The sequence below is a fragment of the Pecten maximus genome, chromosome 13, assembly GCF_902652985.1.
Source record: "Pecten maximus chromosome 13, xPecMax1.1, whole genome shotgun sequence".
In the NCBI taxonomy this organism is placed as follows: domain Eukaryota; kingdom Metazoa; phylum Mollusca; class Bivalvia; order Pectinida; family Pectinidae; genus Pecten; species Pecten maximus.
In genome coordinates this window covers 20231114-20303202 of record NC_047027.1, presented here as the reverse complement: position 1 = coordinate 20303202, position 72089 = coordinate 20231114, and the positions used below count along the sequence as shown (strand labels likewise).

The window sequence follows — 72089 nt, the reverse complement described above, 5'->3', positions numbered from 1 at the left end:
GAGCGACGTACTGCTTGCACTAAAGTACTTGGAGAAACCTCTTCATCTCCATGCAAGCAACGGATCTCGTAACGCCATTCCTGATAGGTTACCTCCCCTTTTGGTGGAGGTTCAGTACCAGAAAATATGGGGATTTTGGGAAAATTATGGGAAACTCGACCCGAGTTGGTTTCATCAAGACCAGCATTATGTTGTGAAAACACTGAACTGGTGCTATCTCTCGATAAGAGAGGTATTTGACTTGAGGGCTTAGGAGTGGTAAAACTAATCTCCTCCTTAACAGGCACTATTCGGTATTTACCACAGGCAAGTAAACGTCTTAACATCTCCTCCTCTGAGAGTGTATTCCCCTTAGTAAAAGGGTTTCCTATACCATCACCAACCCGTTTCCCAGTATTGACCTGCTCATCAGCAGCAGTGCCCCTAGCACTCTCATCACCTTGTTCGGCGATTCGAACTGGTTTACTTTTAACCTCAGAATCTGACATCTCGTTCAAATTCTCTACAGACAATCAATTAAGATTTTGCAAACGAACCTTTTCATCCAAGAACGGGCTAAAAGTTCTTTTGGATGTACACCATCCCTAAATAAACCAAAATTGATAGTAGGAGGTTTGCCAGCTCTTTTATACAGAAGAAGATCAGATTTAAAATTAAGAGAAAAAACATCACCTAGTGGGTTATTCCTAGTGTTTACAGATTTTATGGCGTTGTTGAGGATATCAATCCGTCTAGCCAATACAGAATCTTGCTCTGCAAGCACAGGTGCCTGTGAGGCTGTATATCCTTTACATAAATTCCAATGTTTGATGGAATAAGGGGGAATCTCAAGGAATATCAACTTCACCTGAGGATACTTAGCACAAACTTCTACAAATTGGTCCAACCTAGTGGCAACAAAAGAGGAGCATTCCTCATCATTATTGTGAGTTAAATATATAAATTTCCCTCTCTTAGTAGTGAGGTCACAAGTACCAAGCCAAATGTATAGAACAATTGACCTGTACTTTCCTAGAATGTTGTCCAAATTTTTATGTAAATACTCTAAACCAAATTTGAATGTTCCTCCAGCTTTACAACAAAATTCTACACTATAACCAAACTGCTGGAGTAAATCATGATGATGTTTAAGTGCAAAACCCTTGCTGGAAGTTAATAATATTGGTTTGCGAGTTATCACTTTATTTGATAATATTGGTTTTTCAACGAATTTGGAAAGTTTATTTAAACTCATACCAAGCAACCCTCAGTATATTCACAGAAAACAATAATTATGGTAAAGGTAAAGATTTCTCAATACATGACCCTGATCTACCTGTCTGAAATACAGGGGAAACAATAACATACAACTTGCTTACAGTGAAATACTTACCGTTTCATGCATGACAGGGGGGTACAGGGATTCGGCTATGTGATGATGGTGATGAAGTGCAACATGACTAAATGATGATGACATATATTGTGGAAGTGAACAGCAGGAGTCTGGTACCTAGTAAAACAGAATAACACAGATAACCTACAGTTTTACAAATTACAGGATATTAAAGATTCAAATTATTTGTATAGTATAGCTGCAATATCTTAGAAAATGGACAAAATAACATTCATATCAACGATCAAATACCAATACATTACAATTTCATGAAATATATAAATTTTAACAATATTGACCGTTAACCACGATAACACAGTCTATAAAAGTATCCGAAGTGTCAATGTCTATCCGATGGTATATTGCACTGCCAATCTGTCGGTATATCTGAAGTCACATTACCACACAAAGAGTCTCATCCTCCGCAAACTTCATCCTATCAGAGACTGGTATATATATATGGTACAAAACAATCTCCATAATGTCCTGTCTTTGGATCAGTTATCAACATAGTAAACATATAAATTTATCAGCCGTGTAATCCTACATTTTGCCGGAAGTGACGTCTACGACGCAGCGAGTACAGTTCCCGCTCACTGGCTGTAACATGGTACGCCGATAAACATTCAACCCCGCTCTGTCCGGACCATGGCTTCTAGTTACTCACACCAAACCTACATGGGCGCCATTTGTAGCCGTTTCAGAAGAACACACAATCTCTTGAACGCCAGGGTTTCTAGTCCAGGTGTTTATTAATATGAGATAGAAGCCTACAATTAAATAAAATACTAATAATACCAATGGACAGGATAGTTGTAGGAAATTAATAGATAACAAGAGATAGAATATACTTTTACATGAATATTATAATATAAATGAAGATATTATTACACTATTATAACATTACTACATAACAACAGTATACTGGTTAGTCTGTCTTACCAGGTTCCAGGGGATGACAGGCCAACCGCCCAGCTCCATGCCATAGGTACAAGTGAGAATGCAAGGGATTGAGGTGTGTGAGGGCATGTGGCTGCGCATGCGCCTTCGAGTATTCTCGAGATGTATGCACAGTCACAGGTGATTGATACTCATACATTCCACTCTCTCAATCAAGCGACACCAACATGCACACATGGACAGGCTAGGCCCGGATTATGTATTGAGTAATATATATAATACAACTATACAACTGTATAAATATATACACAGTCTACATGAAGATGAATGTCAGAGTTTTGGAAATGAAATGTTGCGTTGTTTGGTAATGTGGTTGAAACACTGAGGAGGAGGGAACACTGGATTGGTGGATTGATTACGCGGTAATCTGCACGTTTTTGATCGTTATTTGCGTGTTTAAAACTGTATACAGCAGAACTGCGGTGACCAGTCTGTTCCATGATAAGTTGGCCAGATACATTTCCCTGGAACAATCTTGTAGCTGTTGTTGCTCTTTGGTAATAGTTTGTATGGAAACCGTCAAAGCCAGCAAGATTTGTGATGGTTTTTATTATATAAGCTACATTGTTGTGTCCAACGGGTACCTGAGAAAACCATATTTTTCCCCTTTGGGTTGTATAGAGGCTGAAAGTAAAACTGATCGGGATCCGAATTTGGGTGCAACTTCCAACAATATTATTCAAACAATGCGACAGGGCAACGGTTTTCACTTGATTCATCAGCTCGCGCCCTATGGGGGTTCCACCTTACTATGTTTTATACCGCCGCGGTAAGTTTTCGAAACACATTCACAGTATTTTAAATACCTTTCCTGTTTGAATCTGTAAGAACTTTAAAATGTTGCCTAGTCAAATTCCTGTGCTCTTCTCTCCCTCTAAGACCAAAATGTATTCCAATTGTCCAAAATATGGTGTGAAGAAGTTTTTCGGGATTTTCTGACCCAAGGTAACTATTTATCCCAAGGTCATTTTCTTGATCAATTGTAATAACCTGGGCCTGTTTTCTGTTTATACCAACACCCTTTTTCTGTGACCAAAAAGATTATACCGCGTAAGAATTGTACCTGCTGCCCCCATTGCAGGATCGTAAAAGGCGACTAAATTTGGGATCTTATCGTTTCTCTTCTTTCTTAACAACTTTCTTCTTCCTAATGTCTCCCTTGACAATGCCTCACTTTTGGCCTTTGGTTGAGCGTTCGCCGCTGTGAGGAAGGCTTTGGGTTCTCAATCTGTAACTCTAGGCAAATCAACTGCAAAAGTGCATCCGATGAAAAAACAAGAGATCCCAGAGGGATGTTGGCGCACACCATTGAACGATCTTTATATGTTCAATGTCAGATTGATCTTTTCTCTGTTTTTCCCTTCCTCTTACTAATCTGTGTAAATTGAGAAACATCCCTCTATTACTTTTCAAACAAGGGGAACCTATATATAAAAACCAAATTCAAAAATTCAAAATCCAAGATGGCTGCCTGTCGGCCATGTTGTTTTCAGATTGGTCTCAAAATGCAATATGCATAATTAGGCACTAAGGGAAACCTACATATAAAATTTGAGAAAGATCCCTTAAGTACTTTCTGAGAAATAGCGATAACAAACTTCAAATGTCAAAATCCAAGATGGCTGCCTGTCGGCCATGTTGTCTTTCGATCGGTCCAAAAATGCAATATGCATAACTAGGCACCAAGGGAAACCTACATATGAAATTTGAGAAAGATCCATTCAGTACTTTCTGAGAAATTGCGATAACAAACTTCAATTGTCAAAATCCAAGATGGCTTCCTGTCGGCCATGTTGTTTTCCGATTGGTCTCAAAATGCAATATGCATAACTAGGCACCAATGGGAACCTACATATGAACCTTGAGAAGGATCCCTTCGGCAATTTCTCAGAAATAGCGATAACAAACTTCAAATGTCAAAATCCAAGATGGCTGCCTGTCGGCCATGTTGTCTTTCGATCGGTCCAAAAATGCAATATGCATAACTAGGCACCAAGGGAAACCTACATATGAAATTTGAGAAAGATCCATTCAGTACTTTCTGAGAAATTGCGATAACAAACTTCAATTGTCAAAATCCAAGATGGCTTCCTGTCGGCCATGTTGTTTTCCGATTGGTCTCAAAATGCAATATGCATAACTAGACACCAAGGGGAACCTACATATGAAATTTGATAAAGATCCCTTCAGTACTTTCTGAGAATTAGCGATAACAAGAATTGTTTACGGACGGACGGACGGACGATGGTGGGCTAAAAACGTAAAATAAAATTTGTATCCATATTATGGACGGTAATGAAAACAGAATAGGAGTTAACGATTTCCCATTTAATAAACCGACATTTACATCAAACATTGTCGATTGTTCATTTAATTTCACAAATGAACGTACATTATCATTAATTGATTTCACAACATTAAATTAGTCGCCCACCTCTTATACCACTTTTCCAACGTTTTTTCTTCTGCCATTTAAAACGCAATAAAGCCTCTTGTTGTGTTCAATCAAATCATTATTTAAACTACGCAATGCAAAAATTACATCCCTATCAGAATTTGCTTCAGACCGAACTGAGCATTGGCGATAATACATATTTTCTCTAATAATCCATTTTAACAGCCGCTGATGTAACAGCGATGCAAAAAACTTTAGCTATAAATAGTAGCATTGTTTCGATCTCGCTGTCTATGTAAAGGCAACGTAATGCCCTCAGCATATGCCTATATCATATGTGTAACCGTTCACAATTAAAAAAACTGATACTCCACCTCTACGCTTTGATGCCCTGCCATCAAATTGGGGTGGGGGGTTGTAGTGTTACCGTATTTGTCAAATCTTGTCGTATGTTCCTTGATATATCGGTATACCTGGCAATGACAAAGCAGATCGCGCCGCAAACGCGGCATTATCACTTCCGTCTTTATCATTGCCAGGTATTCCGGTAAAATGAAGTTTAAAAACTGATGTACTTTTAAATTTGACTGTTGATATAAAAAAATTACAAAATTGTGGCAAGGAATATATTAGTACATGTGTTTCTAATTGTAAAAATAAATTTTGGAAGGAAATCTTCAAATGTTGGGTTAGATTGAATAACTCAAATTATATGAGGGTGATACGCCAAGATTCTATATTAAAAACACCACTTTGGTATAACAATGACATCCAAATAGGGAATAAATTTGTTTTCTATCCACACTGGTTTAAAGCCACTGTTTATACTATAAATGACCTTGTCAAAAATATTTGTGATATGACTTTTTATTCCCTTAATGAATTCCGTCAAAACTATAGAATAAATACAAATTTTCTACAATATCATGGTCTAGTCACAGCTGTAAAGCATTTTCTTAGAAGATTTGAGTTTATGATAGAAAGACCAGACTTACCATTTTTACCATCAAACATAGAAATATTTTATAAGAGTAAAAAGGGATCTAAAGACTTTTATAACTGCATCATTACAGCACCTTCAACACCAAATGGGGTAAGAAAATGGAATGAAGAATTTGACTGAGTTTAATCGTGAAAAATGGGTTAAAATACTTAAACTTCCATTTACTATCACGAAAAGTTCTAAATTGCAATGGTTTCAAGTTAGAATTTTACATCATATTCTAGTAACTAACACTTTTCTTTTTAAAATAAACATATACCCTAGTCCTTTATGTACACTCTGTAACATGGAAAGAGAAACTATTGTCCATTGTCTATGGGAATGCACAGAAGTGCAGGAACTACTACAGCGATTTGAAACTTTATGTGACATTTTCCTCATTCCTATTTTTATAAATAAAGAATCTTTTCTTTTTGGTATACTATCATCTCAAGCAAATATGGTTGATAACGAAATTTTAGTAATTATAAAACACTACATCTATAAAAGTAGATGTCTACATAAATCTTTGAGTCTGAATGCTCTTATCAATGTCATTAAAGACCACTTCATTGTTCAGAAATATATCATCAGCAGCAAAAATGAATACATGAAAAGGAAATTTGAAATTAATTGGAGGAAATGGAAAGCCATTGTTGAAATGTAACAGTAGTACAAATAATATTATTAATACTGTATGCCCATCTTACATGTTTTTTATTGTTAATGCTATCGCATGCTCTGACTTTTGCCTATTGTTCGAAAATGTAATGTTTTATTAATACTCAAATTATACAAGGAATTTTGAATATATTTCGGATATTTTAGCTATGGGACCTCTAACTTCCTTTTCTTTCCTACCTACACCCTTTCTCTCTAGATCTCTCTCTCTCTTTCTCTCTTTATTGTTCTCTTTCTATTTTGTGTGTGTCTCTGTCTCCTACAATATTTAGTGTTACTATTTCAATTTAATACAGTTAATTTTTATCTCTTCAATGTTTGTCTACTGTATTATCCTGGTATGTATGGTGAATGGATGTAAAGGTGTATATGTTTGTGAGATATGTATGCACACACATAAAAAAGTTATAATTTAAAAAAGGAAAACTATATATGAAAGAGATATGTATGTTTCTTGATTGTGCAATATTACGTACAGTGTTTATGTTACATGTTACTGTTGATATTATATAGTAATTTGGATATACATATAACTTTATATATGGCATTAATATTTTGGACAACTTATATGTACTTAAAAGTTCTTTAGCAATATAGTGACTATTATGTCATTTAATCAATTAACTATACTCAATATTATAGATCAATTGACTTTTGACAATTTCATATATACTAAATTTATTCCATAATACATAATACAATGAAAAAAACCCATTAATTGACAGTTTGGTTTTCTTCAGTATATATGTGTGTGAATGTGATGTTTATTGCCTTGTAATCCAAAATGAAATGTCTTTGAAAATAAAAAAATTATCAAAAAAAAAAAAGAGTTTAAAAACTGATTTTAAACTTCATTTTACCGATTTTAGGCGCGTGTTACTAAATTTGTATTATCGCAGTGGTAAAAAGAATGGAATCAACTTGTAGGCAATAAACTACACTTAAAGGAAATATCGGCGAATGGTCTCCGTGCTACAGAGACAATCGACGAGACGAGGTTGTTATTGACCCGTCTTTGGATGGGCCATACATATATAAAACGCATTCCTGCTTATTTAAGCGTGAGGATCAGCCTCAGTGCATCGTGTGCAATGAACCATTTACCGTTAAACACTGTCTATTCGATTGCATTGATCTACAACTTGCAAGAGAGTTTTTACAACGGCATGGGGAGTCTGAATATTATTTTCGGGTCTGTTAGAATATAGCAAATTTGAACTGTCTGAAAGTTATTGGTCTATATAACAGGATTTGAGTAACCATAGCCACTTTCAGATATTTTCTAGTGTACAATGATCTGCAGTTGTTATTGAATACGGGCGTATCCGTTTCCCTATTAACAGAGTTGACAGTATGAACAGAAGATTAGCAATTCATTTTTTCTACCGTGTCAGTACTCCGTAAGCGAGTCAACGGAGCTCTCCATCAAGAGACTAGCATCATAAATACCGTTCGCCACACTGCTTGTAGCCTCAGCTGACCACACTACGCTAGTTATTGTTGCCATTTATCAACATAACTACAAATACAATTAGTGATTCCCGTCTTTTTAGAATTGAATGTATTTATTGGCGCACGATCCTAATCTTCATTGAAACAACCTCCTGCAGATCATTAAAATATAATACATTGGTGTAGTGTATTCTTTTATGGCACATCTACAGTTTGAGTCATAATTGGCCAAACGAAAGAACAGCCATATAAACAAGAGTCCCAGAGGGCCTGTATCGCTCACCTGGATTTCATGAGATATGAAACAAGAATGATGATTACATATATTTGTCACTGGTTTTGCTATGTCAATATATCATAGGCATTTTATATGGGTACGCGAAGTTTTTATGCCAAAAAATGCATTAATCCATGAAATAAAATTGACTTTTGGTGCAACCCCATAGACATGCTACCACACAAATGTGAGTCATATCCATTGCTCAGAAAAGAAGTTGTTTAAACCAATTGACCCCTTTTGACCCCGCCCTCTGCATTCCGGGGGGGGGGGGGGGGGGGGGGGGGGGGTTCCTTCCTTTATAAAATTTAGGAATCCCTACCTAAAAGGATGCTACCAGGCAAATATGAGCGATATCCCTTGCTTAGTTTCAGAGAATAAGTTGTTTATATCAATTCAGCCAAATTGACCCCTCTTGGCCCTGCCGGGGGTCAGCCTCACCATTTGTACAATTTTGAATCCCAACCCCAAAGGAATGTTCAGTCAAATATGAGCAATATTTATTGCTTGGTTTCAGTGGAGAAGTTGTTAATATCAATTTAGCCAAATTGACCCCTCTTGGCTCCGCCCCTCAGGCCCACAATAGTGACGCTATCAGGCAAATATAAGTAATATCCATAGCTCGGTTTCAGGGAAGAAGTCATTTATATCAATATAGTCTAATTGGCCACATTTGGCCCCGCCCCTCAGGCCCCTGGGGGTTCAGCTCCATCATTTGTACAATTTTTAATCCCCACCCCATAGTAATGCTACCAGGCAAATATGAGCGATATCCATTGCTTGGTTTCAGAGAAGTTAATATCAATATAGCTATATTGACCCCTTTTGGCCCCGCCGCACCATGGCATAAGCTCACCGGACCTTCGGTCCAGGGGAGCTAATAATGACTAACAGTGGGATTTTAGGGGACATTTAAGAGTCCTAAATAAATCTGCTCCCATTGCAACACTTCGAATCCTAAATCCTTCCTTTTTTCCTCACTTCTCTGTCTTTATGTGTTCATCGTATGGGAGCGACACCGGATAAAATTAACGTCATTGTAAACATGGGTCTAGCAAGAAAAGAATGTTCAAACTAGATATGAAGTTGACAAACCAAACGTTTAGTCGCTAATAGATGGTATGGCACTAAGTCGGTATTATTTGTGGGGGGTCTCCTGCTCGAACGGTCCAGTTTGTGAAGTGCTGGGAGTAGTACTAGTTGGTGGAGTTGATAGTGAGTCATCTAACAAGAAACTTACACTTTCCTGACTTGTTTAATACTATCTTTTGCCTGGCGGTGTTCTTCCAGCTCAAACTGGCGCTTTTTTGATGCTGCAAGATCCTTTCGTACTGACTTTGTATATTCTGTTCTTTCTATAAATACTTTCATACTGTTATTTGAGCTGTTTTCAATATCTTCATAGAGGTCAGGGGCCATCTTTAATCTATCATCGGTACATTTTCCTACTGATGTCAGTGTGACGAGTCCTGCCATCTGTAGGGCACTTCTCCTTACGTTAGTGAATTCTTTTTGTGTATCCATTGTATTCTATAAGAAATAAAGGGGGTTTGATAGTTCTGTGATTTATCCAGTAAGTGTATTAACTTTCTGCTGTCTAATTCAATCTTGGATTGTATAAATGAAAGAAAACCACTGGTACTCCAAAGCTTGAAGCATGACATGATGTTTGAATTATTACCTTTGGCATGTGATCCCATACCATTCCAAGTCCGATCGGAGATTCCAACCACGGCCGCCAAGATGGCGGCAAGTGTGCTAACACTGCCACGAGACCACCCAAAGTATACGTATATATCCTCATGCAAGTACTTTTTCCAATATGTGAGAGAATTTTTGGATGTTTGTTGATATATGATCTCAAATAACCAAGGCTGTTAGCGTGTCGTTTACATCCGTCCTCAGGTCCTGCCTGGTCGTTTCTCCGACTCCATATACCCATTGGCCGTTACCTTTTGAATATATTACCGTGTATGATAAAGGATTGTACCTCATTTTGATTGCGTATACGGTAGTATGCCCGCAGTTGGCAACGAACATTTCCCATTGTTAACGCGTTATGATATATTCTTTGCTAACTGCGGGCATATTACCGTATACGCAGTAAAAATTAGATAAAATCCTTGTATTTATATCAAGCAAATCGTTTAAATACAAGACGAGGAAAATAATTTCAGGGTGTGTTGCGACGTTGGTAACTAAGGCAGTCATGGTTGATAATATAGTTCTAGTGAATCTACGTAAAGACACAATTATTTTTAACAGAATTAAAAGAATATACTCAACATTTTTGGTTAATACCAGTTTGTGAAGTGCTGTGAGTAGTACTAGTTGGTGGAGTTGATAATGAGTCATCTAACAAGAAACTACCACTTTCCTGACTTGTTTCCAACTCAGCCTTCAGTTTTTAGCTCGTCTCTTCGAAGAAGAGCGAGAGCTTATGTCGTCACTCCGGCGTCGGCGTTGGTTTTCCAAATGTTAAATTTGTGGTGCAAGTGTTGAAAGGCAAAGTAATTTATGGTAATATGGTCCCTGTGGGGGTCAAACTATCCCCTGCCGGAGTTAAATTAAAAGATTTTTTGGAAAAAACAGATTTTTGAAAAAATTTGGACTTAGAATATTTCTGCGTTAAGTTTTTGGTGCAAGTGTTGAAAGGTATTAATACATCATTTTATAATTGTACTAGGGTGCTGATAATTGGCAATAGAGTCCCTATGGAGTAAGACTATAAGACTCTTTCATATGTGTATATGTAGGATAGGGATATTCCACCCGAGGGGTCACAAAATGTGGTGAAACCCGCGCATGTGGGTAAATGTTGCATTTATAATTAAAAAGAACAAAAAACGTCATGTTTTAATATAAATTCAATATTTAATGATTTCCCGGTTAGTTCTCTTTGTTTTTTTGATCGGATTTTAATGTTAGGTGTCCAACGTCTTTATCGGGATGTTTTCGTCGTTCCTCGTGTTCTCGCGTGGTCACGTGACCGGCACGAAGGACTACATTAACACTTGGTCGGTAAATATGGCCAGAGCACCCGACCAACGTATTTTGTCGTACAAACAAATATGATACACTTATTCATCGTGCTAAGAAACCGAGAAAAAGTGCTGTACATTCTTCTATTTATTCAAGTATGGTTACATAACGGCGTTATAAACTGGTGTTAATTGAAGAAGTGCCGATTAATTGACTACTTTTTAAGTAATTTTGACGATGTTTGTCATTTTCATAAGAATGTACAGCACTTTTCGTTGTTCTCATACAATTACCTTCACGCTCTTACCTTTTTCATAAGTATTGATTTAGGGTAGTCGGGTGCTCTAGGACGATTCATAGAGCAAGTGTTAATGTTCATTCTCCAATATTGGAACTCTTCAGTGTTTTAAGTATCGAAATCGGCATATAGAAACGAACAAACGTTAATAAACGAATGCAATGGATCTTAATTAATTCAATTAATTATTCACAGATGATTCAAAAAGACATAAGGTATAGTTAGAAGTTTTCGGCTGTACACATGCAAGTTTGTAAATTCGTCACTGTGATGAAACCACCGTCCTCGTCGTTGCCATGACAGCCGATTGAAGCTGCGATCACGAATGCACTGACAAAGTGAAAGTTGAAGTATTTTTCGCAACATGCGGTTTAAACTTAAAATTACATTCACATTAACATTTTTGGTTAATACCTTTTACGTTTTTGATTAATTGATATATTGTGATTATTCACAATCCTCAGATAAACTATGATTGTCGGCACTCCGTGTATCGACACAGATTTGGTAGTGACGAGGTCTGATGTTCTCCAAGAAGTGTACGCTTTAGCCATTTTTTGTTAGCCTTCCTCGTGGGGAAATTAAATATGCACCTATTTCCGCAATGTTCAGTTTAGTTTTTAACAAAATACACTAAGTGTTTTTGCAGAAATCATCGGGTAACAGGAGATGCGCTAAAATTGCGTTGATCATTTCTTTCAAAATGGCGCCGTCTAGTTGACGTTCCGGTAACATCACAAAAAGACGACGAAATAATCATGTTACCCATTCCCGCGCTTATTAATCCGCTGAGCCTTTTTTCACTGCTGTACGCTAATTTATTCGCAGTCAGAGTTCAGTAAACGGAAGAATTAAGAGATGTAAATATTGGCTAATGTTCTGATATAAATATGGTACACATAACGTTCATTATTACACTTAAAACATTATACCCATTACTGTTTCGTAGATAAAATGCACGACTCGACAAATAGTATTTGTCTATTTTGTCTATCTTGATAGCTGCCCTGCTGGTAGGGCGTAATAATTGTACCTGCTGCCCCCATTGCATGATATCGTAAGAGGCGACTAAATTTGGGATCTTATCTTTTCTCTTCTTAATAACTTTCTTCTTCCTAACGCTGCCCTGCAGGTAGGGCGTAAGAATCGTACCTGCTGCCCCAATTGCATGATCGTAAGAGGCGACTAAATTTGTCATCTTATCTTTTCTTTTCTTTTTTATCAGCTTTCTTCTTCTTAATGTCTCCCTTGACAATGCCTCACTTTTGGCCTTTAGTTGAGCGTTCGCCCCTGTGAGGAAGGCTTTGGGTTCTGTCCCCTGGCCGAGACATATCAGTCTTTAAAAATGGTCGTTGCTGCTCCTGCGCTTAGCGCTCAGCATACAAGGAGTGGGACGACTGGTTCGCCCGTTGTCAGTATAATGTGACCGGCTGGAGTGTCCTGCTGGGTGTCTCCGGCAGTACGCTTCAGTAAGGTAGCACTATAAATCGGCAAAAGTTCCGGCCTATCATAAGGAGACTTAACACGAACATACCGCAGCCTCCCAAAACATACATACGCACTCACCACACGCATGCATGTCGCACGCACGGGAGACCGTCCTTAAATGACCTTAGCTGTTAATAGGACGTTAAACCAATAAAACCAAACATAACCAAACCATAATTATGCATGTAGATTGAGTTCCAATGAAGTATGTCAGTGCTTTTATGATGGAGTATTTCATACTGAAAATGATGAACTGATGGAAATTTGAAATAATCATAAATGTGTGCGTGTTTGTGTGTGTATGTTTTTAACATTGATAAATATTTCACATTGGCACGTGTGTATACTCCTGGTAAGCATTAGGTTTCAGCGAGTATAACCTACAAGTATTTTCTTTCATGTCTCCTGACGTTATTTTCGGGAGCGTTACATTTCTTCCACGTTAGGAGTGGGACGACTGGTTGGCCCGTTGTCAGTATAATGTAACCGGGCTGGGTGTTCTGCTGGGTGTCTTCGGCAGTATGCTTCAGTGAGGTAGCACTATAAATCGGCAAAAGTTCCGGCCTGTCACAAGGAGACTTAACACGAACATACCGCAGCCTACCAAAACACACAAACGACTCACCACACGCATGCATGTCGCACGCACGAGAGGCCGTCCTTAAATGACCTTAGCTGTTAATAGGAAGTAAAACCAAACCAAACCCTTCAATAAAATAATGTAAGAATGATGCATAGACTTTGGGCGGGATACCATTCAATAATGTAAGACAGATACATAGACTTCAGATGGGAATATCCCTTCAATAATGTAGGAAAGATACATAGAATTTAGGCGGGATATCATTCAATAATGTAAGAAAGTTACATGAAAGATATATGGACTTAAGGCGCGGATACCCTTCAATAGTTTAATACCACATTGCCGTCGGTCCCGATTGTTTTCTGTAAAGTATATACTAATCTACCAGAGTTACCACCCTCCCCTCCATTCTAGATTGTGTATAGGTCTCCCGCAAGCAAATCAACCAATCAGCAAGTGTTGTATTCGAAAGTAGTCTGGCAAGAAAATAAAGTTCCACATTAAAATATTATTTTGATTGATATGTTTAGGTGTGATGTTGAGATATCTGATATTTATTTGAAGTACATATTCCAAACTGTCAGAATATACTGATTTTGCTGTGCTGAGATGTACATACTGGCGTATTCACATAGGTGCAAAATGACCAGGTATTTTCCCAAAATAGCACCGGTTGTGTATGTAAACACCCGGTAATACAGCAGATCCTTAGAAGGCTTTAAACCTGTCAACATTTGGGTTTTAAACTGTGTAACAGGTTTGTATCTATAACTTCAGCCATTGCTGACTTGAATTAAACTTCAAATGAATTAATTATAGCTTTAATTCATTGGTAATATAATATAGGGGCTGAATTACTTGCGTGAGACCTGTATAGACTGCTGACGAGGTCGAGAATAAAACCAGGTGGTCACGTGATTCCGTTACCAGGAGAGGGTCTGTGCACCGGGGGCAAAATTTATATGCATGCGCTTCCAGGTAGGATATATCTATCTTATCATGCTACTAATGATAATTTACTGTCAATGACATCATTTTTCACCCGCGATTGTTTGTATATACTATTGTAACAACATATTCCGTGACAAATATTTTCTCTGGTATTAGTACTGACTCGATATTGAAAATACAACTTGAAAAAAAATATTGTGACGCTTAAGGGGCATCTAAACAGCAAATCCAGTCAAAACATTGATATTTTACAGGCCTATAAATCCCTATTATGGTGCAATGTCACAGAAGTAACATGATGGACTTTTAGTATGTATCATGGCAAACCCTGGGTCTTGCTGTTGACATGTAATTTGTTAAGCTGTTTGTAAATTTCAACAAAACGTAAGAAAAATGCATGTTTCAGGGGGACATAATTAACTTACTCATTTGTATCACATATATAACGCAAACTTGCCATGTCGTTTTGCTCACAAGTATCTAAAGCACAATATAGGAGCATTGGTTTGACCAGATTTTACGTTATCATATGTATAAACGCTGTTTTTATTTTGACCTTGAATTGCAAATGGCGGCCGTGAATGATATCACACAAATACGGCATATAAGAAGGTATTTAAAACATCAAATATGCTCTTATTAGACAATATAAAGTATTCTTGAAGTGGCAAGAAAACTGCTTTTATGAAAAAATGTTCAACCGCTGAGTTTGGGGTAAAATATGCCTATTTCTGAAAAAGGCTGCAAACTCAACAGTTTAACAAATTGACATTAAAATGTTCATGTTACTTTGATGAGATGTCTTAAAAGTACGATATAGGAGTTTTGTTATTGACTGAAATGTCTCCTGTAAGCCATTTTTGTGTAATATTATTCTCAGCCGCCATTTGCATTTCAAGGTCAAAACAAAATAAGTGTTTATACGTACATAAAGTAAAATCTGGTCAAACAAATGCTCCTATCCTGTGCTATAGACACTTGTGAACATAACAGCATGGCTATTTTTCAGGTTTGATCATTTGCGTGACTTAGAAATATTCCATGCCAAATCTGACCACAAAGTTACTCTACAGAAGAAACTGGTAGCATCTATAGCATAATATTGGTGATTGTAAGAAGCTACATGTCCCAACAAACATTTTGGTATATTACATGACTTTTTTTGTGCAAATCTTAAGGTATTTATTCGTGTTTGAAATTCAACACTATTCTGCTATATAGATGACCGTTAAAGGTCGTTATAACAATTCAGTCATGCAGATTGTGCTATTTATAGTAAATCAAAACGTGAATCTCGCCGCACACCTGTATTATATTGGTGGCGTGTACAATATACATCGATTGTTTGACACAGTCTAGTGATTACACAACACTCTACAACGACTATCAGGTTTCATTGAAGGTAAATACACAGTCAACATGTAATTTCAATCTGTGTAAGTGATAACAAGTTTAATCAACAGTAGTATTTCGTGAATTTTCTAGGTACAACATGTAAGATTGAAAGAAATAACATTAAAACACAGGATTTTATACTTAACATTAGGTCAGCTCCAAAGTTGCTTAAATTCAAAAATGATATTGAAGCATCATATGTAACCATCAAGGAATGCAGTTAAACACACTCAAAAATAGCAATTATCTTCCTGTTTAACAAAAAGCTTCTGTAAAGTGTAAGTGTATGTTATCCAAAATGAAGTTGAGATGGCAATGCTTTTCTATGGTACTTCCTGACAATAGGTGCACTTCTGCATGATTGTTCATATGTTAAATGTAGTTTTTGCAATGTGTATATGCAAAGCATGATAAACTTAACTACAAATTCATTTTTGAGGTTAAGAACAAGTTGGAATCGACTAGGAACACATAGAAGTTCAATCAAATGTATTGCATTGCACGGCATGCTGACAGGCCAGCGTATCTGTTAAATCTGTGTTTAACAATGGGTGCATTGGGGAAGAATAATAAGAATATTCTGAATGAGCTATTCATGTTTTGGTTAGGTAATGGTTGTTTCATGTTACCTGAGACGAGGTCTCAAATGAGGTATTCTAATGGCTTCATATTTATATATGTATCTCGCACATAGGAACAGTCTTTAAACGACTTATGGTGATAGAAAAAAAATCCGAAATATTATTGCATGTTATTTTCTTGTATGTAGTTCATCGACAACGCCAGCCATGTGTATCAGGTCACCCAATTATCAATATGACATTACCAATTATCTGATATTAATAAGTGTTATGTTGATTTGAAAACAATAACATGGATAGTATCCACTGGTTTTTCATTTTTCAGTTCAAAGGGAGGTAATTACAGAGCATGGCTACTTCGTCTCAGATTCCCCTTCGAAAGGTAGGCACAACATCATGTGTTCATCATGGTGGGATGCTGGAACTGTTTTGTGAAGAATGCACCCAGCTTGCCTGCATGCTTTGTTTATCAAGCGAGCACAAGGGTCATGTACTGTGTGCATTGAGTGAAATTATTCCACAAAAGAAGCAGGACATTAAGAACTTCATTGATCAAAATGAGAATGTTGAACTTGCGCTAATTGGTAAGTCTATCAATGAGATTGATGGTCATTTAAAAGAAAACATCACCAATTTTGCAAAACTTTCAAATCAGTTGAAAAACCAAACCAAAAAATTGAAGGAAGACCTTGATCGGTTAACATCGGAACCACTGTGCAACTTTCGTGAAATGGAACGAAACAACAGCAAGATGCTTGAAACATACAAAGAAGATCTCGAAAAATACAACAAAAAGCTAAAAGAACAGGTGAGCGCTTGTAAGATTGCACTTCAACGCGGTTGCAGCATACTAATTTACGACACAGCAGGTGAAATTTCGTCCGTTGGAAATTCCCCAGTTATGCCTACCCTCGGTACAGCTCAATTTACTCCGAATATTTATGCAGAAAACCTCATGAAACAAGCTTTGGGAACAGCATGTACATCAGGACCACAACGAAAGGCATTCCAATTACAAGGTAACCTAAAGTCAACAACAGAACCAGGAGACTTGTCCCGATTACATAATCAGAAAGAGTCTCAAACGAGGGCCGTTGACAAGCAGGACTCACCAATGGTTCTATCATTGCATTCCAAACACGAGTTTTCGGTAACTGACAAAAAAGAAGGGTCGCCGAACGTCGCTGTTTCAAAGCAGCGAACCGCGAAGAGTTCTTCTGACAAAGAAGACAGGTCGCCATATATTCCGGGTTTAAAACAGCAAACCAATCAGGAATATTCAGTCATTGCCAGACAAAAAGCTCTACGTGCTATGGATTCAAAAACAAAACCAGCCATTCACGAGGCTACTGTCATTGACGAATGGGTGTCGTCGTGCCCTATCGGATCCATATGCCCCGGCACTGACGGGCGGATGTGGACTTGCTGCAGTACAAGGCCTACACTAACGCTCCTGGACAGGAAGGGCGTAGTTGTACGGGAGATCCATCATAACGCTCGTACGACCACTATAAGTGCCGCAGTCACTACAAATCTGTGGATGTGTGATGACAAACACAATGTCCTGGAACTGGTCTCAGATCAACTGATACATAGATTTACCACCAAAGAGACCCCCGGATGTTTATGTATAACATCGTGTAGCCATGTCGTCGTGGGAATGCCCGAGAACATCACACAGTTTACTCGTGCGGGCACAATAGTCCGTACTACCGAGTCAAGAGTAGGACGACCGGTAGTGAATTCCCCTTTCAGGATTGCTGAATGTCCTGTAACCCACAACCTAGCAGTGATTGACCGTAACGCAGACGGGAAAGAAGGAAAAACGCATGTTGTTGTGCTGGATAAAAAGTTAAAGAAACTGTTTGTTTATAGTGGAGAGGTCCCTCGTACATCTTTAGAAGCAGAACGTGTCTGGTCAGAACCATTTAGCCCACTGAGCGTTGTATATGACAGTCACGGGAATCTGGTTATCGGGGACTGTGCCAACAACCTTCACCTTCTCGTAAGTGGACGTGGAGAGTTCATCCGGGTCTTACACAAAGACATCGACTGTTCCTGGGCTGCTGGGATGGACGAGAAGGATATTCTTTGGGTAGTGTTCGGGGGATACAATGCCAAACTTATACAGTACAGCAGCTTTCTTAAATAGCTTTGTATACAGCTTTGTGAGTGACAAGAAGAATGAATGGCATATATCTTGAGTGTGGATTACAAGTTGTTGATGGCGGTTATCAAAGTATGTTTTAACCTAGAAATGTGGTTATATTTGATGGTTACTTAAGAATACCTTGGTGTAACTCTCTACTCGAAACTTTATAACTAACCCTCCAATTCTGCCCGTTGTCAGTATAATGTGACCGGGGGGGTTGTGCTGCTGGGTGTCTTCGGCAGTATGCTTCAGTGAAATAGCACTATAAATCGGCAAAAGTTCCGGCCTATCACAAGGAGACTTAACACGAACATACCGCAGCCTCCCAAAAGACACATACGCACTCACCACACGCATACATGTCGCACGCACGGGAGGCCGTCCTTAAATGATCTTAGCTGTTAATAGGACGTTAAACAAAATAAACCAAACCAATCCACCTCTGGTTTGCGGGTTCAAAATGCACATGGAGCAGTTGCCTGGTACTGACCGCAGGTCGATGTTTTTTCTCCATGTACTCCGGCTTCCCTCCACTTCCAAAACGTTGCACGTCCTTAAATAATCCTGGCCGTTACTAGAACGCTAAACAATTAAACCCAATTAACCCTGTAGAGGTTTTTGTTTATATCAGAGTGCTGTATGTTGTGGAGTGTTGCTATGTGTGTGTTGTTTCCTGAACCATAAGAATTGATCTGAAGGTATGTTTTTGTAAGCAAACTATATACGTATGTTCACGGACGTATCAGAGGATTTGCTATTGAAAACAATATGCAAAATATATCCAATGGTCTAAAAAAGACACCATGAGAATATTAACATTGGGTGATGCTGTTTGGATGGTTCGAGACTGATTGTTCTAACATTGTTAGATTGATCGTGTAGTCACGAATCTAAGTTCTTGTGACAAAACTAGTGTTTTGTATATAGATCATTTGGAAGTGTTGTGTTGAAATGTGACCACTATACTGGCAATATCCAAGGTCACCGAATGATGGTATGGTATGTATTTCACTTAACCAGCCATTTATATACAATTTATGGAGAGATACTGTGACGCTCGGACATAATTCGGGCTTATCAAACTTCCACTTCCTACATTTTAATACATATTTCGTATGTTATGTTTACATCAAGTGTATCCCTTTCTAAAGTGACTTTTTTGTTTTCTGGGTTTATCGCCCCCTGGACAGCCATGGTATTTCCGTGACGGAATCCCTTTGTAGTAGCTGATGGGTACTTCACTAAACAGCGCACGGAAGGTCCGTCGCATGTCATCCGGAGTAATTTAGGGTAATTACTCTGAGACTTGTATAGGAACACTATAACGACATCATAGACTAGGGTATATCCCAGCTTCCGAAGAAAAACACAAACTGACACGGGTAGGGAGCGAAGAACAACCTTCTTGGATCTTCACCTGGTGTCATGCCGCTTTAACCGACTGCGACTGAACTATGCCTCCCTTCCCCCGCCCAAGTGACAAACCAAGACTTTTTTTCTTGCTCTATTGCTTTCGTCTGTATTAAGGGATCTTCCGTTTCAGATTAAGAACTTAATATATGACCATGTATATAACATAACCGTATATTTACTGTTTTCGCAATAGATGACTTCGGCCTTTTCGTACCTCGAATTTGACAGGATCTTTTGCATCACATGTACGTCTATGTGTATGTATCTATCTAGTAATTAAGCACATTTTCAAATCAGTAAAGAAAGTCTCGGAGATGTTTTGTTGGGCTTTTTTAATCGAATTTTCCCAACATTCTTAACCATCTTAATCGGCCTCGACTAACTTAACGAGGCATTCCAAATACCAATCGACAATGTACGTACCCTGTCACACAGTTTCATGGTCTATATGGCCAGAAAACGCTACAATTTCAGCGGCGTAATGGTGGTACTAAAAACGGTTATCTCAATCTAATTAAAATCTAGATGGTCATTCTCACTATGTTGCATGAACATCTAACAACATCCCAATAAGTGTCACGTCGGGATGACCTTTTGGATTAGCCAATCAAATGAGTACTTCCAGAATCTTGGAAGTGAATTTGTTATGTCCGAATTAGTATGACTAGTAGTCTAGTCACCCTACGCTAAAAATGGCCAAACCTCAAAGTAATTGCAACAGAAACAAATCACACGTTTTTAAAGACTACTAAAACACAAGAATAACATATCAAAAATCGACAGTGACCAGATGAGGGGAAATTATATTTTTTGGGTCTTGAACTTGAATATCTGATACTCAAAATCAATGAAAATGGCACAATCTACGTAAATGACAAAATATTTAATACAATGAAAATAAGCGTTTTTGAAGCAAGTAAAACAGAAAAAATGCTATGAAAACGTGATATTTTTATGCAATATCATGTGTGAATGATGATATTTAGGGGCGAGTTGTCCTAAATGACAAGTCATCTGCAAGGCATCCGTGGGAGTTTTGTCCAAATTGAAATGTTAGAATCATGGACACGATAATACATCAGGTAAGCATTTGGTCTTTATGTTTGACTACCCAACACAGTAAATTAAGAATGAAAATTAGACAATTAAATTGTTTTCTTGACAAATTCTTAAGTCTAGACAGTACTATTTGACAATGCACGAGTTGACTTAATGCACTGTGGGTACAATGTACGTAATGCTATGTACAAAATATATGCATACTTGAAACCTAACTTGGAGTCAAACAAGCCGTTGAGTCTATCGTGTTTGTTTTTATAAATCCTGTGAAGTATCAGTTATAATACTGTCATCCACCTCATCAGTCAGTGGTTGGGACGAGTTGGAACAACTGGTACCCTTACATTCTCCACAAACTGTTGAGCACTCCATACCATGTTTCCTGCATGTACATCGTTTAGTGTCACAATTTGTCTTGCATTGGCAACGGATTATCCGTAATAGGCACTCGGGTGCTGCAGCTTTGTTTGTTTTGATTGGCAAAAGTCTGTCCTCCAATAGCATCCATCCCCAGTCTACAGGATCCAGGTTTGCCTCTGATGTCCATGTTTGTACCTGGTGATACGTTCTCAAACTATGAAACGATGCAGCGGCAGATGTTGGTGGTATAGTATGAATCTGTAGGAACGTTTTATTGGTCAATACACGGTTAGAAAATTTTCTATACCTTAATTCATCCAGATTTCCATTTGGTGAGCTGTTATACAATGCACATATGATCTTCTCCCCTGATGCTATCACTTGATCTTTGGAACACTGAGAGAGAAACTGACTTGCTTCCGCCCTCAAGGCGTCACTTTCGAGAAATTTCTTCAGAGTTGTCGCCTTTCCTACGCCGAATAATCTCGAAGTAGTATCACAACCACTGATTGCATGAATGACCGGCAGTATCTGACACATAGCATTTCCAAGAACGGTTTTTGCTTTCTTCACGTCCCATATTTTGTATTTTGCAGTAGCAGAATGGTCAGATTTGAAAATGAGTTGATGATCAGAGACGGCAACATAATGTAACAGCAAAACTAAGAGATCTGTATCTTCTCCGATCAGAATTGAAGGCTTTGAAACTGCAGATGTTATTGCTGTTTGCGCAATTAAGACGTCTGCATCAGCAGTGGCATGTTTTGTTTCTATTCCACATTCCATGATCTTCTCGCTTAGCAGGTTGATGAAGTTCTGCTTATTTTGACTGTTTGCCAAGAATGTATCCTTTTTGGAACGGAATGGAGTGTTTTCGTCAAAACATACTTTTGTCCCGACTATTCCACGTGTACGTCGCAGATGAATAGCATCCTTTGTATCTGGACCGGAAATGTAGCCATCGAAAACAACGACGGAATCTGTGCCCAATCGTCGAATGTAGTCAACGTATCTCTGACAAATGTAACCAAATGTTGCATTACTTGGCCAGTGTACACGATGTAGAAGGGATCCGCCGTCAAGGATGTAACGGAATTCTCCTTCAAGTGTATCAGATGCGCTACAGTCGCCGAGATTCCATATGGCATCGAGGAGCAATGATTTCTGCGCCGCTCTCATGAAACCGGATGGTTCAAATAATGAACTAGGGTGACTACAAAGCTCATAAGAGAAAAGTTCTTTTTGGTCGTCGCAGATGTTGTTAGCAGCAGCAATAAAGCGCTGGAAAAGCAGCTGGGGATCAACAGTTATGACGTCTTCGTTGACTCTTATTGATGACTTTTCGCCAAGGGTTACAGCTCGTTGATTCCGCTTGAAAGAGAAGTCACCGACAGATTTGCCGTCCATTGATTTCAATACAGCCATGCCCACTTCTCTTGCCTTGTCTACGTTGACTTTACTGTCGGCTGTGACCCCTGTCTCAATATTCCTGAGAGATGTTTCCCCCAAAAATGGATTTCGACTGATGATCTGAGTTGCTAGTGCAACCCTATCTTTCGTATCTCTACGCCTACGGGAGGAGCTGTTCTCTTTGTGCTGGATGCTTGTGCTGTAAACAACGTCCAAGAAATCTTGCATTGCAATATTCATTTCAGAACAGTCTGGCATTGATAGAATCCACTGAGCTCTCTGGGTTTCAGTCATGCCTCTTCCTCGTGTCATTCCACCAGTTGTTTTAATGCTTCGCATACGCGCTTGTTCTATTGCCAAGTCTGAGGAAATCCCAGCCCAGTAAGCATCACTTCTTCTGACAACATTGTATCCGGATTGCAAAAACTCAAAAAGAGATGAATTTTCTTCCTCAAGTCGTTTCATTTGTTGTAGGTAAATCCGAACTAACTTTACGTAAAAGTTATGTCCTGCTGCGGCGAGAAAAGGCAGCATTTCCTGCATGACCTTTAAATGTAGTTGCCAATTACCAGTTCTCTCAGCCTTGATGAATCTACGGAGGATGTTCACCATATCCATATATTGAAACCACAAACAAGATGTTCTGGAATTCTTGTGCGAGAGCCTGAACTTGTCAATATTTGATTGGATGTTATCTAACTCTTTACTTTCAAACACCTTTTCAATCGACGACTTTCCTTCCAGCAATGAATCCAACAGTTTGGCTGATTCAAGGACATCATTCTGAATGGTTTCATCTGATAGACTATCTACGACTTCCTGTTCATCTGTTGATTCTGGTATTGGTATGTCATACAACTCGTGCAAGATAACGGCAGTCAGTGCCGTATCTACAAGGAAATGTCCTCGAACTGCCCTTGCAATAGCCTTTCCTGTCATCATGTGTGATACAGCTGTTGGTGCATACACGGTTTCCAATAACTCAGAAAGTCCAGATCCTGTCATTATTTGACCAATGCTTCCGACAAAGCTCATTTCGGTATGAAATCCTCCTAACTTTAGCACCATTTTCTTCAGGGGACTGTCCACATGTTCATTATGTATGATAGTGATCGCCTTCCAATAGAGCGGTTGGTCAAATGTTAGCATGGGTGTAAATCCGTTTCGTTTCGCCTCGTTGCAGACAAAATGCAGAGTCGAAAAAACACATGTCATATCGCTTGGATTGAGATCGATCATGGGGAGGAATACTATAGACGACTTACCAGGATAGGCAGCATCTAAGACCTTGTGCATTATCGCTGGCCAACTAGGCTTTTGAAACAGTGATGGCCAAGATGATCGCGACAGCAAATCTATTTTCCATGTCTCGTCGTTGTTTGTTATGTCCTGAAGAATTTCAAACTTCAGTTCTGATAGACGGTTGTCATTATCTCTGTAGTATTTGATATTGACCATTGCCAAGTCAGCTACTTGTACAGTTGGACTTCCGCGTGGTACTGGTTTTGGTCTACGAACTTCAGGAGTGACCGCGGCGATCATACCCATTCCATGGAAAGTTCCATGGCCATCTAGAGTTCTTACGTTGTGGTCGACGTTGTCGGCAACGTATTGAATGAAAGATCCCACATCAATCGCTGTGCTGTTTCTACCATTGGCTGCTGCAGCGTTCAGTTCATACTTCTGAATTTCCTTGTATGATGAGCAAAATCCAAGAGTATTAAGAGTGTCGACGAGAAATTTCGATCCAAAATGATGGTGCATTTGCACACCTAGACCAATTTGGAGTGGGGCTATCAGCGACTTTGGTCTACATGCCTGTACAATAGACTGTCCAATAGAGCATATCTTGATTGTAGATTCAGTCGGGCTAAACATTTCCTTCAAAAACAGCTGTAGTGAATCTGGTAAATAATCATTGTTTTGCTGGCGAGAGGAGATATACTCAGATGATGGATATAAGTCTTTGAAGCAAGAATCCATTGCCTTAATGTCTGCTCTTATCAATTTCACAGCAGTCAGGATAACTTGCCTTTTTTCTTCATTTGCATTCTCAGCCTTAGGTCGTTTGTAGAAGTCCTGCAGAATCGTTGATACATTGTTGGAGAGTGTGACAACATTGGCTTTTCCTTCAAGTTCAGTTATGACAATGGAACTTCCAAAATGGTCTTTGATCCTCGTTTTCATGTGAACAGAACTGTATGCCTCATTTCCACAGATCTTTTCCATTTCTGCAACTAAGTGACTGATAGTGATTTGTTCATCCCGCCTTTCCTCAATAAGTCCAACTATCTTCAAAAATGCTTCTTCAGAAGTCGTTTTCTTTGGTCGACCCGGGTTATTCTTCTTAGGTATATTATCTTGGGCGTGGCAAAGTGGCAGATTCTTTCCGGTCCTGAAGTTGACGCTGCACTGTTGATGATACAAAGCATCCGCGGCATGTAGATCAGAAGGAGCTACGTGAAGCCTTCTCAGAACTTCATCTGACCATGTATCATGTTTCGCCTTACAAACTGCCTCCAAATTGTCCTTGAATTCGGTAGTTCTGACAGGAAACACATCATGACCTCTCTTCTTTGCATTCAACTTGGCAGATTTTCCACAGAAAATGCAATTTTCTTTTAAAATGAAATCAGGAGCAGTCGAACGAGTTCTTTTTGGGGTCAAACAGTCTGTCTCATTTACTTGTCTTACGCTTCTCGGATTGACGTAATCACGCCGGCAACCTTGATGAACTCTTTCACCGGGAGATGTTACGATGCCGTCGCCTCTCTGCCTGCTCACTAGATTGATACTTTCACTCCCTTTCAGTCGAAGTTGAGAGAATGGTTCGCTATCGTCTAATGGTTTTGAGCAAAAGATGCAGGCATCCATTACTATCTGCAATGAACAAAAAAAAAAGAGTGAAATTTTTTTTAACAAATATCGAACTTACAGACTAGAAAATCCCTATTGATGGAAAAAATCAAAAAAATCTTGAAATTAATTAATATTTAATGACACATTGTAAAATAAAATCAAAATACAAATAAAATACATGCATAACTAAATAAAACAGAAATGTTGAAACAAAATTATTCATGTTCATATTATTATTGATACGAAATTACATGTAGAATATTGAAATAACTTACCAGTCTGTCAGGTTATTTCCGGGTATCCGTATAACATAGAAAATGCAATAATTGAAAATGAAAGATTAAAACAATAAAAAATATAAGCAAATACAAACAAAAGTGTTTGAAAAGGATAAAAAAATAAAATATACGCATATAAAGAAAGAAAATAGTGAAATCAGACCGAAGAAATAAATTGCAAATGCATTACGCAATATTACCAATATTTGCAATATTGTCATCTAAGGGCTTCCATACATTTACATTTCAGCGAAGCCTCGGGTTACTAATTCCTCAATTTTTAGATTCTAGAAACGGTTTCCCGATGTAATCTTAATAAAATATAATCTTATAGCTTCATATAAATCATTCTACATTCAGGTTTTGTTAAAACAGGTGAAATAAACCACATTTTTGCTTAGAATCGTCGACTAGGATGCCGTAATGTAACACGGTGGCTTATTTGTTAAATTTATCGGATTAACGACAAAAGGGGCATTCATATTTTACAATTTGCTTTTATAATCATTTCTGATTCACAGAGAATCATTTATGAGTATTGTTTTAACTTACCGTCGTCACAATGACTACGATGACTACTGTCGTCTGCATTTGTTTACATCGTCGGTCTTGCGGAGTTGTCGTTCTTTACTGTGTATTATATCTACGGCGGCCCGTAGGCGCCAACAACGTTACATCGTAAAACAACAAATTTCACATAGGATTTTTTCATATTTCCCCCGTGTCGATTTTTGTCGATTTTGTATATGTAGTATATGATGACATAATTAAATGTTTCCAGCATAAATCGTTTCTGTTGCAATTTCTTTGGGGTTAATCATAGGGTGACTAGACTATAGAGTGCATAGCTTGTATAATCTGTCAATTTGTTTCAAGTCATTTCGTCCCACAAGCATATATTGTATACATTGTGTGCCGAAACGGTTTACCTCGATGACATCGCCAAATTGACAATTCGCCCTGAAAGTGAAATACACACATATCGGAGGTCATCAGAACGTGACCCCTTATGGGATGTTGTTAGATGTTCATGTAACGTAGTGAGAATGACAATCTAGATTTTAATTAGATTGCAGTTATCTAGTCCTAATAAGACTGATTGACTGAGTGATATAACGGTATATGGGAGACAACTCCAATTAAACTGGATTACAACTGTGTTTTCAAACAGGAATATTATAACATCACTACATTCAAATTCTAAGGGGCTTCATATCGGGTTGCAAAAGTTGTGTCATATCCCCATTGTATATTTATGATACAATGAGATATGTTTAAATAAAAAAATAATATGATCTTTGTATAAATCATATTTATTTACAAAATAAAATATATCTTAATAATGGACGATAGCGGAGTAGAGGTCTTCCTTGTGTGAAAACTGGAATACTCGGAGTAAATCAAAATAGTAAAACCACGATTTTCTCCCATTATATTTCATGTATATACATTTTTGTAAATGTTACGACTGCGCTATCGTGACCCTCGGTGTTGGAATGAGGTATTATTGTTGTGGATAAAATATTTAGATATTTAAATATTTAAAACGGTTGCACAAAAAACACTCGCGTGAATAGTACTTTTTATTGTGGCCATTTTGTAATGGACACAATACATGCTGAAAATCTATTTTAAGTTGCCCGTTATATAGCTTCATTGTTTCCTTAGTACTCTACAGTAATGCTAGGGTTTGGTTTTGTTATGTATTGTTTAACGAAGACATCCACGCCAGGTCACATTATAGGTCTCGGCCAGGTGACAGAACCTAAAGCTTTCCTTATATGGACGATCGCTCAACTAAAGGCCATAAGTAATGCTAGGGGCAAACAGAATTAAAATCCAGAAAGGGCGACAGGAAAAAAATTATTCCATTAATTCCACGTCTGGAGTGTACGTGACACTTATCTGATTTGATCACGGATGACTGCAATTCTAGAATTTGCAAAAAATTTCATATATGAGGAAAAATATTTATAAAATAAAATACTGGATACATTATTATTACAGAAAACGTCTACCCCTGGTTATTTTCATCTAGACAGCCGCGGTTCGATTCCCCGATCGGACGTGAAAAGGTAATGTGCCCGACCAAATGGTCCCTTCTAAGGAGTTATTCCTCTTGAATCATACAATGTTTTTACGAAGCGTGAGTTGGGAATTTGTGCCAAATTGTTGTTTTCCAGTATTGCAGTCCTTGGTAAAAGACAGTATGTGAAATTCAAGGCTAAAGACTGTCGTCCCTATGGAATTGAAATATACATCATATCATATACTACATGTATATCATTATGGTTTACCACAACTAATGTGAAAAAAACAAGACATGCTTCGCTGCCATTTGTGATCGTTAAATTATTTAAAGGGATACGACTCAGTCAGGAAATAGTCAACTGATTGTCATGACAATTGACACGAGTGATCTTTGCGCCACCATTTGCTATGTAGCAAAAATGCTATGCGTTTCAATGCTGTTTTTTGTTCCCTATCTAGACTAAGAGAACGCGTGCAATATGTCAAAAAGCGATTACTTTAAAACAAGGATAAACACTGACACAATCCTCTGTAAAATATTAGTGGTTACAGGGATAATTCTGATTTGGTTGAGAAACTTAACCTACTCAAGTAAGAATGTTTTATTCCACCAAATATGGAAGTCTGAACATTCAAACAAATAATTAAACTGTTTTTTTTTTTTTATGAATGGAATCAATTAACCTTTCTTTCAGTGTTATATAATTAAAACAACCACCTCCCACCCCCCATCCCCCACCCCCCAACACATTATTTTGTGTTTTCTTTATCTCAAACCGAGGGAAATGATCTCCCCTTTATATTTCATCAGATTGCTTTCCGTTCTAGGGTATGATTAAATAATTATCAGTGTTCACAGGGGTGATAACTCTAACGAGTTCCACTAAAACGCAGGTCTTACGTTCGATCGGAAACGTGATTAATATAAATTGATGTAACTTGCTTTGCAATTGTTGTAATATAACATCTAACAACTTAACATTGGTAAGTCTCTCATTGAAAGTAAAGACACCCGCCGTTCAATGCCCGAAGTTAACACAAATCGGCGAATCCATTTTTATGTCACCTGTGACGAAGTCTCAGATGACCTATCGCGATCGGCGTCGTGCGTTGTAAACAATTTACATTTTCGACTTCTTCTCCAAAACCGCTCAACCAAATTCAACGAGATTTGGCAGGAAGCTTCCATAGCAAAAAATATCAACCAAAATTGTGAATTATATTGTCCCCACCCCCAGGGGCCTGAGGAGCGGGGCCAAAAAGGGTCAAATTGACTAATTTCAAAGATCTTGTCAACTTCAAGATATGGTATAATTTTAAACTCTTCACAGATAGAAATGTCTTAAGATGCTTAACTTTGTGAATTTCATGACCCTGGGGTCTCACGTTTGCCCATGGGGAGGGGTAAAAATCACATTTTTGACTATCATTTGTTTCATTTCTATTTGAATTTATTCTAACTTGGTTAACATTTATCAGCATGAGATGACAGTTTGATGGTATGCACGTGTTGGCCCTGACTGACCCCAAGGGGCTGATGGGCGGGGCCAAAAAGGGTCAAATTTGCTTAAAATTCAGAACTCTTCTCAAGACTCAAATAAGGTAGAATCAAATACTTTTCATAGGCGGAAGAGTCTTAAGGTGCTTTGCCAAAGTTATGAATTTCATGGCCCTGGGGTCTCATATTTGCCCCTTTGGAGGAGGTACCCTTTACTGTTGTTCATATAAGGAAATCACATTTTTGACTCTCATTTGTGTCATTTCTATTGGAATTAGCAGTTTTGGAAGGCAGTTTGCTGGTATGCAATTATTGGCCCCATGGGCTTGTGGGCAGGGTAAAAAAGGGTCAAATTTACAGAAATATTTCAAAACTCAGGTGACCGTTAAGCCTCATGGGCCTCTTGTTGTGTAAACTGTTATCTGTCTGTTTGTTGATCTATTGATTTATTGATCTGTTTAAAAGTATTCTTGACATCCGATATAGTATAAAGATGGGTATTTACCAATGCTTAATATAAATATTTAACATTCTCATCAAAATAGATCCATCCCTTGAGCTATTTAACGATATATATTTACATTTGTACTTTTTCATTACAGAAAATGTAAATATTTCATTAATGTGTGGGTTCATGACGGTGATATAAACATGATGACAGAGACAGACGTGCTACAGAAGAGAGCATTTCGGGAAAATATGACGAACAATGAAACCACTAGTTACAGAAGAGAGCATTTCGGGAAAATATGACGAACAATGAAACCACTAGTTACAGAAGAGAGCATTTCGGGAAAATATGACGAACAATGAAACCAATAGTTACAGGAGAGAGCATTTCGGGAAAATATGACGAACAATGAAACCACTAGTTACAGAAGAGAGCATTTCGGGAAAATATGACGAACAATGAAACCACTAGTTACAGAAGAGAGCATTTCGGGAAAATATGACGAACAATGAAACCACTAGTTACAGAAGAGAGCATTTCGGGAAAATATGACGAACAATGAAACCAATAGTTACAGAAGAGAGCATTTCGGGAAAATATGACGAACAATGAAACCAATAGTTACAGAAGAGAGCATTTCGGGAAAATATGACGAACAATGAAACCACTAGTTTAGGAGAGAGCATTTCGGGAAAATGTGACAAACAATGAAATCACTAGTTACAGAAGAGAGCATTTCGGGAAAATATGACAAACAATGAAACCAATAGTTACAGAAGAGAGCATTTCGGGGAAAAATGACGAACATTGAAATCAATAGTTACAGGAGAGAGCGTTTCGGGAAAATATGACGAACAATGAAACCACTCGTTACAGAAGAGAGCATTTCGGGAAAATATGACGAACAATGAAACCAATAGTTACAGAAGAGAGCATTTCGGGAAAATATGACGAACAATGAAACCACTAGTTTAGGAGAGAGCATTTCGGGAAAATGTGACAAACAATGAAATCACTAGTTACAGAAGAGAGCATTTCGGGAAAATATGACAAACAATGAAACCAATAGTTACAGAAGAGAGCATTTCGGGAAAAAATGACGAACATTGAAATCAATAGTTACAGGAGAGAGCGTTTCGGGAAAATATGACGAACAATGAAACCACTCGTTACAGAAGAGAGCATTTCGGGAAAATATGACGAACAATGAAACCAATAGTTACAGAAGAGAGCATTTCGGGAAAATATGACGAACAATGAAACCACTAGTTACAGGGGAGAGCATTTCGGGAAAATATGACGAACGATGAAACCACTAGTTACAGGGGAGGGCATTTCGGGAAAATATGACGAACGATGAAACCACTAGTTACAGGAGAGAGCATTTCGGGAGAATATGACAAACCATGAAACCACTAGTTACAGGAGAGAGCATTTCGGGAAAATATGACGAACATTGAAATCAATAGTTTCAGGAGAGAGCATTTCGGGAAAATGTGACAAACAATGAAATCACTAGTTACAGAAGAGAGCATTTCGGGAAAATATGACAAACAATGAAACCAATAGTTACAGAAGAGAGCATTTCGGGAAAAAATGACGAACATTGAAATCAATAGTTACAGAAGAGAGCGTTTCGGGAAAATATGACGAACAATGAAACCACTCGTTACAGAAGAGAGCATTTCGGGAAAATAATACGAACAATGAAACCACTAGTTACAGGGGAGGGCATTTCGGGAAAATATGACGAACGATGAAACCACTAGTTACAGGGGAGAGCATTTCGGGAAAATATGACGAACGATGAAACCACTAGTTACAGGAGAGAGCATTTCGGGAAAATATGACGAACAATGAAACCACTAGTTACAGGAGAGAGCATTTCGGGAAAATATGACGAACATTGAAATCAATAGTTACAGGAGAGAGCATTTTGGGAAAATATGACGAACAATGAAACCACTAGTTACAGAAGAGAGCATTTCGGGAAAATATGACGAACAATGAAACCACTAGTTACAGGGGAGAGCATTTCGGGAAAATATGACGAACAATGAAACCAGTAGTTACAGGGGAGAGCATTTCGGGAAAATATGACGAACAATGAAACCACTAGTTACAGAAGAGAACATTTCGGGAGACAATGACGAATAATTAAACAACTGGTTAAATCTGTACGCCATTAATAACTACTCGTTTGAAGTTTTACGTGATTGCCAACAGATCTACGAATCTACGAACAAAAAAGGAACTAGTTTAAGCTTTTAGCTTGTTTTCCAATCCTATATGTATACATGATTTGTGATGTGCGTACTTGAATGTCAATAAAAATATTGTTTAAACTTATCTACGAACACAAATACAAAAATAAATTTCAATTTGCATTGGTACTATATATTTGTTATTTCACAGGGCTGATATTTCGCGGTTGTCTTATCGGAACAAGCTCGCGGGTTTTACATTAAATTTCGCGCATCACCGCCTTCTTAACAACTACATTATTTTCTACCTTTATAAGATATTAAATGACCATGTGTAAAGCATAATTATTACCCTCACGAATATTACCTACTGGGCAGTAGACCCAAAGAATATTACCAACTGGGCCGTAGACCCACGAATATTACACACTGGGCAGTAGACCCCACGAATATTACCCAATGGGTAGTAGACCCTTTAATATTACCTACTGGGCAGTAGACCCCACGAATATTACCCATTGGGCAGTAGACCCAACGAATATTACCCACTGGGCAGTAGACCCAACGAATATTACCCACTGGGCAGTAGACCCCACGAATATTACCCACTGGGCAGTAGACCCCACGAATATTACCTACTGGGCAGTAGACCCCACGAATATTACCCACTGGGCAGTAGACCCCACGAATATTACCCACTGGGCAGTAGACCCCACGAATATTACCTACTGGGCAGTAGACCCCACGGATATTACCCACTGGGCAGTAGACCCAACGAATATTACCCACTGGGCAGTAGACCCCATGATTATTACCCAATGGACCGTAGACCCCACGAATATTACACACTGGGCAGTAGACCCAACGAATATTACCTACTGGGCAGTAGACCCCACGCATATTACACACTGGGCAGTAGACCCCACGGATATTACCCACTTGGCAGTAGACCCCACGAATGTTACACACTGGGCAGTAGACCCCACGAATGTTACACACTGGGTAGTAGACCCCACGAATATTACACACTGGGCAGTAGACCCCACGAATATTACCTACTGGGCAGTAGACCCCACGAATGTTACACACTGGGCAGTAGACCCCACGAATGTTACACACTGGGCAGTAGACCCCACGAATATTACCTACTGGGCAGTAGACCCAACGAATATTACACACTGGGCAGTAGACCCCACGGATATTACACACTGGGCAGTAGACCCCACAAATATTACACACTGGGCAGTAGACCCCACGAATATTACACACTGGGCAGTAGACCCAACGAATATTACACACTGGGCAGTAGACCCCACGGATATTACACACTGGGCAGTAGACCCCACGGATATTACACACTGGGCAGTAGACCCCACGGATATTACACACTGGGCAGTAGACCCCACGGATATTACACACTGGGCAGTAGACCCAACGAATATTACACACTGGGCAGTAGACCCCACAAATATTACACACTGGGCAGTAGACCCCACGGATATTACACACTGGGCAGTAGACCCAACGAATATTACACACTGGGCAGTAGACACCATGGATATTACACACTGGGCAGTAGACCCCACGCATATTACACACTGGGCAGGAGACCCCACGAATATTACCCACTGGGTAGTAGACCCCACGAATATTACACACTGGGCAGTAGACCCCACGAATATTACCCACTGGGTAGTAGAACGTGGAATAATTGACATTTATTAAAATATTTTTTTGATATCTTTGGAATACGCAATGCAGTACCATTTATATTTCCTAACAGACTAGGGTTTAAAACAGAGGTTAGCTTCATTATTGGGATGTACTTGAAAATCTGATGGCCCAGAACTGGAGATAATATACTGTATCTACTTGTAGGCATGTTATAGAAACTGGTACCATCAGTTTCATCAACCCTTTTAGTCTAAAAAAGTACAAATATATTATATATCCTGATATTCTTTTGAAATAAGACTCTGGGTGTGGCTTTCCAATTTTTTAAATTATTTATTCAACGGACTTGAATCACCCTATAAATAACTCCTTATAATAAAGTTACATTTTTTTAAATTTTCTACTAGTAAATTGTCGACAATACGGATATAATTTAACTTAATTATTTACTGTCCGTCATTTTGTAAACCCACGTGATTGTATCAGACATGTCATCACACCCTCGAGAAAACTCGACACACCAGTGAACTTTATTAATACTACTGATATATATCTAAGGATCTATTCCTGTAGAGATCGTTTGCGCATATTAATAAACTACTTATAGAACCTTTACACCCCGTTAGCGCCTCCCGAACGATTCAGCCAATACCGATATGGACTCGTCTCTTTGGATAGGACGGTTATTGAATCGTCAACTCCAAGAACGGCGGGTTTTATATTTCGCTACGTGACTACGGTTTCATAGTTACAGTGGGCAATGTTCGTACAACAGCAACACGGTCTTGAAAGGGACTTAGGGGAAGAACTACATCGCGTACGGAGTTTCCATCAGATGTTTAGACATTGCTTAGACTGCGACTTTCTATTGAAGTATGAGGATAGCGTTGTATCATAAAAAACAACAAATATTTTAGTGGAAAAACATTGCAGACTTTATTTTACCAAACAGTGGTCCTAAAATGAGGACGCGTTTCCTTAGCTGTACACCTTTCAACAGGTTGTCACTGCTCGTTTCGTTGATTGCGTTTCTGGTGCCTTGTATTGAAGCAGACTGCAATTACGTCATATCCAAACAGGATGACGTCACGTTCAACAGCTCGCGGAAAGTGATACATCAAACAAAAGGACTTCAGCAATGTCTGAAAGAATGCAGTGCACTTTCAACATGTCTGTCCGTCAACTTCGACAGGTCTACACTTCAGTGTACGATAAACACCGAGTCTGTAACATCCACGAATGGACATACTGACGTAGCCCCTGGTGTTATTTATCTTGAGAGGAACCAGTGGGAACAGGTAGGTTACCAAAAATTTAGTTCTGAAAATTAACTGAATCTTGAGCAGGCAAATGTAATTTTCGTGCGTTGCAAATTATAACAGATTTCTCGTGCGTTACCAAATTTTTACAGATTACTCGTGCGTTACCAAATTATACTTGAATCTATCCCTTCTTCTGCTTAGTAAACTGTAATGCGAAAAAATTAACGAATATGCAGTGAAAAAATTAGCAGCGCATTGATACGAACGGGAATCGGTAACGTTATTGTGTCATCGTCTATTTGTGACGTTACCGGAACGTCAACCAATCAGAACATCTCGGGCCTTACCGGCAAGCTCGAAATAAAAACCTTAAAAAAAATACCCGAGGTGTTCCAATCGGAACGTCAACTATACTTCGCCCTTTTGAAAGGACTGATCAACGCAATTTTAGTGTTTTCTCCTGTTACCCGATCATATTTGCACTAAAAAAACTCACGCCAAGTGAGTATTTTGTCAAAAACTATACTGGTAATTGCGGAAGTGGCTGCAAATTTAACGTGACCACGAGGTAAGCTAACAACAAGTGGCTTAAGCGTAGAGTTCTTAGAGAACACTTGACAACGTCACTTCTAAATCCCTACCAATACACGCTGTGCTTGACAACCATCGTTATTCTGCGACAGAAATTTTGGATTGCGAATATATCAATTCATTGATAACGTAAAAGGTATTAAACGAAACGTTTCACTGGAACTATGCTATCTTAGCAAGTATGGTAACCAACGTCGCAAGACACTCGGCATTTTATTTTCGTCGTACTGTTTTTAACGAATTTTAAGTTTTAAAGTCTCTCCATGTACGCAATACAGCCTTGTTAGTTGAGTTATTTTGTTCATGCATTAACCTACATAACGAACTTAATTTGACGCAGTCAAATCTTAGCTCCAAATATGTGAGAACATATTGCACTTTGCCACCTCTTGTGAACAAACGGCGAAAAAGATATCAAACTCCGTGGTTAAAGTGCTTGAGAACTTTGGCTCTGTTTACTTCTTGGTCTTACAAAACAGGGTTAAAGGACAATTCCTCAGAGCTTCTCTTGGCGCCAACCCTCTGTCTGATTAACTCATCCTGATTAATTTCATCTGAAATGTGTAATATTTCTGAGAAGAGCATCGCACGTTTATCTTGATTAGATAATTTTATGAAACGCGTCTCTAAACGACCTACACTTCCTAGGGGTGAGGTCCTGTCAACTGATTGTGAATATTATTTTTTTTCCAAATTCCGAAACTACAACTGACATACCCCTTGGAATTCATATTTTGCATGGTTGACTAGAAAGGTATAAGCGTGAAATTATTATTCTAGTAGTTCTATTAGTGGCACGCATGTGGTGGCATGACATGCACGTGCAGGAGAAATGAGCTAATACTGTATTTAACTGGGTTGAATGTGTCAAAGATATGTTGTTCAGTCTTGGTTATGGTGAAGTATGGATAAACCAATATAGTATTTTCACGACTTACTTTCTATATTGGGTATATTTTTGTAAATAAAGTATTTTCTAATGTTTTTACTTCTTATTTCATAGGACGTCCACTCCTTACACTTCCATTCCACATCTTTAACCAAAGGAACGCATTCGTCCTTTTGTAATGAGAGCTTTCTTTGCTAAGTTATGTTAACGGCGTTATAAGTACATAGTTTTGAAGTACACCTGCGTATTTCGTTAAACAAGTGCCGATAAAAACACACTGTAGATGAAATAGTGAGTGATTGAATTATCTTTGTTGAGTTCGTAGACCAGATCTCCGAAACTACAACTGACATACCCCTGGGAATTCATATTTTGCATGGTTGACTAGAAAGATATAAGCGCGAAATTATTATTCTAGTAGTTCTATTAGTGGCACGTCTGTATTGGCATGACATGCACGTGCAGCTAATGAGTTGGCGAGTTAGTTAAGGGAAACGCCCCGACGGAACGGTCGGGCATTGGAGAAGACTTTGCCCCTGTTGGCCGAATTGCATTTGTTGTCATACGGGGGTGTTTATACCGAAGAGCCCACGTAACAGTTAACAATGATCTTACAAAGTCCATTTCGGTTTCACATATACAAAAAAGTACGGTAGGTAAATTGATCAGTTGGTATCTTCAACAAAATAATGATAATAATGAAAAGCATTGACAATATTGATTGGATCCACCTTGTAGATCAAGAAAACTGCAGACTCTTCAACAAAAGGCGCTTTCCTCGCTCTTTACTAACAACGTAGCCGGCAGTAAGTTGTGTGATAAGAGTGACAATTAAGGTTTCCCAATTCTAGATAGCTGTATTTACATATCCTATATGATTCGATATTCAAGGACTTGTTCCCATTATCACGATTTCCACGACACATGTCGACTTCTGATGGACAGAAAAATATTTTGTGCATATATGCCGCTTTATTAGGACGACGAGAAAAATTATATAATCAACATCATTCTTTTTCAATTTGCGATTTTTAGTCAGATGTGTGCGATACGTATTGATATGTGCCATATATTTGCTAGTGGGCGTAGTCAATGAAGCAAACGACGCTAGCACTTCTGGGACACCTGGTCATATTTTTCTTGTAATTTTACATACAATGTATATTTTTGTTCATATCTGCTCTCGTTTAATAGATGTTGACCTACATGGAAGCTCTCTGATAGACAAAATGTCTAACTACGAGACCTTAGTCGGCACGAACTACAAAGCACCGTTGGTTTGCGTGTAGTTCCAGTCATCCTACCATCTAATCCCGAGACACGAATAGATTAATAACCAAGGACACAATATTCATCATATCTAATATGCTATCTTCCGGCGATATTTTCAACCATATGGAACGAATTCATTATCAAGGAATGATGAAACTAATGAACATAGAACGTTAAATGTACTCAAACCCCTATCAATACTTTCCAATTTTAATGTCAAATTGATAAAAACGGTAAAATTTTATTGATATTAGAATAGATTTTTAATAAGGTCCGTCGATGTCTTGCTTGCCTTGTTACATAAATGTAAAGTGGTTCCGTTGTCACACTTTATGTCTCAGATAATTAATTTGTACATTATTAGCAAAAGTAGAACACTCAAGGTTATGTTAGATAGACATGCGACACTGCATACATATTTACCGTATGTTAATATGACTCGTCTGTGGTTTGGTTTGGTTTGTTTTTGTTTAACATCCTATTAACAGCCAGGGTCATTTAAGGACGTGCCAGGTTTTAGAGGTGGAGGAAAGCCGGAGTACCCGGAGAAAAACCACCGGCCCACGGTCATTACCTGGCAACTGCCCCACGTAGGTTTCGAACTCGCAACCCAGTAGTGGAGGGCTAGTGTTAAAGTGTCGGTACACTTTAAGCACTCGGCCACCGCGGCCCCTAAACTCGTCTGTGGTACGAAATCTAGGCCGAAAACGCTACTCAAAAGTCATTGACCAAGGCCTTCATGTTACATGCAACTTGTTGTTTCTTGTAATTTAGAAGAAGAAAAACATCAATGTAATACATATAGCTTCTTTTCTGTCCATCCTGTCTCGCCTAACAATGTGAATTGTTATGATCATCAGATAACGCGTTTTCATGTACCTGAGTGTTGAAATAAAAATCTTGAATCTTGCAATCGGGCTGTAATTAGAGAAAGTCTTATGCTATCACGAATGATTCCGGTAATATTTAATCACCAAACGACACAGTCGCGACAGACCAGTTATGATTATGAGACAAGCCCCTGTGGGGTATAACGCATATAAACGGATCCCTTTGTTTGATGTTTTTGTGTCAGGTCCCTGTGGGGATGTGGCAGACACATACACTTTTGGATAGGAGTTTGTATCAGGTCCCTGTGGGGAGGTAGCAGACATATGGACTGTGGGATAGGAGTTTGTATCAGGTCCCTGTGGGGAGGTAGTAGAAATATGGACTCTGGGATAGGAGTTTGTATCAGGTCCCTGTGGGGATGTAGCAGATATATAGACTGTGGGATAGGAGTTTGTATCAGGTCCCTGTGGGGATGTAGCAGAAATATGGACTCTGGGATAGGAGTTTGTATCAGGTCCCTGTGGGGAGGTAGTAGAAATATGGACTCTGGGATAGGAGTTTGTATCAGGTCCCTGTGGGGATGTAGCAGACATATGGACTAAGGGATAGGAGTTTGTATCAGGTCCCTGTGGGGATGTAGTAGAAATATGGACTCTGGGATAGGAGTTTGTATCAGGTCCCTGTGGGGATGTAGTTGAAATATAGACTCTGGGATAGGAGTTTGTATCAGGTCCCTGTGGGGATGTAGCAGATATATAGACTGTGGGATAGGAGTTTGTATCAGGTCCCTGTGGGGATGTAGCAGAAATATGGACTCTGGGATAGGAGTTTGTATCAGGTCCCTGTGGGGAGGTAGTAGAAATATGGACTCTGGGATAGGAGTTTGTATCAGGTCCCTGTGGGGATGTAGCAGACATATGGACTCTGGGATAGGAGTTTGTATCAGGTCCCTGTGGGGATGTAGTAGAAATATGGACTCTGGGATAGGAGTTTGTATCAGGTCCCTGTGGGGATGTAGCAGATATATGGACTCTGGGATAGGAGTTTGTATCAGGTCCCTGTGGGGATGTAGTAGAAATATGGACTCTGGGATAGGAGTTTGTATCAGGTCCCTGTGGGGATGTAGTAGACATATGGACTCTGGGATAGGAGTTTGTATCAGGTCCCTGTGGGGATGTAGCAGACATATGGACTCTGGGATAGGAGTTTGTATCAGGTCCCTGTGGGGAGGTAGCAGACATATGGACTCTGGGATAGGAGTTTGTATCAGGTCCCTGTGGGGATGTAGTAGAAATATGGACTCTGGGATAGGAGTTTGTATCAGGTCCCTATGACGTAGACGAGCGGGGTACTGATTTGTCTTTTAAAAATCAGTGACTGAGAAAAGTTACTAACATGCACGAACTTACCGGTAAAAGGTTTTACAATAGTTCTTTTATGATATTCAAATATATCATGTGTGTCTGGGCTGGACTATTGCACAGACACCCATCATATACCTGTTTTATTACATAATCACTAAAACACACTCAGAATCACTGAACTCTCGATTTTCTTGTAGGTCAAGAAGTCACCATGACTGTCGTATGGCAGTGTTCAATTCAATTCAATTCATTTGATTGAGTTTACGCTTTACAGCTCATCAGTACATATAACATATATACAATACAATAAATTGACATCTGTGTTACTTTGACGCTGGTAGGAAATGGTAGTACTAAATTCCGAAACTTCACAGGTGTTCGATAATTCGCACGTGACCAAGTTCCGAAACATCACGGGTGATCAAGTAGTTCGCACGTGACCGTGCTATAGTCATTTTAGCCCTGCAATAATTGAAAATAAACCTTATGCGTAGAGTTAAGGAAAATCAAACACATTATGCAATACATATGTTTATTTACATGTATATATATTAACTGCGTGATCGATAAGATCGATATCCTTGTGGTAAACGTGTATCTTATCAGTAATTCAATATGCCTATTGCCCAGGTCCCAATGAGAGAATAATTAAACATTGGAATCGTGTGAAACCTGTCACCTATTTTCTAATGTAACCAATTCACTGTAACGTCAATACAAAGGATGCAATATATTTCGTTCTAGTATTGATGTTTGTGGAACAATTTAGAAGCGTGCATTAATGATCAGTAAATTATTTATAATACCGATCAATACCGTCGGCACTATCTAATCTGTCTATATGACGTAATAGGAACCTGGATAATGCGATAGTTTTAATCTGATGTTGTGTCTGGTAACAAAGAGTAATGCTGCGTGTAACAGAATAGCGAAGACATTCCCAACCTACAAAAGTATGGCCAATATAGCATATGCACATACATTATAATACCAATATATGTAATATATGGGCAGATTCGTTGCTTCAGACTCGGGGTTACCTTGGAAAATGATTGCTACAGACAGGTGGTAACTATGGACAGATGGTTGCCACATACAGGTGGTAGCTATGGACAGATGGTTGCTACAGACAGGTGGTAGCTATGGACAGATGGTTGCTACAGACAGGTGGTAGCTATGGACATATGGTTGCTACAGACAGGTGATAACTATGGACAAATGATTGCTACAGACAGGTGGTAGCTATGGACATATGGTTGCTACAGACAGGTGATAACTATGGACAAATGATTGCTACAGACAGGTGGTAGCTATGGACAGATGGTTGCTACAGACTGATGGTAGCTATGGACATATGGTTGCTACAGACAGGTGATAACTATGGACAAATGATTGCTACAGACAGGTGGTAGCTATGGACATATGGTTGCTACAGACAGATGAACGCTGTGGACAGTTATTTGTGGAAAAAAATTGTTGCTATGGTCCGGATGTTGCTAACTGAGTTTTACCTTCGTAACCAGTTTTTTAACGGACACGAAAAAAGGACAAACAGCGATAGTATACGATTAAGCGGCAGCGTCATACATGTAACAAATTAAAGGTCACGAGGGGTTAACCAACCCTCTCTATAGACAAGGCAGTTCCAATGTGCTTATGTATTCGGAAGTACAATGTTCATAATGATTTTTGTTCCGATACACGATATATAAAAGACTTAAAAGATACCGACCCAATTGATTCATAATAATTTATAGTAATATTATAGAAATAGTTAATACCACCTGTGGAAGAATGAACACACAACATGTTTGTTTACTTTTTTGATATCATTAACACTCTTAATTGGACACGCTCAATTAATTTACAAATCGATATTACACTGTGCCTAGTGTAATCCAAATATTATGACCCGTGAAGAATTATAAATCGATGTGTATATCAATATTCTAGGGTATTTACTGTGAACCGCGGTCTTTTGACAGACCTTTAATGCTGTAAGATATGGATCTTTGGTCACGTGACATATTTTGGTACGTCAAGCAAACGTCAGATAAATAACTATTAATACAACCAAATCTACATTTGTCACTCACAGAAAAGATAATTTGTCATGAATAGAAATATGTTTGCCAGGTACTGACCGTAGGCCGGTGGTTTTTCTCCGGGTAACCCGGCTTTCCTCAACCGCTAAAACCTGGCACGTCCTTAAATGACCCTGGCTGTTAATAGGACGTTAAACAAAAACCCAAACAAACAAAACATACTGCTACTGTTAAAGAAATACATTTCCCCTATTAAGCGGGCGTGAGACATTAAATAGAAAAGAAACAGGATTATTCGATGGTAACTTCATCTGGTGGACGTCAAAGTATCCCTAATATCTGTTCACTTCCGATTGGTGCATTCAACCCCACAGAGAAAGACATTAGACTCGAAAATGTTTAAAAGTATTTCTATAGTTGTTTTGTTACCCGACTCTGCGTGTAAATGTAAATTCAGTATTGTCCACTCTTGACCAGCCAATATATCTCCGATCTAATAGAAACCAGGGATTCGGTTACCACATAAAATGTCATAAAAGGGTCTCTATGTATTCTTACAGCGTACTGCAAGGCCAAGGAAGCGTCCACTTTGAAGTTCGAATAAACAGTTTAATGAAGATTTTTTACACGTTCCACAGTCTAATAAAATAGATTATACATGTATGTGAAATCGTGTTGATTATTAAGGTAACAAAACAGTAGTTTATCGGATTGGCCTAACACCTTGGGGAAGATTTGTGACTATTGATTGACAAGGCATGAAACAACTGTATAATATAATTTCAAAAATCGTTTTTGCATTCAGAATGACAAATAAAAGAGAACTTTAGCAACTTATATTGACACATGTAAAATGTTGTAAAATTGACATTTGTCACACCATGTTAAAAAATCCATCGACCTAGACGAGCCGTCAATGAAACGTTTATTGTCATGCACTTAATGATAGCATTTAAATTAATTTGTTTGTGTATTGTTCTGGTTTTCGCCTTTATTCTGTGACTAATAATATCTAAACTAAATGATGTTTGGCCTATAATACATAAATATGTATCCACTGATGTCGCATGCACCAATTCATTTGAAAACAGATAATTACTGTGCAATATTTATAACCGAGGGGGTAATTCATGCTAAATGGGTTTGGACCATTGTGTACGAGTTCAAGGCCCGGCCAGGACACGAGTAATTAAATTTATGTCTGAAGCATATGTTAATTGTTATTATTGTTTTCATTATTTGCGGATTGCTTGTTGAATAACTGTTACGTATTTGGTGTCACAATTGCAGGGATAATTTAAAATCGCCTGGATGTCTGTCATGTTTTTAAAACAGAGAATCATTATCCTACCTGCTAATCATATAAACGCATTCATACATACGTATTTGTTTACCTTGTCTAGTAGTTGATTACCTCTATACCCGATTCTCTTATTGAGAACGTGGCATTGTCCGGATTTCGCCTAGATTATTTTACGGTTTCGTCGATGAGAAAGAAGACATATACATTGTAGCTATCCGGTATATCTTGTGTTTTTCTCTTCTCCTCAAGTTTGGTCCTGACGGATCTTAGAAGGACCAAAACTCCTCAGTTTATATTATTCTTTTGATATATATACTTCATATTTTGATTAATTCATATTCAAATGTTATTAATATTTACATTACTTAATAAAGAGAACTTTTACTCAAATATCCTTTGACTATAACCTAACCATTGTTACGTTACACTTTCATCTGCTGTGAATGATAATAACATATATGTAGGACATTTTGTAGATAGTAATATACTTATATCATTTAGAGCGCACCTGCCAACGATTTATACAAATATTTAGTAGATTCCTTCTCAAACACAATATTGAAACCCATTATTTAGCGGGCGTTTTCAATCAACAAGTATGACGATTGAAGTATATATTTGCACAAGTATCACAACGTAATTATATTTAATAATCGATAATACATGTGAATATTTATTGAAGATTGATTTCCTTACGTATTGGTCATTACTTTACCCTTTATTACCGGTACAAATTACCGCTATTATTCCAGAGAGTATACTCAGTCACCTTTCGAGAGTTTACACAAGCCTTGATAAACATTTGGATCTTGTGTCGAGTTTGTTTAAACTGTTACCAATTTTCGTAACTTAAACTCTTCAATTAATAATTAATCAATAAATTACTACAATGTGGACATTTTTATGACGTACATGACCTCATACAAACAATAGAGTGTCTTCGTGTCTAAGAATGGGTTCATTTCAAAATAAACATCTTAGAAAATAAAAACGAAAACCGACATAGAAACGAAACCATTATAAAGTAGATTATTGGAGAGATCAACTTAATGTGCCCTGGTTTTGTCATTTGCTTTTGTGACATTTTTGTAAGTTAATTTTCACGCATATTTTTTTTATTTCTTTTAAATTGTATAAATATTCGAATCAATAATACAATTGTACGAATACTTGCATTTTGTAAAATTTCAATAAATAAATAAAATTGTATAGTATACGTTTAGTCTCTTTGGCATGTATAAACATGTATATATAATGTATTTACATGTAAAATCATATCTTAAGCAAATCCATATGTATATGGGTGTCAGATTCATATAATTGTGTCTTGACACTTGTTTATGATTACCTTTTGTATAACTTTATGGAAATTGACAAATAAAACACAGTTTGAATAATAGGAGGTAGCATAGTTTTATTTTGATTTATTTGTGCTTAAACCAAAAGTATAGGGACATTTTTACACTTCATTGAAAATATATTATCGTATTTATAACAGAGAAACAAACGACGGTGTTTGTACCTTCTCGTCCTAGCTCCTACGACAATGCTTTGGTTTAATAAAAAGTTAATTTTCACGCAAGATGTGACTAAATTTGTGATCGTACTATTTCTCTTGCCTCAACTGGCATTGCATCATTTTGGGTTTTAGTTTAGTGTCCTCGTATTTGTCTCACTAAACCATACTGCCGAAGGCACCCTACAGGAGATCTACAATGTAAATTATTCAAACGCTTATGGCGAACTTCATTCAATCAATAAAATCCATACTTCAATAATTAAATACATTCTTCATAGGCCATTTTTTATATCAAAACTGTCATTTCAACTTACGTAGCATGCGGTACAAATGATTATCAATGTCTAGCTATTCATATGTAATGTAATTATATCGACCTCTAGATGCGTGATTCAGATAAAGATTCCCGTCGTTGTCTATATGCTACAACATCACGTGAAGCTAATTAGGTTCTGTTCAATATTCAACTATAATCACCTTTCTCATTGGTATATACTATAATTAACACCGAAGTGGATTTGATTGATATAACAATGACCTTTGTCTAGGAAAATTGTACATAATGTTTGTCTTCACAAAAACTTTACAGAATACCGACATAATACCGAAACCATAATCAAATCTCAAATGAATAAATCGAAGACAAATTATAAACAGAAGTATTGATTAACATTGAAACTCCTGGAAAAGTACACGAAGATTAAATCCACGTGTTCCGGAAGTTTAAGCGTCTTGTGCTTTATCGACGGCACCCGCCATACAAACTAGGTCAAATCCGGATTGAGTCCAATGAGTTAGGGTGTTAACGTAGTTCTCAACGGAACCATAGACATATCAACACGCATAAGTTACGTCTGGCAAATAATAGAGTAACTAGTATTAGCATATTACGGCAAGTGACTATCGCAATCTTCTATCAGTCATTTCCGTTGGTTATCTCGCACTTCGGTATTCTATTAAAATTTCATAAAAGCGTTCTGATTATATTATCATATTTTTAACAGTGAATCAGAAGGCCTTGTTGGTACCTTCTTTCCCTTGCTCTGACAGCAAGGCTTTGAATTAATAACTAGGTTCATTTTCTCCCGTACCTATATTGCATGATCACAAGAGGCGATTAAATTGTGGATATTATATTTCGTCTTCTCTCTAAACATCGACATTGTATCCCTCTGGTTTTAGTTGAGCGTCGTGGTGTCCATGTATTTGTCTCCGTGTGATAACGCGAAACTAATGTTGGCGCTATAGCTTTGTCTCACTGAACCATACCTACTGACGAAAACGCCTAACAGACGCCCTAAGTTTTTTAAACGCTTATTGCGAACTTCAATAAATAAATACATGGCATCCGGAGCAAATGATCATCACTATTTAGATTTTAATATGTAATCTAAATATATCGACCTCTAGCATAAATGAGTTGGTTCGGGTAATGATTACCGTCGGCGCCTATATGTCAAAGGGACCTGCTGGACACAAAATCACATGCAGCTAATAGGATTCTTTTCAGTGTTGGAACTAACACACGTGAAGACATGCCATGGTTTGATGTTGAGGTCAAAAACAAATGGTACCTGTATCAAAACGCTTTACGCGATTTCAATAGTTGTAAATCGTCTGTCAATCACAGAATTTTTTTATAGAAAGTAAAGAAACTTATTAGATATTAGAATCCAAGAAAAAAGACAATATAAGAGATAAGAAGGAGACATGCTAGCATATTTGCGGAAGTATAATCCGCGTCAGTTTTATAAGAAATCAAGGCAAAAATCATCGAGACCTCAAACGAATTTGAATTGTTAATATGAATAGTTAAGGATCTCTCAAGTGTTAATGGCGTAAATACTAATAACGATACAGACTTAGATAGTGGTTCTGCTATATATGTAGATAATGAAGTTGACCACGATACACCAGTATATGATGTATTAGATTATGAAATTTCTATATAAGAAATATCACGAGCAATTCTGACACTGAAACGTGGAAAAGCACATGGGTTGGATGGTATTTTAAATGAATGGTTATACTGTCAGGGAAATCTCTCCCTTCACCCGCGTTGTGTTTAATGAAATTTTAAATTCAGGATATTTTCCCGACTGCATGGTCTAGAGCCGTGTACATAAAAAGGGAAATAAATCGAATCCTAACAATTTCAGGGGTATCAGTTTGTTAAGCTGTCTTGGAAAATTATTTACTTCAATATTAAATCGTATGTTATTGAAAAGGAGTGAATCATATGACATTATATCTGATGCCCAATTAGGGTTTCTTCCTAGAATGAATACAAATTGTATTTTAAATCGTGGATATGGATTTTTAAGAAATTGTAATACAGGAAAGTGTTTCAAATGATTAACTTTTGTTAAAAATGAACGTTTTTCGCTCGGTTTTGGATATCTATGGGGAAACCAGCAAATGTACTGTATGCAAGCTAAATGTATATCGAAAATATTTTGACACACGAAATTGTATTTTAAATCGTGCATATGGATTTTTAAGAATTTGTAATACAAGAAATTGTTTCAATTGGGCAACTTTTGTTAGAAATGAACTTTTTTCGCTTGGTTTTGGATATTTATGGGAAAACCAGCAATTGTATGCAAGTTATATCGACAATATTTTGCCAGTTATTAAGCAGAGACGTTCTCACCAAGCTCAGCAACACCTACACCATGTATTAGAGTCATCCGCAAAATGTCGTATATTTAAACATTTTGCGGACAATGTAACACTACCTTTTTATCTTACCAAATACATTCCTAAAATATATAGAATTTGTCTTACTAAGATATAGAGGATATCTAACAGTGTCTTCAGTAATACCAAATATATTTCACGAGTGGGGCTAATATTTTGATATTTTTCACGAGTGCGTAACACTGTTAGATATTCTGTTTATTACATTTTTTATCAACGAAAAACCTACCCCGTATGCTAACTAGGCCTAATGTAAACAAAAAAAGTAGTTTCCCCTGTCCAGGTGCTGACATATATGTCGTGCTTTTTTTTGTTTTTTTTTTGTAATTTATTTTTTATTCAGTTAAACATATATTATCAACAAACACAAGACATCTACATTTTATGGTCATTCACACCTTTCAGCACTGATGTGTATTTCTATTATAATTTACTACGCACAAGCTTACACACACACATACACACCAACACACACCCATTCTCGCCCCCAGAGTCTGCTAAGCTACACCACCGTACTGACCGAGTGACATATGAAACGAAGGGAAGTAACTCTGATGAATGAGAATGACACACCCCACGCAAACACCTTCCCACACACATGAATGTTCTAGTACATATACATACATGTACACAACACTATACACATATACATGTTCATACGTACTACATATAGTCATATACTAACTATTGCATATGACAATGAGCACACATGCTTTACTACACATACATGTACTATTTTGATATCCATCCATTGGCATGTACACACAGCACTTACATGAAAACATATCCACATACCGCACCTACTACAACTCAAATATACCCATACAAGTGCACACATACTACACATGTTGTATATATTATTGTATACATACATATATAAGAAAATGCATATTAAACACACATTCTGTTTCTATTATCCTGCTATTCATCCATGTACAGACAAACAGACAGACAAACAGATACATAGACTAACACCAACCTACTTAGACCGAAAGACACAGACAGACTTAACAGAGACACAGACATACAGACAGTATTGACATACATAAATAGACAGATAAATAGACAAAAAAGGGAGAGAAAGGGGATGGAAAAATCACAATATATTATCAGAGCAACAAAGCAAAATTATTGACCAGTTTAGTGTTTTAGAGCCTAGGAGACATGTCAGTTAAATATATTATGAAATGAAAGCTATAACCTAATTAATTTTTCCCATTTTAGCCATTCGTTTCTAAATCTCTCCTTATACATACCTCCTTTGCTATAAGCTACACATCTTTGTATATTAAAATAGTCCTGTATAGTATTTATTAAAGCATTTAAATTTAAGGACTTGTGCAGACAGCGCATTTTATATATGTACTGTTTAATTACAATGAGAATTTCATTATCGATTTTACCATTTACATTTTGTGTGAGAAGACCAAATAAAAATGATTCTTTATTAAAACCAAAAGGAATAAGGAGTGTATCTAAAAGAGTTTCAAAGCTAAGAAGAAGATTTTGAACCTCCTGACATTCCCATAAAATATGAATAATGGTTTCAATCTCTGAGTTACACAGTGTACACAAAGGCGATGGCACCATTCGAGTTTTAAATAAAAGAGAGTTTGTTGTAAGAATATGGTGATTGATTCTATATTGAAACCATTGGAATTTTGTGTTATTAGTTACAATAAACGGAAGTTTGAAAACCTGACTCCAGTAAATATTGCTTCTATCAAAAATTGAATTCCATTTTCTTTGTCCTGAGGGCACAATATTATTTCTGATCATAATGTTATAAAAGTGTTTTGACCCTTTGAAATGTTTAAAAAAAAAATCAAAGTTTACTGGAATAAATGGACGTGTTATTTCCAGCATGGGGAGAACAGGATTGGGATTGAACTTTTTTACAGCTGAAATGACACTATGAAATTGGAGAAAATTAGTCCGTATTCGATACAGTTGTGTAAAATCTTGAAACGTATAAAATGTACCAGCATTATGATCCTTTATCAAATCATTTATATTTACAACTCCTTTCTTATACCAGTCTTGGAAAAAAACAGACTTTTTGTCCATAGTAATTTTGTCATTAAACCATAATGGTGCCTTCAGATACGCATTTATACAATTAATATTTATATCTACTTCATTTGATGTAACAAACTTTCTACATGCTTTCAAAACATCTATCCAAAACAAATTTTTACATTTCTTTTCACATTGCTGTAAATAGTCTGAGCCACACTGTATCAACATATCAGTATTCACATATGTTTTTATAATTGCTTGCCATTTGGAGGTGCTAGAAAATAATCTTCTTATCCAACCTAACTTAAGAGAGTCTATGAAAGCCTTAATATTTATCATTTTTAAATCACCATTAATGTAGTCTTGAACAATTACATCTCTTTTAACTTTGTCAACTTTGCTATTCCATAAAAATTCAAAGAAAATAGTATTTAACTTACTAATAAACCTATAATCTGGGTTGGGTAGTGAGATAAATAAATGATTAAATTGTGAAACTAAAATGGATTTAATAATGTTAATTCTACCAATTGGCGTTAAAATTCTCCTGTCGGGCTTTCTGATTGGTCAATTATTTTGGTATTTTCTAATCATTAGTTTGATTGGTCAAATCAGCAAAAGTGATATTTTTCACTAGTGAAAAATATGATATATCACTTATATAGAATGAATAATTTTTGATATTTCACTGGTAAAAATGTAATAAACGTCTATCTGCACATTGTTTAGCCATTGAAGCTGGTAGATATAATAAAACTCGATTTTGTAATATGTGTTATACTAGACAACAAATTGAAGATGAACATCATTTTATTCTTTAATGTAATAGTTATAGAAATTTAAGAACAAAATACATCAAACGTTATTACTGGAATATCCCATCTATTTGTAAACTAATTCAGCTATTCAGAGAACAAAATGTAAAGGAACTGTGTTCTCTAGGGAAATATATACGCGAAGCTACTAAATTAAGAAATAATTAATAAACTAATCATTGATGTTATGATGTCTCCTTCTCTTTATATTATGTCCTGCTGTATACGCCATGCTGTAATTTATGCATTTCATGTACAATGTTTTATGACTGATAGACCGTACGGCCGAAAGTAATAAAATAATTGAACTATATATTGTATATAATCACTTTTCTCATTGGTATACACTATAATTAACACCGAAGTAGATTTAAATGATATAATCATGACCTTTGTCTAGGAAAATTGTACCTAATGCTTGTCTTTACAAAAACAACCAAGAGTACCGACATAGCTCCCAAAACACACATACGCACTCACCACACGCATGCATATCGCACGCACGGGAGACCGTACTTAAATGACCTAAGCTCTTGATAGGACGTTAAACAAATAAAACCAAACCAAACTAAACCGAATATTGTAACAAAACCATAATCCAAACTCAAAATAGATTAATCGAAGACAAATTATGCATGGAATCTTCTGGAATTGTACAACGAGATTAAGACCGCCATACAAATCGAGATCAAATCCGGATTAAACCATAATCTGAAAATGTGAGTTAGGTTGTTGACAACGGAACCATTTGCTTATCAACAAGCATTAATTACGTCTGGCCATTACCTTAGTTATATATAAGGTGAATTTTAGTACATGTATTAGCATATTACGGAAGTTGGTTATCGCGACTCTCTTTAAGTCATTTTCTCTCACTTCGGCATCCATTAACATTACAAAAAAAACCCATCTTGGATAACTTTCAAAAGTAATATAATTCTGTTATTCCCGAAGCATGATGGAGGTCTGTAAACTAAAGGACGGCCATTTTCTACTTTATAGAACGTTTTATCAAAGGTAACTTTTCATCTTTCCTGAATTCTGACTCTCAGGTAGTAACAGTAATTGCCGATAGCGGGAATTTTCACTCATACTAATTTCCAGAGCTGTATAAATCATATCGATTTTATCTTAACAATTCAGAATAATATTATTATATAAAATCTTCCAACTATGTGTAAGATGAACGTTTTTTGTTTGATACACGGTGATGCATGTATGGATACTCTCATATTCCCACTGTAGAAAATTCTTATTCTGTTCATAAGAAACAGGATATGTGATTTATCTTCCGTGTGGAGTGAATGATAACTTTAACTTTCATGGAAATATAAGATAGCAGTTGTCCACAAACAGACATAGGCGATCTTACACGCTTACAACTATGGACCCTGTTTCTTCTATAAAGCTTTAAATGGTTACATGTAAATAATGTTTAATCTTATTTGCGCTAGATTCGAATCACGGTTGTCGTGTCGATGAAAACGCTTGTCATTTCGGAACACTTGATCATGTTTTAAAGTTCCCGTCTGTCAAAAGGAGACTTAACACGAACATACCGCAGCCTCCCAAAACACAAATACGCACTCACCACACGCATGCGTGTCGCACGGCACGGGAGGCCGTTTTTAAATAACCTTAACTGTTAATAGGACGTTAAACAAAATAATCCAAACATCATGTTTTTCTTGTGCTTTTTAAGGGTATCCATGATAATCTATTGTTTGGTTGTATTTCCCCTGGTTTTATTGATTTTAGGTTAGAGTTATAGCTTCATTACTAAGTCAGTTTTCTGTTTTTCACATTTTATTGATAATAGCTAAACCTACTCACCACCTTCTTCTTTCTTAACATACATAACTATAAATGTTGTATAGAACATCGGATGGCTTAATGGTAAAACACTTGCCTTTGACCTATGTGGCCGGAGTTCGATTCCGCGAGCGGAAGTGAAAAGGTACCTGACTACGTGGGTTTTCTCCGGGTATTTCTATTTCCTCACCTCTTAAAACCCCTCACACGCTTCGATCCGGGTCCTCAAACGTGATTAATACAAGTTGTTATAAGTTCTCGTAGAATTAATAATGTTTATATTTCAGATGAAAATGTGGTATCCTATGGTATATATCGGTTTCAGCAACAAAGTTGAATAAGTGAATTTTCCGAACTGTCCAGACAATAAAACGAAGCCATTTGCCAATCCACTCAAAAAATATATACAACACTAATAGATTTTTCCAAACAAAGTATATACCTTGTCTATCCTGACTCGGGCGGCAAAGGTTGTGATAGATTATTCCTGAATGAGCGGCGTGTAACACTGAGAAAGACATCAGTGGCACAGGAAGTGACAGACATTTGAAAGTTTGAGAGGCAGGAACAGTAGATTAGTATTAACGGTGTTTGTCGCCTAATTCGGGTTTGACCACAGACTACTTTACTTTTTTTCAATTCTTGATCTGTTGAGTGTTCAAATATGTTTAAACAAAAAATAATAATAATCGTCTAAAGTTGATATTAACTCTTCCCGCGCGGCGACCGTCTTAAACCCTTAACGAGGCTGGGAACGCAGCCATGAATGTCATTCAAGATGGAACCTAGTCAAATGGCAGTGACTAGATTATTTCATGTTGCAATACCTTCTTCCAACATACTACATGTATATATCAACGTTATTAGGTGATTGGTGAAAAGACCTATTGTTTTCGTTATGTTTCTTATTCTTATTCTTATTATTCTTCTGCCGTTTTTGTTTCGTATTAATCTTTTGATTGGTAAGGATTAGACTAATTGTCTTTCAAGTATGTTATTTACCAAGGTATGAACACGTGTCAAAAACTTTTAAAAGTAGGTCAAGAATCCAATATGGCCGCCATGACGTCATTCCTAAAAAGTTTGAAATGCCCATAACTCAAAAAGTATTTAAGATACAAAGGGAATGCTATAATATTATGGTACATTAGTACTGGGGCTAACTTTCATATTATGACAACTTTAAGCTCAAAGGTCAAATAAAAAAGCTCTTTAGGGGTTAAGTTTGTCTATTTTTAGAAACTTTTTATTTTTCAAATTTGTTCCAACAATTTTTCATTGTATGATGTAGTATGTCATTCTGATGATTTGGATATGTTTAATTTTTCGGTAACATTTGTCGTTAACGTGATACGCCATTTTGAATATTTTGGTTCCATTGGATATGCCCACAACTCACATTTTCTGTATTTTCGAATTCCACCAGTGAGATTCAGCGCAAACTGTAAAAAAATGACTATTATATGGTACTGACCAAGTCTTGTTATCATGGGGTCGGTCAAAATTCCAATATGGCCGCCATGACGTCATGTATTAAAAAGTTTAAAAAGGCCATAACTCACAAAGGATTCATTTTACCGAGGTCACGTAATGATGTTATTTGTAGATAATGCCTGGCGCTAACTTTTACTCACAAAAGTTTTAACGTCAGAGGTCAGATATAAGAGTTTGTTCTGAGGTCAAAGGTCACCAAATTTCCATTTTTTCATTTCTAAAATATGTTTATTGCCCAATCATGAATAAATCTTTAAACGACATCTTCTACAAAGCCAAGAGGCCCATGGACTTGATTTTCGCCAGTAGCATGCTTTGTTGAAGGGCTACCAAATTTTTGTTCTAATGAATGACATTAATCTAAATTCAATGTCACATGTATCAAATTGGCTAAAATCTTGAAACGACTTCTGAATAACCAAGGGGCCCAGGGAGTTGATATTCGGTCTGTAGCATGCTTGAATAACGGTCTAACAAATTTGTTTAAATGAATGACCTTTACCTACATTCAAGGTCATAAAGGTAAATGATCCCTTAAGATTGTCAAAGGTGTGAAAACCCGTCAAATTGTCCATGACAATTTCTAGTTAATATATGTTATGTATATTACAGACGATTGCCGGTCCTTGTGAAAATACCGCATGCCCAACTCATTCTAAATGCATAGCATTGAGAAGCGGACAGACAACATGTGTTGTTTTTGGTAAGTACATACAGTTTGAAACAGTATATTGTAGTGTCATTGTACAGACTAAGTAACATTTTATTAATAAATGTATTGTACATTTTTTTTCGTCGTATATCGAAATGTTAACATTGTTTGTATTGTTAAATTTCTTAAGTAGATTACAAATCCTAACATTGAATGTTTTAAAATTTTGATATGTATTATTCATATATTTACTTACGGAGGTATAAACGGCGCATTTCAATTAAAAGATGTTTTGTTCTCGCTGAAAACAGACGCCACTAGTTGCATTAAAAATATATTGGAAACGAGGACGATCGATTGATGTGGTTGTTTTTATGCATCGACCATTAAAATGTACCTACAATATGTAATTTAACATTTTATGATTCATTTTTGTATCTTTATAATACATTTGTTACCTTTAGTTACAAACATAGGCGTCATTGTATAGTTAGATATGAATGCTTTACGGCCCATCAACACCGTGGAGGTCATAAGGGCCACAAACGAGAGTGACAATAGGTAAAAACGAAACAAAAAATGACAAAGGAAACATATTGGTAGACATATATCGGTACCCTGAGGCATCGTCTTAAGAAAACAAATAGCTATGGTAACTAAAATCTTGTGATATACGCCAGAATCTTTTATATATTTAAAATTTTGTTGAGGTTTCTACCTTTAGTAGTTACCTATCAGATCGGAGTGGGTATCAGTACCTCTTTTCAAACATCAATGTCATTCAGAGGTCATTTATAGAATGTACATATTAAAAAAAAATGAATTAAAATTTAATGTGCAGAATGTCCGGATCCTACCACATACTACAATGCCTATGTAACAACGTCTGGAGTATCAACTGACATTTGGTCAACCATTCAGTACGCATGCGCCAATGGCTACTACTGGGTAGGCGGGAATGTCACCTGTACACCTGCGGGAATATGGCAAGGTGAAGATCAGATCGAAGGCTGTCTAGGTAAGCGACATTTAAACAGATCAGTAGAACTGTACTCAAGACCCGGGTGATCATTCTACCATGTTTGCTATGTAACGCCAGTTTTGATTGGTTTAAAACCATGTATTATTTTCCAATAACCCACGCTCGTGCCAATAATACACGGTAGTGAGTCATGGCTGTTACAGTTTTATATATCTAATATTCACACAGTTTATAAAAGGTTACTATAGCCGAGTGGGCTAATGGATTAATCTTTCAATAAATTTTTATCACGATGCGAGTCGGAATCCTACGAAGGCCCCCCCCCCCCCCCCCCTTTTATTTATTTTTTTTTTTTTAATTTTTTTATCCTTTTTTTTTCAAAATCAATGCCATATGATAGATGCTCTTGATCGTAGTACTGTATTGCCTGTATATTTCATCAACAAATAATGCAATACTCCAGAAATAAATTACAAGGTTTTCTCGGGGTTTCTTTGCTTTTTTTTCTATTAGAAAGAGGTCGATCTCAGAACTAAACAGTACATGGTAGAATAGAAATAATCAACTTTGACTCGTGTCTTGTTGCAGGATATACATCTCGGACTCGGATATTTTGCAATTTTAATTAATAACTCAGGCCTGCAGCCTTCGTTATTAATTTAATTGCAAAATATCCTCGTCCTCGTTGTATATCCTGCAACAATACACGAATCATCGTTAATTATTTCTTAAATATCGTCAACTTCGCTATTAACTTTTAGGAAGATATTTAGCTTTCGCATCAGTGCGATACATTTTTTTTTTATATATATATGCCCCGTCATCAAATGAAATGCATGGTGTGTGTGTGTGTGTGTGTTGGGGGAGGGGAAGGGGGGCATACATTGTTACCCAAGTCTGTCCCGTCCCCGTCCCCGTCCCCGTCCCGTCCCCGTCCCGATCCAATGTATCTAGCTATCGCTGTCCTCACCAAACTGTATTCCGGGGTGGCAGCGGGAGGGCATTTATGCCTTACAGACATTTTCTAGCCTTATTTTCATTTATATTATTCACAGTATTTTTCATTAAAATATTTATTAGATTTTCTAATCACTTTTAAGCATTTGTAGAATAAAATAGTCAATAAATATAGAAACTATATTGACGATGACAATTTAACAAGACCATTCGTTACAACGAGAATAACTTCACAGTTAACTCTAATTTTGTTGAAATCATTTTTGCACCAATGCTGCTTAGTTTAAACATATTTTATTGACATACAAAAATGACAAAGGGATTGGTCAGCAAGTTTTACCAACTTATAAACGACTTCTCCCGTGTCAATGCTGCTGTTGTTGCTGCTGATGCTGCTGATGATGATGATGATGATGGTTAACGTCTCCTAGTACTTTATTTGACAGCTCTAGCCTCTGGATCGGATTGTAACGACGATTCCTCTTGTTCCCATATCACCTCCGCTGAATGTAGATCTGGCAAATGTGTCTGTCCTACAGGCTACGCATACCTATCAGAAACGTCTATTTGTTCAAAGGGTATGTATGTTTATGGTTTGGTTTTACATTTGTTAACGTCCTATCAGCTACCAATGTCATTTTAGGACGGCCTCCCTTGGGTGCAAAATGCATGCGTGCAGGATATGGATGCTTGTTTTGGGAGACTGGGGTTTACTCGTGTTTTGTTTCCTTGTGATAGCGCGAAACTTGCATCGACTTCAAAGTGCTACCTCACTGAAATATACCTCCGGTCACATTATACTGACAACAGGCAAACCAGTCGTCCAACTCTTTCAAATGCCGAGCGTTAAACATATATCGCTCGTCAGGGGGCAGAACCTAAAATTATGCTCACATGAAATAATGCTCAAATGAAGGCAAAATGTGAGGTAGTGTTAAGGAAGCAATAAGGAAGAAGTTTATTAAGAAGATATAATGATATCCCAAATTTAGTCGCCTAATACGACGGTGTAATGTGGTCAGCAAGTACCATTCTTACGCCTCACGTGCAGGGCAAACGTTTCAATGAAGATCTGGCATATCCAATACCCATGTTAACATATATAGTTGAATCAATACGTATAATGATGCCATGAAGTGGTTTCACTTTGGTTCAGGAACATCATCGGTATAATCTTCCGTTACATTTCTTCTATTGAAAGTTAAGCATATTTGGTAAACATAAGTCTGCTGAACGAAATATTTCCGAAACGCGTTTCTTTGAAAAGTCACCTAGAATGAATTTGACCTGCTTTGCACAGTATGAATATGTCCCACAACTAAATAACCAATTAGCTGGTGTTTCACCTGAACCAAGTCTCCGGGAAAAATGTGTTTCTTAGGTTTGTAGCTGTTTTCCTGAGTAAATAACATATGAAATGGGTACTTTCTATAGACGAAAATAATGAGTAGGGTCCTGAGACTTGGAAAATTAAAAATATGCCCTACTACTGAAAATAGAATGACGTATATATGTAGGATTCGAGGTGTAAAAAGGTTCTCAAGTTCACTGCAATTGTCAGGGTAACTGTCTTTCGAGTACCCGTGTGCTCTTTTGTGACATTAAACTTATACAATAACAAACAAATATTCAAACTTTAATTTGATATAAATTTCACATTACTTGAACTTCAAACGAGCTAATGCATGGAAGGGGCGCTAGTAAGATAATGTAGTAAATTATTTAGTTGTGTGAGTCCTTTACAACAGGTTTCAGAAAAGTTTATACTGGCAAAAGGAAATATGGATAAAAGTATCAAAACGTGTTAGAATTTCTTAACACAAACCTGATCTTACAGCAAAACCGAATTAATTAAACATTGCATGATATTTATGTATTATAGTTTCATAGGGGTACGAACAAAGAAATGTTTGCAAACTGTATGGATCGATGTAGCGGATTGTTACAAAAGTGTGCAAACAGTTTTTTCAATACCCTTATAAAACTAAAACAATATTGACATAAATGCTAATAATGAATTTCTGTAACTGTATTTCAAGTTTAAAAACACATTTTATGTACAATTTTACTTATTTGATAGGGAACTCTTTTGATCGTTTTATGGCGTCAAGTTTTTCGCGCCGTTAACGTTTTTCATAGCGGTATGAAAAGAAAACCTCGACCAAATGAGAAAGCTGCATTCTGCAAACAAACAATGGAAAATCTATTATTATATATTGGCGGAAACGTGAAATAACATAATTAAGAGGATTGCTTCTAGCGCGCGAACGTCGTTAAAATCGCTAAAATAATAAGATTATCGCTAAAATGGTCGTCTATGTTGGTACAAAAAGGTCGTACAACTGGCATAGCCTTTATTAACCTTCTCATCAAATTTTTAGATATTTACTTTTATAATATTTACAGATTGCAAGAGCCTGTTTCTTGCTGGAAACACTACAAATGGTGTATACGAAATAACGCCCGATGGAACCAATTCTGTCAACACTTTCTGTGACATGGACAATGGTGGATGGACCCTGTTTGAAAGGCGTTCTATTGGAGACGTTGACTTTCAAAGAAACTGGGAAGCCTATCGGTTTTTCTTCGGTTCAGCGGGTGGGGATTTTTGGATCGGTTTAGAGTTTCTCCACGACCTTACCGTTGCAGACAGTGACATATATTTTGATTTTACAATCAAAACCGAAAACCAACCGTTTTTTGCACGGTATCACAATTTCAGCGTTGCCGATAACAATACTTTCTTCAAATTATCAATGTCCAGCGATTTTGAAATAACGGATGCCTATACCAATATACGTAATGGAGGTTTCTACGATCACAACAGCATGTATTTTTCCACTCAGGATAAAGATAATGATATTTCAAGTACTGATTGTGCAAGTTCCCGTGGGGCGTGGTGGTGGAACAAATGCTATACTTTTGGACTATTCCTCAAGAGTTTCAACGACATGCGTATGTTTATGGGGTTCAATAATACGTATGTGTATTTTAAGGATACAATAATGAAGGTTAAACGCACGAAATAGGATAACCCCATGACTATAATGTCTAGTGGTTAATTTTCACAGAGCTAATATTTCACGGTTTTCCCAGACGGACCTACTTCGCGGATATTAAATTTCGCACAACACCGCCTTGTAAACATTCTGCAGTTTGTATAAACATTCGGTGGATATTAATTTTCGCGCTATTCTCAATGACCGCAAATATACAGTAATATTGGTATTTCATTATGTAAAACTGTTATTTGCTATGTACGTGTATTTGAGGATTTCTTCCGAAATCATACCCATTAATTGTTCAAAATGCACATACACAAGATATTAACTGTAAAACACTACTGAACAGACAATGGTGTATGCATGTTTTCTGAACTCATTGCTAATGACCGAATGTCAGACTGGTGTCATTAGAAGAAGACCCCTGGTAAGCTTCCATACCAGGAAGGTCTGGTGAATTAAAAGTATCAATTGTAATAAAACGGAGTAAAGTACCCGGACCGGGACTCAAACTATGGATCCTTCGATCAGCAGCCTACGTAGAGTCACACCCCCAGATTATCATACTGCCGGAGAATTAGAGACTAGAAATGAGGGGGTGTGGAAGCAGAAGATCTGTTTTCGTGTCTTCAATGTCCCCTATATCGAAGACACCCCTGAAGAAATCCCCTGTGCCCTGATCGGAAGATATTTTTCTATGCACTCAGGACACACATAGTGTGTAACAAGAGGTCGATATGACGACAAAACAGTGTACATGGTTTACAAGGAAATAACGTAAAAAAGAGTGTATATACTAATGTAGTGACATTAAATATTATCTCACTATACATAGAAATATAATAAGTAGAATACAACAATCAACTTGAAATGCAAAGTTTTTTCCTACATTTTTTAGGGAATGTCTCATTCTAGATAATAATAATATAAGTTTCAAACGTACCTACCGTTTTAGTTAAGCATGGCGTTGTATAGTAATAATTTGGAATATATGTTTGTGTCTAAACTCTGTCACTAAAGCAAGATTACATTGAAATGTTATGTATATCGTGGTAACATTGATACATATGTAGGTAATGAAGTATTTTGCTATGTCACATTCCCTGTCGTACATTTTTGATCAGTCGTATGTCATTAATCACATGGTAATGTGATCCTTAACAAAGACGACATATCTGTGAAATGGATACAATTGTGACGTCATAACGTGCACGCGTTGGATGGTATTCAGTATTTTTAATCACGCGTATTTCTCGTTAGTTTACAGCTTTGCATTGTCATAAAATGTAAATATTTAAATAGAAACATCAATAAAAACGTCAAATTGAAAACAAGTCAGCTCTGCTTTTTTGTGTTATTCAAATACCTATTTAAAAATTTCCATAGCTATTTTTGTATGATATAGGATGAGCTGAGTAGAACATTAATGTATTCCAAATCCTTTTTAGATCACACATTTTAAATATATATGACATCAAAATAGGCCGATATTTAAAACTCATCGGTCGGCTTGTAAATATTCTACAGAATGATAGATTAGGGTCGATGAAAACCATACTTTTTACCGTTCCTATTAATGTAAACTTTATTTCGTTTCTTTTGATAGAGCATATGACAACATTGTTGTATCAACAAACAGAAACAGGATATGGAAACAAGCTTGAAATTTGGTTTGGTTTGGTTTATTTTGTTTAACGTCCTATTAACAGCTAAGGTCATTTAAGGACGGCCTCCCGTACGTGCGACATGCATGCGTGTGGTGACTGGTGAGTGCGTATGTGTGTTTTGGTAGGCTGCGGTATGTTCGTGTTAAGTCTCCTTGTGATAGGCCGGAACTTTTGCCGATTTATAGTGCTACCTCACTGAAGCATACTGCCGAAGACACCCAGCAGGACGCCCACCCGGTCCCATTATACTGACAACGGGCGAACCAGTCGTTCCACTCCAAATATGCTGAGCGCTACGCAGGAGTAGCAACAAACCATTTTTAAAGACTCCGGTATGTCTCGGCCAGGGGACAGAACCCAAAGCCTTCCTCACAGGGACGAACGCTCAACTAAAGGCCAGAAGTGAGGCATTGTCAAGGGAGACATTAGGAAGAAGAAAGTTGTTAAGAAAGAAGAGAAAAGATAAGATCCCAAGTTTAGTCGCCTCTTACGATCATGCAATTGGGGCAGCAGGTACAATTCTTACGCCCTACCTGCAGGGCAGACAAGCTTGAAAGCTTATACAAGTGCACTTCCTTTAATTGGAATTTACATTATTGAAATGGACAGCAATAAACGAAATATGAGAGAAAAAATGATGTGATCATATATAAACCTTAATATTATTTACTAGAAGGAGAGAGTTTGCAGGGAAGAGGGGATAGGTCAAGGTGCAGTGAGCTTGCCAGCTTAATTATTAACAACATCCGATCTTTCATGATTATAATTAGCTCCATTAAGAGAAAAAATACAGGGTACCAAAAACGATTCGATAACTGAGGTAGTAATTTCCAAAGTGATGAAAGTAACGCACATATTATGTATGAAATCAAAAGCGTTTAGTAGCAATTATAATCTTTTGAATACATGTTAGCAATTCCTTATTTTCTTCGAACGAGTGGTTTTCATCCCCAAAAAGTAACATCTTATCAGTAAAGTGATACTGATTGATCGGATTGAAGTATGGCGTGCGGAGATAAACGTGTCCTGGGCATCGCATACGATAGTGGAAGTTTATTTCATTCGATTGTCCGCATGAACAGAGAGGACTATCAACTAGGCCTTTCGAGTAAAGGTGACTATTTAGGGAGCTACATTCCATTTTTAGTCTCGCAAGGAGGATCTGACCTTGTCTGATTCCAGAGGAGAAATATAATGGTACGTTGGTGGAAGGTCCATGCAAATGTTTCTTGAGTTTTCGCAATTACGGATTCTTTTTAACATCAGACGGAAGAGACTTCCAACATTTTAGGACAGAGGGAATGAAATAATTATGAAACAAAGAAGTATGACAAAGAAGAGGACGGAACTTTTCTCCGTCTGTAGTAGCAGGAGTATGTACATCGGAATTTCTATTTGGGAGGATGTCTTGTAAGAAAGGGGGAACCATACCATGAACCATTTTATGAAACTGTATAAGTTTATGCGTCTGACGTCTTTTTTCAAGAGTTTCCCACCCCGTTTCGTTGTACAACATAAATCTAATCGTAAGCTTTGTCCCTCCCGTTACAATTCTAGCGGCCTCTAGATTTAAACTTTCTAAAATATTTATTTGGGCTACTGTAAGATTATCCGACACAATGTCGGCGTATTCTAAAACTGGACGAATGAAGGAAAAATACAGAGTTTGAAGTGATTGCCGATCAAGAGCAAATTTAAATTTCCTGAGGAGATTTAGCTTAGACGATGCTTTGTCAATTACATAATGAACATGGTCTTTCCATGTGCCGTTGTAAGATATGTACACACCGAGATGTTTGTGGTGACTGACTTCATTAATAGGAATGTTGTTCATGTAGAGCGGAGGATGAGCTACACGTACGCCTTTTCTACTGACTGTTACACTTTCGGTTTTTGGAGGATTAAAATCAACTACCCATCTTTTTTACCAAGAATACATTTTAACGAGGTATCTATTAATAAGATCTGCACTTGTTGCTGGAGTGTCAACAAATGTGTACAGTGAAGTATCATCAGCGAAATGTTAAATAATAGCCTCTATGTCGTTTACTATATCGTTAATATAAATCAAGAACATCAAAGGGCCTAAATTTGATTCTTGTAGTACACCAACTGAAATATTACGCCAATTTGACTTTTTACCTTTTATAACAGTTCTCTGGGAACGTTGTGATAAGTAATATTTAAACCATTTCAATACATTTCCACTAATGCCAAAACTAAATAATTTTAAGACTAAACCCCGGTGCAAAACTCAAAGACCTTGCTGATATCGCAGAAGACCATACGAATATCTTTGCCTATATCCAACTCTGATGTAATTTCATGAATGATAGAGAGAAGTTGGTTTTTGGGCGAGTCTCCAGTTCTAAAGCCAGACTGATGTGGTGATAGAAGAGAATTTTCAAGTTGTATACGTATTTGTTAACACATCTTTCCATAATTTTATCAATTATAGAAAGTAGGGATATATGTATGTAATTCAATGGGGATGATTTATCACTTCTCTTTAAAACAGGTGTTACATTTGCCTGTTTCCAGAGTGTAGGAAAATAGAAGACGCTTGTCATTTACATTTTGTACGTAAGGTATGTGTGGCAGCTGAACGTCGTCAACGTTAGCCTGTGAACAAAAATGGTCGTTAAAGATATTAGCTTTGTCCATGTCATCGTAAAATATTAAATTGTTGAGAGATATAGGAGGGATTGGGCCTTTTCCAGAATTTGGTAAAAAGGCCTTTATAGATCTCCACCATTGTTTGGAGTCTGCAAAGTGGGAAACATGAAGTTGTTCAAATAGCTTCTCAAAGTATTTCCGCTTGGATTGACGTATGGTGTTTATGCAAGTGTTTCTAATGTTACTTAATTTTGTCCAGTAATTTGCTCTATATGTCATTTTTGCCTTATTGTGTACCCGTCGTCTTTTACGTATCAATTTTCTTATTTCGTTGGACATCCATGGTGGATCATTCGATCTGACAGTGATAAGTTTGTTCGGTATACATGACTTAACTGTTGAAAGAATGTTATCCGTGAAGTCGTTCACACATTTGTCTATGCCGTCAGTACTCGTCAAAGTGTCGAAATCGATAAGGAAAGGGCTTTGTCTGTAAGGGTCGTAATTGCCGTATTTTTATAACCATATATGTCGCTGAAAACATTGTCCCTGGGTAATAGGAATGCTAAAAGTAAAGTAAATGGGGCAGTGATACCTGATGGGTTGATCTAAGAAACTCTCACCTACAATACATTTGTCGATAAGGTTTTTATTACTAACACAGACTATGTCAAGAAGGGAGGAGGATGTTTCAGTAAAAAATGTGGCCGTGCTTACAGTCTGCGTGAGATTAAAAGTTAGGAGTAATTAAATATAAAAAGTGTCATAGAGAATTTTGCACCAGAAAGAGTAATTTCGAGCCACACGCATTCAATAGTTAGTTTCTCAAGATCGTGTCTACATTTTGCCGGTATATAATCTTTAACGTACATAGAAACACCTCCACCATTTCTGTCGGGTCTTACAGAAGTAAAAGGGTCAGAAAATCCAGGAAAACATAAATCTGGGGAGCCTATATCTCTGGGTGTTAACCATGTCTCAGTAAACGATAAAATTGTATGGCTGAATAATTCAGTATAAAGAATATCAATCTTTTGCTTCAAACTTTGAACATTTAAATGGACAAATGAATATTTGCTATTATCTGAACATTCAGTTATATTTTATTCTACAGAAGATTCAGTGGTGTCATTTAATTGGTTATATTCAATATCACCTGACAAGTATACTTTCATTATAACATAAAGTGATACATGGAGAACGGAAACAGAAAATGATATGGAATCGACAAATAGCAATTGCGCAGGAGAATGTCTCGCTGAAAAGGTACATAAAGACAGAACGTTAGAATATATGTTCATCACTATAGGACAAATTATAAACAACATAAGATTTATACAAAGGATATCAAGCACGCTGATAAATGTTTTAAGATGTACAGATTGATAGTGTTGGTTGAACGCGCCTATCCGAGCACGATACATAAGAAGGCAGTCAGGCATTGGCTAGGTAACACCAGAATTTGGGATTAATACCAAACGTGCTGGAATGACGAGTTCAACAATACCAGGAAACGTACTGCATATGAATAAAAACGGCAAGCCACCTAGGAGGAGAGTGACAGGGGAGGGGAATGTGCAAAATTGAGAGGGGATAGTTTGTGCAAAAAGGGATACAGAGAATATTAGACATAACATAAACATGTTGGAGTGGGAGATGGATCAGGAGGAAACCATGTAAATAATGTAACCCTGGTAAATACCAGCCGCAATATACCGCTCGGCTAGAGAGATCTCTTTTAGCTCGATCGGTTAAGCCGGAATAGTTGCATTTTGGTAAAACGCGACGAAAACTCAGTCAACGGTTCACCATTTATTAAGTAGGTAAAAATACCCTGAAATAGACAAATACAAATATACAGTAAAATCTCTCTCACACTCAAGGGAAACAACTCTCGCCCTTGACAAATATAATTTTACCACATGTACTCTTCTTACACACTATCTCAAATTACAAATTATCTTTAGAATAAAACCAGATTACATATCTTAAAAATATAAAGAATTCATTAGCCATTATTATTATTTTTATTATATACATAAGGAAGAGTACATATTCTTTCCTCAACCATATCATGGATTCCATATACATAATTTATCTTTTACATTATAATTTTACAATTGTCTACAGAGAGCACTGAGAACAACTTAGAACAACACACCCTACATATTATGCAGTAGCATCTATTGTTACGGATTTGTAATGGACTTTACTCGCTCCTACATTTTCAATACATTTTCCTAAATGGACAAAACACAATATTTCTAAATAATGACATACTACTTACAATATTTTGATTTAAACATATTTTATTTGTCATTTACAATTTGTTACAAAGGGATTGGGCACAAGTTTTCCAACTTATATTAAGCCCTCTCCCGATACAATTTTACATTGAGAAAAAATTCACATGATGGTAGTTTTATTTACATATTTACAATCTAATTTTATAAGAAATAGAGAGAAAGAGAGAGAGAGAGACAGAAGGGGAGGGAGACGGAGAGAAAGGGGAAGAGAGGGGGAGTTGGAGGGGGGAAGGAAGAGAGAGACAGAAAGAGATTTTATAAGATATTGATACAAATAATCTTATATATATGGGATATACATGTATATCTAAATACTTCAAAAAGACAAATAGTTTTGTGGTAGACCTAAGCGGACTCGGGCAACAATCACTTTGGTACACAATTCGACTTTCCTTTCGTTCAAACTTGTCTAATGTCTATGATAATCCATGCCAGTGGTGTCTTCCTCCTTTTCTTTTCTGGTCCTTCATTTATAACATTTCACACACACCCGAATGTCACCCGAGTCCGCAAAGACAAAAATACAATGTACATTAATTTCCAATTAAGATATTTTTAAAATCTATTTGTATTTTTAATAAATAGTTGGGTTGATTGGCATATAGTTACATTTTCTTGATGAGAAAGTTCATTTTTTCCGAATAGCAGAAGTTGCAGGTCTAGTGGGATGAAATAATTTAGATCACGAAACAGTTGCAAACGCTGAACAGAGTAATTATTACATTCAAAAAAGAAATGATATGCATCTTCAACAGGGTGTCCACATTGGCAGTGTTTAAAATTAATCAAATTTGCATGAAATAAATCGTTGTTAAGAGTACTAGATCTGTTTCTTAATCTTGCATGCATAATGTTATGTTTTCTGTCACCAATTTGATAGTAGAAGGGAACTTTTGTGTCTGTAAAATTTTGAAGAGAATGTTTAAAGGCCGAGTACGTAACACTTTGTCGGATTTCGTTATCTAAATGATTCCATAGTTGGATAGTAGAGGGAAAGAAAGATGAATTAGTAAGATGTAAACGGTAATTTGGTAACGAGTAATTATTGGCATTTCTAAGGTTATATTGAGAATTTTCTGATACTAATGGTGGAAGAAGTGATGTTAGGTAATTTGGAGATAATTTATGTTTAATTTTATAAAAAAGCTGCAATTTTCGCCAATACTTACAATATCTGGCAACGTTGTAGATATACAGAAGTCACATAAATTATCAATATTTAAATTCAAGCGGGAAAATAGCATTACTCAATCCTAGAAAGAATTCCATAATATCAACCTTACAGTAATTGATTATGCTTTATAGTATAAATAATAAATTACATACAATTACCAACAAGGATATAAGAATACAATAATAAGAATAACTTATCAATAATCCCATCCCTCTTGAACAAATTGTTGTCTACCGCTCTCTTAGCTGGCCTGGGATAAAACTGACTTAATCTTTCCTTACATTCTAAATTGTCTAAAAGCATGCCTGTTTCCCGCTCTAGATGTTACCCAATAAAAACAACCGGTCAAGTTCAGGCCACAGGTCAGTTTAAGTTCAAAGATCTAACTTTATATTTAAATCCATGTATATCCCTACCCAGTAAAACTACACACAGGTAAATTCTGTTTACACTGTCCATTAGCCCCAGGGCATAGTGCCTGGCTGATACACAGGTATGTCTATAATACCTTTATTAAAATATATTACAAATTGAGCTCATAAATATAACATTACACATTAATTACAACATTTCCTAAAACATATAATAATAATTTAAAATACAAATATTACACTACTACAATAATGATTATTATAAGAAATAAATGCAAATGCGCATATACAAAATGACATTTTTGGAGACAGAAAAGACGGGGGGAAATCTAACAATTAGACCTTAATCTTAATTTCCGGTACATTGTAATAGGTAGGTTAAGCACTTCATTTCTACACGTATGAACCGTGACATAATAGACACTTCATGTGAACACTTATATACGGTGACATAAAAATAACATTGTTTTAATACACGTATGTACCATGACACAAGTGAACCTGTATTTATACACATATATACCGTAACATAAGAGACACTGTATTTGTATACATATGTACCGTGACATAAGATACACTTAATTTGTATACATATATACCGTGACATAAGATACACTGTATTTGTACACATATATACCGTGACATTAGAGACACTGTATTTGTACACATATATACCGTGACATTAGAGACACTGTATTTGTACACATATATACCGTGACATTAGAGACACTGTATTTGTATACATATATACCGTGACATAAGATACACTGTATTTGTATACATATATACCGTGACATTAGATACACTGTATTTGTATACATATATACCGTGACATTAGAGACACTGTATTTGTATACATATATACCGTAACATTAGAGACACTGTATTTGTATACATATATACCGTGACATTAGAGACACTGTATTTGTACACACATATACCGTGACATTAGAGACACTGTATTTGTACACATATAAACCGTGACATACGAGACACTGTATTTATACACATACATACCGTGACATTAGATACACTGTATTTGTACACATATAAACCGTGACATACGAGACACTGTATTTATACACATATATACCGTGACATTAGATACACTGTATTTGTACACATATAAACCGTGACATACGAGACACTGTATTGATACACATATATACCGTAACATAAGAGACACTGTATTTGTACACATATAAACCGTAACATAAGAGACACTGTATTTGTACACATATATACCGTGACATTAGATACACTGTATTTGTACACATATATACCGTAACATAAGATACACTGTATTTGTACACATATATACCGTGACATTAGATACACTGTATTTGTACACATATATACCGTAACATAAGATACACTGTATTTGTACACATATAAACCGTAACATAAGATACACTGTATTTGTACATATATAAACCGTAACATAAGAGACACTGTATTTATACACATAAATACCGTAACATAAGATACACTGTATTTGTACACATATAAACCGTAACATAAGATACACTGTATGTATACACATATATACCGTAACATAAGATACACTGTATTTGTACATATATATACCGTAACATAAGATACACTGTATTTATACACATATATACCGTAACATAAGATACACTTTATTTGTACACATATATACCGTAACATAAGATACACTGTATTTATACACATATATACCGTGACATAAGAGACACTGTATTTGTACACATACATTTTGTATATACCGTAACATAAGATACACTGTATTTATACACATATATACCGTGACATTAGAGACACTGTGTTTATACACATATATACCGTGACATAAGATACACTGTATTTGCACACATATAAACCGTAACATAAGAGACACTGTATTTGTACACATATATACCGTAACATTAGAGACACTGTATTTATACACATATATACCGTGACATAAGATACACTGTATTTGTACACGTATGTACCGTGACATAAGATACACTGTATTTATACACATATATACCGTGACATTAGAGACACTGTATTTGTACACATATATACTGTGACATAAGATACACTGTATTTATACACATATATACCGTGACATAAGATACACTGTATTTGTACACATATATACCGTGACATAAGATACACTGTATTTGTACACATATATACCGTGACATAAGATACACTGTATTTGTACACGTATGTACCGTAACATAAGATACACTGTATTTATACACGTATGTACCGTGACATTAGAGACACTGTATTTGTACACATATATACCGTGACATAAGATACACTGTATTTGTACACATATATACCGTAACATAAGATACACTGTATTTGTACACATATATACCATGACATTAGATACACTGTATTTGTATACATATATACCGTAACATACGAGACACTTTATTTATACACATATATATCGTGACATAAGATACACTGTATTTATACACATATATACCGTGACATTAGAGACACTGTATTTGTACACATATATACCGTAACATACGAGACACTTTATTTATACACATATATATCGTGACATAAGATACACTGTATTTGTACACATATGTACCGTGACATACGAGACACTGTATTTGTATACATATGTATCGTGACATACGAGACACTGTATTTGTACACATATGTACCGTGACATACGAGACACTGTATTTGTATACATATGTACCGTGACATTAGAGACACTGTATTTGTATACATATGTACCGTGACATTAGAGACACTGTATTTATACACATATAAACCGTGACATAAGATACACTGTATTTGTATACATATATACCGTAACATAAGAGACACTGTATTTATACACATATATACTGTGACATAAGATACACTGTATTTGTACACATATATACTGTAACATAAGATACACTGTTTGTACAAGTATGTACCGTGACATAAGAGACACTGTATTTATACACATATATACTGTGACATAAGATACACTGTATTTGTACACATATATACCGTAACATAAGATACACTGTTTGTACAAGTATGTACCGTGACATAAGATACACTGTATTTGTACACATATATACCGTGACATAAGATACACTGTTTGTACAAGTATGTACCGTGACATAAGAGACACTGTATTTATACACATATATACTGTGACATAAGATACACTGTATTTGTACACATATATACCGTAACATAAGATACACTGTTTGTACAAATATGTACCGTGACATAAGATACACTGTATTTGTACACTGTACCGTGACATAAGATACACTGTTTGTACAAGTATGTACCGTGACATAAGAGACACTGTATGTATACACATATATACTGTGACATAAGATACACTGTTTGTACAAGTATGTACCGTGACATAAGATACACTGTATTTGTACACTGTACCGTAACATACGAGGCACTGTGTTTGTACAAGTATGTACCGTGACATAAGATACACTGTATTAAAAGACTTATATACCGTGACATAAGACACACCATATATGAACAAATATTTACCGTGACATTAGAGACACCGTGTTTGAACACTTATATACCGTGACATAAAAATACAACATTTCGATGAAAGTAACACTGAATTTGTACTAATGTGTTCGTCGTTCACGTATATGACGTATTAAGTGACATCGATAAAATAGCAAAATAGTTTGGGTCATTCCGAGCAATGGTTTCGGAAAATCTGACCAATCAGAAACGCTGTTTTATAACTTCTTCGATTTCTTGAGCAAGATGACCAATAACAAATGATGCCGACACAGGGTCACAGCCATCTTGGAATAACGTCTCGATTTTTCAAGCGAAGAAGAGCTTTAACGATAAAAAGCATTTTGCTTGGTCAGTAAAACTGAAGGATTTTAATTTAGTGATACTACAGGTTGAATGAGTGAAACGAAGAGGAGATTCCATGGGGGCCGAGGACGCCTCAGACTCTGATAATAAAACAATGTCATGTGCATACACCAGGAGATCCCAATATTGCAATCGTCTACTGGTATACCGAGCCGCGCGACCATTGGTTGGTACGATAAATCCTTAATACAGATGGAAAATAGAGCTAGTGATATATTACACCCTTGCTTCACTCCGTTGTTGGCATTGAACTAGTTTGTTAAGTCGTTATTGCCGCGCACCACACATGCCATATTGCCATAACAAGTTACTGTAGTCCTCTTTAGAGGAGGGGTAACCTTTTCAGTGAGTGTGCTCCCTCCCCCAAAACACACACACCCCACCCAAACCCCGCTCTTCCTGACTGATAGACAGGATAGACGAATAACGAAACCATGGCCGTTTTCGTTTTCGTGTTTGCAGTCCAAACGGCTGGACCAGTTGGACCGGTATTATTCCATTATGAAATAAAGACAGACCTGGTGATTTTATATTGTTTTCAGACGAGTTTGACAAAGACGTTTAAGGCCTGTCTGTACTAACATTCGGAGGTCTATCAAGATATATGCTAGAAATATTACATTTAAAAACTAACGAAACGGTTTGTCCGCATAAACGAACAGGCCCCATAATTCATTCTCGAAATCGATTAACCGAGGGCAAACTATAAACATAAATATAGATTTTCTTTTGAAACTTCTGAAAAAGTGAAACAATAAAGGACGAGGTGTTCCGAATGAGCAAGCGTCAACTG

General features: G+C 36.9%; 2 protein-coding genes across 2 annotated transcripts; both read left to right on the top strand.

Moving 5' to 3' along the window:
• Positions 1-16729: 16729 nt before the first annotated feature.
• On the top strand, positions 16730-18549 carry LOC117340524. Its single transcript, XM_033902284.1, has one exon. The coding sequence runs from the start codon at positions 16747-16749 to the stop codon at positions 18547-18549; it is 1803 nt and encodes a 600-aa protein (XP_033758175.1). The 5' UTR covers positions 16730-16746.
• A 15952-nt stretch (positions 18550-34501) lies between these two features.
• Positions 34502-60647, top strand: LOC117340974. The gene is made up of 5 exons (XM_033902762.1): positions 34502-35084; positions 54315-54405; positions 55196-55372; positions 56740-56871; positions 58700-60647. Exons 1-5 carry the CDS (start codon positions 34749-34751, stop codon positions 59320-59322), a joined length of 1359 nt encoding a protein of 452 aa, XP_033758653.1. The 5' UTR covers positions 34502-34748; the 3' UTR covers positions 59323-60647.
• The last annotated feature ends 11442 nt before the right edge of the window (positions 60648-72089 follow it).

Bases quoted from the DNA above. Each gene is read 5' to 3' on its own strand.
- LOC117340524 (XM_033902284.1), top strand. From the start codon at position 16,747: ATGGCTACTTCGTCTCAGATTCCCCTTCGAAAGGTAGGCACAACATCA.
- LOC117340974 (XM_033902762.1), top strand. From the start codon at position 34,749: ATGAGGACGCGTTTCCTTAGCTGTACACCTTTCAACAGGTTGTCACTG. The intron at 54,406-55,195 runs GTAAGTACATAC...TTTAATGTGCAG, and splicing joins GACAACATGTGTTGTTTTTG to AATGTCCGGATCCTACCACA. The intron at 55,373-56,739 runs GTAAGCGACATT...TTTATTTGACAG, and splicing joins TCAGATCGAAGGCTGTCTAG to CTCTAGCCTCTGGATCGGAT.